The following is a 72089-nucleotide window of genomic DNA, read 5'->3' on the forward strand; positions in this document are numbered from 1 at the left end:
AAGAATAGTAATACATTTCCTCCATGATGTCCTACCTGGAGTCACATCTTGACACTAGAACACACACACACACACACACACACACACACACACACACACACAAGAAAGAGAAAACCTTATCAATTAACATAGAGCAATTAATAACACGCAAGTAAACTTCATTTTACAAAAAAAAAAAAAATATCGTCTGATGATAATCATATCATAAATAGAATCATAATTTTCCTGAGAGTAAGTGAAGGATAACCCCTGGCGAGCTACTGTGTGACCTGGGCCAGCCCCAGGGTGTGGCTGTATCAGTGTTGGGTGACCACGGTAATACACATCCACCTGGGCTGACACTGGACCTGGGTTTACCTCCTCCTACTCCCACTGTGGTAAGGAGATGGAAGACGGGCGATATGCAGATATATGATACTATAGTGTATATATATATATATATATATATATATATATATATATATATATAAATATATATGTATATATATTTATTTTTTCTTTTTTTTTGCCGCTGTCTCCCGCGTTTGCGAGGTAGCGCAAGGAAACAGACGAAAGAAATGGCCCAACCCACCCCCATACACATGTATATACATACGTCCACACACCCAAATATACATACCTACACAGCTTTCCATGGTTTACCCCAGACGCTTCACATGCCCTGATTCAATCCACTGACAGCACGTCAACCCCGGTATACCACATCGATCCAATTCACTCTATTCCTTGCCCTCCTTTCACCCTCCTGCATGTTCAGGCCCCGATCACACAAAATCTTTTTCACTCCATCTTTCCACCTCCAGTTTGGTCTCCCACTCCTCGTTCCCTCCACCTCCGACACATATATCCTCTTGGTCAATCTTTCCTCACTCATTCTCTCCATGTCCCCAAACCATTTCAAAACACCCTCTTCTGCTCTCTCAACCACGCTCTTTTTATTTCCACACATCTCTCTTACCCTTACGTTACTTACGCGATCAAACCACCTCACACCACACATTGTCCTCAAACATCTCATTTCCAGCGCATCCACCCTCCTGCGCACAACTCTATCCATAGCCCACGCCTCGTAACCATACAACATTGTTGGAACCACTATTCCTTCAAACATACCCATTTTTGCTTTCCGAGATAATGTTCTCGACTTCCACACATTCTTCAAGGCTCCCAGAATATTCGCCCCCTCCCCACCCTATGATCCACTTCCGCTTCCATGGTTCCATCCGCTGCCAGATCCACTCCCAGATATCTAAAACACTTTACTTCCTCCAGTTTTTCTCCATTCAAACTTACCTCCCAATTGACTTGACCCTCAACCCTACTGTACCTAATAACCTTGCTCTTATTCACATTTACTCTTAACTTTCTTCTTTCACACACTTTACCAAACTCAGTCACCAGCTTCTGCAGTTTCTCACATGAATCAGCCACCAGCGCTGTATCATCAGCGAACAACAACTGACTCACTTCCCAAGCTCTCTCATCCCCAACAGACTTCATACTTGCCCCTCTTTCCAAAACTCTTGCATTCACCTCCCTAACAACCCCATCCATAAACAAATTAAACAACCATGGAGACATCACACACCCCTGCCGCAAACCTACATTCACTGAGAACCAATCACTTTCCTCTCTTCCTACACGTACACATGCCTTACATCCTCGATAAAAACTTTTCACTGCTTCTAACAACTTGCCTCCCACACCATATATTCTTAATACCTTCCACAGAGCATCTCTATCAACTCTATCATATGCCTTCTCCAGATCCATAAATGCTACATACAAATCCATTTGCTTTTCTAAGTATTTCTCACATACATTCTTCAAAGCAAACACCTGATCCACACATCCTCTACCACTTCTGAAACCACACTGCTCTTCCCCAATCTGATGCTCTGTTCATGCCTTCACCCTCTCAATCAATACCCTCCCATATAATTTACCAGGAATACTCAACAAACTTATACCTCTGTAATTTGAGCACTCACTCTTATCTCCTTTGCCTTTGTACAATGGCACTATGCACGCATTCCGCCAATCCTCAGGCACCTCACCATGAGTCATACATACATTAAATAACCTTACCAACCAGTCAACCATACAGTCACCCCCTTTTTTAATATATATATATATATATATATATATATATATATATATATATATATATATATATATATGGGAGCGGGGGGCTGGAAATCCTCCCCTCTCGTTTTTTTTTTTAATTTTCCAAAAGAAGGAACAGAGGGGGCCAGGTGAGGATATTCCAAAAAAGGCCCAGTCCTCTGTTCTTAACGCTACCTCGCTAACGCGGGAAATGGCGAATAGTTTGAAAAAAAAAAAAAAAAAATATATATATATATATATATATATATATATATATTTTTTTTTTTTTTTTTTTTTTTATACTTTGTCGCTGTCTCCCGCGTTTGCGAGGTAGCGCAAGGAAACAGACGAAAGAAATGGCCCAACCCCCCCCCCCCCCATACACATGTACATACACACGTCCACACACGCAAATATACATACCTACACAGCTTTCCATGGTTTACCCCAGACGCTTCACATGCCTTGATTCAATCCACTGACAGCACGTCAACCCCTGTATACCACATCGCTCCAATTCACTCTATTCCTTGCCCTCCTTTCACCCTCCTGCATGTTCAGGCCCCGATCACACAAAATCTTTTTCACTCCATCTTTCCACCTCCAATTTGGTCTCCCTCTTCTCCTCGTTCCCTCCACCTCCGACACATATATCCTCTTGGTCAATCTTTCCTCACTCATTCTCTCCATGTGCCCAAACCATTTCAAAACACCCTCTTCTGCTCTCTCAACCACGCTCTTTTTATTTCCACACATCTCTCTTACCCTTACGTTACTTACTCGATCAAACCACCTCACACCACACATTGTCCTCAAACATCTCATTTCCAGCACATCCATCCTCCTGCGCACATCTCTATCCATAGCCCACGCCTCGCAACCATACAACATTGTTGGAACCACTATTCCTTCAAACATACCCATTTTTGCTTTCCGAGATAATGTTCTCGACTTCCACACATTTTTCAAGGCTCCCAAAATTTTCGCCCCCTCCCCCACCCTATGATCCACTTCCGCTTCCATGGTTCCATCCGCTGACAGATCCACTCCCAGATATCTAAAACACTTCACTTCCTCCAGTTTTTCTCCATTCAAACTCACCTCCCAATTGACTTGACCCTCACCCCTACTGTACCTAATAACCTTGCTCTTATTCCCATTTACTCTTAACTTTCTTCTTCCACACACTTTACCAAACTCAGTCACCAGCTTCTGCAGTTTCTCACATGAATCAGCCACCAGTGCTGTATCATCAGCGAACAACAACTGACTCACTTCCCAAGCTCTCTCATCCCCAACAGACTTCATACTTGCCCCTCTTTCCAGGACTCTTGCATTTACCTCCCTAACAACCCCATCCATAAACAAATTAAACAACCATGGAGACATCACACACCCCTGCCGCAAACCTACATTCACTGAGAACCAATCACTTTCCTCTCTTCCTACACGTACACATGCCTTACATCCTCGATAAAAACTTTTCACTGCTTCTAACAACTTGCCTCCCACACCATATATTCTTAATACCTTCCACAGAGCATCTCTATCAACTCTATCATATGCCTTCTCCAGATCCATAAATGCTACATACAAATCCATTTGCTTTTCTAAGTATTTCTCACATACATTCTTCAAAGCAAACACCTGATCCACACATCCTCTACCACTTCTGAAACCGCACTGCTCTTCCCCAATCTGATGCTCTGTACATGCCTTCACCCTCTCAATCAATACCCTCCCATATAATTTACCAGGAATACTCAACAAACTTATACCTCTGTAATTTGAGCACTCACTCTTATCCCCTTTGCCTTTGTACAATGGCACTATGCACGCATTCCGCCAATCCTCAGGCACCTCACCATGAGTCATACATACATTAAATAACCTTACCAACCACTCAACAATACAGTCACCCCCTTTTTTAATAAATTCCACTGCAATACCATCCAAACCTGCTGCCTTGCCGGCTTTCATCTTCCGCAAAGCTTTTACTACCTCTTCTCTGTTTACCAAATCATTTTCCCTAACCCTCTCACTTTGCACACCACCTCGACCAAAACACCCTATATCTGCCACTCTGTCATCAGACACATTCAACAAACCTTCAAAATACTCATTCCATCTCCTTCTCACATCACCGCTACTTGTTATCACCTCCCCATTTACGCCCTTCACTGAAGTTCCCATTTGCTCCCTTGTCTTACGCACCCTATTTACCTCCTTCCAGAACATCTTTTTATTCTCCCTAAAATTTACTGATAGTCTCTCACCCCAACTCTCATATATATATATATATATATATATATATTCTGTCCGTTCGTTGTCATAACTCCAGTGGTGGCTGGTGTGTCTTCCAGGTGGTGTTTACCCACATATTCTATCTACAATCTTCTCTCTATTTTCAAATTATATCAACAGTTTCCACTGTAATTACTCCACACCTTGAGTTATATGATTACTCCACACCTTGAGTTATAGGTGAGCAGGTTGTAATGTAGGGGTCAGATAACAGTCAGATACCCATGTGTTGCTGCCCTAACTACTTTCCTTAAGGGTCTATGGCCATTAAACCTAACGAGCAAACGAGCATACTCGTCAGGCATTGTTAAGATAAGGATTAACGCTTTCTGTATACGTCTGTCTTTCTGTCTGTCTTCCCCTGCGCCTGTCTGTCTGTCTGTCTGTCCATCCCTTCAACTATTCACCAGGTCTGTCTTCACCATCAAACCCAGGGAAAAATTGTATTTGGTAGAAAGTTGGTCGAATCGTTAAAGATAGAAGGTTGACCTACAATCTCCCGAGGACATTACAAATGGTAGAGTGACCTATACCAATATCTGTCACGCTCCGCATGAGAATCACCGTGAACTAAATCTGTCTCATACTTCAGTCTCCTTCTGTCATGAAGATGAGACATGATAATTTCAGTCGTCCTTAAATCATAGTTGAAAATGATGGTTTTTATCATTTTGTCTCATATGGATTTCTTTTGGGAGTGTTTCAGTGATTAGGAATTGGAGTATGAAGTGGTTAGCGTTGTTGATTATGAATTCATGCACACGGCCGCTCGCATTCGAATCCTGGGATGTGGCAGTTAGCCCACAGTCAATCTAGCTGTTCACTCGGTGTATGTGTTCGTGTGTGTGTGTGTGTGTGTGTGTGTGTGTGTGTGTGTGTAATAGTCATGATTATTTATTTCAGTTACCTTTTGCCGTCTCAATTATCATGAATAATAATGAGAATAAAGAATAAATTCGAGTAATAGTCGAGTATTAATGACTTGTTTTGACAAAAAAGTAATTTACTTGCGTTACTCCTGAAGGACGTGTAGAAAACGAGAACTTTTCAGGGCCGACTCAACCATTAATCATTCAATCTTGAAACATGGATCTGTCTTCTCCCCGCCTCTCCCATCGAAGGAGGAGTCTGGGTGAGTCACTAGTTATCATCATCTTCTCCCCTCTCCCTATCCTCCCCTTCTCCCTATCCTCCCCGCCAGCAGTCTCCCCACGGCCGGGTGGGCCACCATCAACTACCGCAGATGGACTGCCTAGTAAATCTCTCCCCGGTGCTTACTCTTCTCCCTCGTTTTCTTTCTCCCCGGGGAGGTTAGTGCTCAAGGACGGGGGAGCTGAGAGAGAGAGAGAGAGAGAGAGAGAGAGAGAGAGAGAGAGAGAGAGAGAGAGAGAGAGAGAGAGCACAGGGAAGGCTTGTAAGGATGAAAGAAATAAGAAATACATAATACAGGAGGAGAGGAGGTCGGGCGCTACAGTGACGTCACAGCTACATGCATCATTAACCTGTGAACAATGACGTCACGTTTACATACGTCATTGACGTGCAAATAGTGACGTCACAGGCCAGCTTTTCGTTGCATAGGTGTGTCGGCTGGTGGTACGCGCATGGCAACACTGCTCCTGTGCAACTAGTAGAGTTCTGGCAACACTGGATCACTACAGAAAGATGAATACTGGCAACACTGTATCACTTCAGCAAGTAGAGTACTGGCAACACTGGATCACTACAGTAAGTGTAGTACTGACTACATGGCTCCACTACAGCAGGTAGACTACTGGTAACACTGGATCGCTACAGTAAGAAGAACGTATTGTATCCCTACAGCAAGTGGGACTTGGCAACACCTCATCATTAAAACAAGTATAGTACTACAGCAAGTGGGGTACTGGCAACGCTGCATGGCTACAGCAAGTGGGGTACTGGCAACGCTGCATGGCTACAGCAAGTGGGGTACTGGCAACGCTGCATGGCTACAGCAAGTGGGGTACTGGCAACGCTGCATGGCTACAGCAAGTGGAGGTCTGGCGATGTTACGTTACCACAACTTGTAGGTTACTGGCAACAGTGAATCATTATAACATGTAGGACACTGGCAACACTGCATCACTACAGCAACAGATGGGACACTTGGCAACACTACAACAACAAATAGGACACTGGCAACACTGCATCACTACAGCAACAGATAGGACACTTGGCAACACTACAACAACAGATAGGACACTGGCAACACTGCATCACTACAGCAACAGATAGGACACTTGGCAACACTACAACAACAGATAGGACACTGGCAACACTGCATCACTACAGCAACAGATAGGACACTTGGCAACACTACAACAACAGATAGGACACTGGCAACACTGCATCACTACAGCAACAGATAGGACACTTGGCAACACTACAACAACAGATAGGACACTGGCAACACTGCATCACTACAGCAACAGATAGGACACTTGGCAACACTACAACAACAGATAGGACACTGGCAACACTGCATCACTACAGCAACAGATAGGACACTTGGCAACACTACAACAACAGATAGGACACTGGCAACACTGCATCACTACAGCAACAGATAGGACACTTGGCAACACTACAACAACAGATAGGACACTGGCAACACTGCATCACTACAGCAACAGATAGGACACTTGGCAACACTACAACAACAGATAGGACACTGGCAACACTGCATCACTACAGCAACAGATAGGACACTTGGCAACACTACAACAACAGATAGGACACTGGCAACACTGCATCACTACAACAATAGATGGGACACTGGCAACACTACAACAACAGATAGGACACTGGCAACACTGCATCACTACAACAATAGATGGGACACTGGCAACACTACAACAACAGATAGGACACTGGCAACACTGCATCACTACAACAATAGATGGGACACTGGCAACACTACAACAACAGATAGGACACTGGCAACACTGCATCACTACAACAATAGATGGGACACTGGCAACACTACAACAACAGATAGGACACTGGCAACACTGCATCACTACAGCAACAGATGGGACACTTGGCAACACTACAACAACAGATAGGACACTGGCAACACTGCATCACTACAACAATAGATGGGACACTGGCAACACTACAACAACACTGGGCAACACATACATCAATACATCAGGCCAATACACCGGGGAAACTGGCTCACACATACACGACACTGGCTCGTAGATCTACGTATGAAAGAGTAGGATAATACAGGAGGGGAAATCACCTAATACATATGTATATATGAAGATACACACTCGTGTGTGTGTGTGTGTGTGTGTGTGTGTGTGTGCGTGTGTGTGTGTGTGTGCGTGTGTGTGTGTGTGTGTGTGTGCGTGTGTGTGCGTGTGTGTGTGTGTGTGTGTGTGCCGGCATCGTACCCTCCCATGGCTGTGGTAAGGTCACGATGCGCCACCTTCCCTGCTTGCCTGGGAGAGAGAGAGAGAGAGAGAGAGAGAGAGAGAGAGAGAGAGAGAGAGAGAGAGAGAGAGAGAGAGAGAGAGAGAGAGAGAGTCTCTCTCTCTCTTTTTCATCACCCTGTGTGAGTGTTGTTGTATCATCCATCTCCCTGGGTGGGGGGGGGGGGGGGGCTTGTCATCCATCATCCGGACGTGTATGGATGATGGGTCCCGCAGGGCGACCCCCCCCCCCCCCCCCGTGTGTGATCACATCTCCTTCATTTCCTCCGCTGTCAAGGTGTTACTCCGGCGCTCTTTTACCTGTATCTGTCGCTCATAATGAAGCATCTCTCTCTCTCTCTCTCTCTCTCTCTCTCTCTCTCTCTCTCTCTCTCTCTCACCTTCATTATTACCCAACGTTTATATATATATATATATATATATATATATATATATATATATATATATATATGTATATATATATATATATATATATATATATATATATATATATATATTTTATTTATTATACTTTGTCGCTGTCTCCCGCGTTTGCGAGGTAGCGCAAGGAAACAGACGAAAGAAATGGCCCAACCCCCCCCCCATACACATGTATATACATACGTCCACACACGCAAATATACATACCTACACAGCTTTCCATGGTTTACCCCAGACGCTTCACATGCCTTGATTCAATCCACTGACAGCACGTCAACCCCGGTATACCACATCGCTCCAATTCACTCTATTCCTTGCCCTCCTTTCACCCTCCTGCATGTTCAGGCCCCGATCACACAAAATCTTTTTCACTCCATCTTTCCACCTCCAATTTGGTCTCCCTCTTCTCCTCGTTCCCTCCACCTCCGACACATATGTGTCGGAGTCAGTTGTTGTTCGCTGATGATACAGCGCTGGTGGCTGATTCATGTGAGAAACTGCAGAAGCTGGTGACTGAGTTTGGTAAAGTGTGTGAAAGAAGAAAGTTAAAAGTAAATGTGAATAAGAGCAAGGTTATTAGGTACAGTAGGGTTGAGGGTCAATTCATTTGGGAGGTGAGTTTGAATAGAGAAAAACTGGAGGAAGTGAAGTGTTTTAGATATCTGGGAGTGGATCTGGCAGCGGATGGAACCATGGAAGCGGAAGTGGATCATAGGGTGGGGGAGGGGGCGAAAATTCTGGGAGCCTTGAAAATGTGTGGAAGTCGAGAACATTATCTCGGAAAGCAAAAATGGGTATGTTTGAAGGAATAGTGGTTCCAACAATGTTGTATGGTTGCGAGGCGTGGGACTATGGATAGAGTTGTGCGCAGGAGGATGGATGTGCTGGAAATGAGATGTTTGAGGACAATGTGTGGTGTGAGGTGGTTTGATCGAGTAAGTAACGTAAGGGTAAGAGAGATGTGTGGAAATAAAAAGAGCGTGGTTGAGAGAGCAGAAGAGGGTGTTTTGAAATGGTTTGGGCACATGGAGAGAATGAGTGAGGAAAGATTGACCAAGAGGATATATGTGTCGGAGGTGGAGGGAACGAGGAGAAGAGGGAGACCAAATTGGAGGTGGAAAGATGGAGTGAAAAAGATTTTGTGTGATCGGGGCCTGAACATGCAGGAGGGTGAAAGGAGGGCAAGGAATAGAGTGAATTGGAGCGATGTGGTATACAGGGGCTGACGTGCTGTCAGTGGAGTGAATCAAGGCATGTGAAGCGTCTGGGGTAAACCATGGAAAGCTGTGTAGGTATGTATTTTTGCGTGTGTGGACGTGTGTATGTACATGTGTATGGGGGGGGGGGGTTGGGCCATTTCTTTCGTCTGTTTCCTTGCGCTACCTCGCAAACGCGGGAGACAGCGACAAAGTATAAAAAATATATATATATATATATATATATATATATATATATATATATATATATATATATATATATATTTTGAAACATTCTTTATTTGCCATATGGAGACACATTCTTTTTCGACATTACGGAACATTTATACAAATCAAGGAATGATACGGTGATGTGTTTGAGTTACTTTGTTACTTTGAGAATGTAAAGTCTTCTGTGTCTGTGTTTTGGTGTGTGATTCTGTTACTCTGTCTCGTTCTGTGGCTCGTCCGTCTATCTATTTCTCATTCTGTTTTTAATTGGGTTATATTCCAAGTGGCTTCCACCAGAGCATGTGGCTTTGTCTACTGCAGCAGGATGTAAACAGTTTGTCTGCTGCAGCAGGATGTAGACAGTTTGTCTACTGCAGCAGAATGTAAACAGTTTGTCTACTGCAGCAGGAGGTAAACAGTTTGTCTACTGCAGCAGGAGGTAGACAGTTTGTCTACTGCAGCAGGAGGTAGACAATTTGTCTACTGCAGCAGGAGGTAGACAGTTTGTCTACTGCAGCAGAATGTAAACAGTTTGTCTGCTGCAGCAGGATGTAAACAGTTTGTCTGCTGCAGCAGAATGTAAACAGTTTGTCTACTGCAGCAGGAGGTAGACAGTTTGTCTACTGCAGCAGAATGTAAACAGTTTGTCTACTGCAGCAGGATGTAAACAGTTTGTCTACTGCAGCAGAATGTAAACAGTTTGTCTACTGCAGCAGGATGTAAACAGTTTGTCTACTGCAGCAGAATGTAAACAGTTTGTTATGCCAGTTAACAGTTGTCTCTGCAGCAGAATGTAACATTGTTATGCAGCAGAGTAGACTTTGTCTACTGCAGCAGGATGTAAACAGTTTTAGTACGTTACTGCAGCAGAATGTAAAACTATCTCTTTAGTGTATTGTCTATCCTTCTACTGCAGCAGATGTAGTGTAATAGCAGGTTTTGTTTGGATGTAACTTGCTGCAGCAGGGAAATTTTACTAGATTACAGTTTGTGTACGTAGACAGTTTGTTTTATCATTTCATTTAAGCTTCATTTATGAAACACTTCATAAAGTATGTATTTATTTATCATCGTCATTCAATACTTCGTTTAGATTTCCTTGCTTCGTGAATGATCAAATTCATCTTTTTCTCTCATTACGTGATCTCTCTCTCTCTCTCTCTCTCTCTCTCTCTCTCTCTCTCTCTCTCTCTCTCTCTCTCTCTCTCTCTCTCTCTCTCATCCCCGACCCTGGGGTGACTGAGTGACAGGTTGGACTGTGGTTGACCCCCGACAGCCCCCATGGGGCCAACCCAGGTGTTCCTGGGTCACCCATTACTGCTTTGTTTACTGTACCTGACCTTGGCTTAGGTCAGGTCAGGTTAGGTCAGGCTAAGTTAGGTCAGGTCAGGTAAGGTTACGCAAAGTAAGGTTAGGTAAGGTTGTGATAAGTAAGGTAAGGTAAGGTTAGGTTAGGTTAGGTTAGGTTAGGTTAGGTTAGTTAGGTCAGGTTAGATTAGGTTAGGCTAGTTTAGGTTAGGTTAGGTTAGGTTAGGTTATCAGCCATCTGGACCTTCTATAAATCGTCAACTATCATGCAATGACCAGACGAGGGCAAGAAACATGTACTATACAAGTTCAGGTCAGGAATTCTACAACATTGAAGCTGGCATGTCTCGCCCCTTCCCCTCCCTCTGCCTTGTATCGAGGACGCCAAGTATTTCCTCCCTACACAAATTTCGACAGAGTTATATAAGTGTCCGGGGAAATCGATTAACCCCCCCTTTTCCCTCGCGTTACCCCTCACCACACCGATTTCTAGCACATCACCGTAGGGCCGCTTGTGACAATAGGGGAATACAGATGGCGTCACCCCCCAGTGACATATCAGGGGTGGGTGTGTATCAGGGGCGAATGACTGCGGTTTGGGGTGAGGGCTAGGCTTCGGGTACGGGAGGAGGAGGAGGAGGAGAGTCCCCCCTCCCTCGTCAACACAGGTTCTCACTTTATAGAAAACGGTTCTTTTCAACTCTTCCATTGAGTCCTGCCAATTCTTTTTCAGCAAATTTTCGCTGGGTATCTGGTTGGTGAACGCTGGGGGGGCCATTGTCATGTTTCACATATCTTCGCTCATAACAAGGAATTCGTCTCTAAGGAGAAAATTGCAATCATTCGTCTGTAATGATGAACAATTCAACGTATTGTGATCAATAACTTTATCGAACGTTAAGCGATGGTTTTCTTCTTGTTATTCATCTGGTGATTATTATACATAATTATATGATCAATGATTCAATACATTTCATATATGTTGCTACCGGACTCTGCCTGCTTGAGGCTTGCAATGGGAGTACAGTCTTGTCATAGAACTCGCTTGGAAATAGTCCACCTATTCCTGCTGCTGAGTGTAGCGCAGCCCTGAGACTGAAGGAGCCCCTTAGAAAATTGGTCCTCTAGTAATTTCAATAATTTCAAGAGTTTGCGTGGTGTGTGTGTGTGTGTGTGTGTGTGTGTATGTGTGTGTGTGTATGTGTGTGTGTGTATGTGTGTGTGTATGTGTGTGTGTATGTGTGTGTGTGTGTGTGTGTGTGTGTGTATGTGTGTGTGTGTGTGTGTGTGTCTTTTCCCAAGCCAAACAATAACATCTCGAAGCTACGTAGACTTTACGTGTGTGTACTTCATAACCTGGGCCAGGGTTTACGCTACGGTATATTGGCCTTTGAAGGCCATTTTGTGTCGGATAAAGGCCAATACAAAGGCCACCCCAGCCTTATAGACTACACTTAGTTCACTACATCATTCATGGGTGACCCAGGAGTCTTAGGTTATGGCTAAGGTGCCTCATGATCAAAGGCCAGGGGTCAAGGGCACCAGCACCTGGCCTTGAAGGCCCTCAAAGGCCACCAGGAGGTAAGGGCCATATTAACATGTCAACAACCACGTATACCAGGCCATGTACGAGGCAGGGATACACCATCATTCACCGTACACTACACAAACTATCATTACCTGTAGTTAAGAGTTATCGAAGACTGCAATTAAGGTCAAGTTGGTTGCGTTATCACGTCCCACACGACCGCTCAACACTGCATACTGTGTGTGTGTGTGTGTGTGTGTGTGTGTGTGTGTGACTGCGCGCATGCGCAATCACCACAACAGCACTACAGGCTTAGAGCAACAGGTGAAGTAGGTTGTGAGGACAAAGAGTAAAACAACTAAGCCATTCTAAACATTACAGTATTAAGGAATGAAAAGAGCATAATCAGATACGATGTTAAAGGTGAAAGTCCCAGGTAATAAAGCGGATTATGAGGCTTAAGGGATGAACGAGTACAGATCATAAAGTCTAACTTACACTTATGAAAGGTTTCAATGCTAATTTGCATATCAAACTGAATACCTTACCGTTAAAAAACGAGAACTCATTTGTATTCTTTCCCCCGATGGATAAAACGATGACTTTTGAAAATATGAATGATCACTAGTTACACTGGTGTGTGTGTGTGTGTGTGTGTGTGTGAGAGAGAGAGAGAGAGAGAGAGAGAGAGAGAGAGAGAGAGAGAGAACTTTTACACCACCAATATATATATATATATATATATATATATATATATATATATATATATATATATATATATATATATATATATATAGATGTAGAAGTATAGATAGATAGATATAGATAGATAGATAGATAGATATTTAAAATCCCCCGAGGATCAATTCTATTAACGACTCCTGTTGTTGCCAGGGAACTTTCTAAAGTCTCCCAGAGCCCAGGCTGCGTACCTTCCAGTAGCAGGGAAGTGTGAGCTCCTTTGGAGTGATGGATTCTTTGACGAGACTGTACAGCCTGATAGAAGGTGTCTTCTCATTTACGGTGCAATCTTGAGGAGGCGGAGTCTGGTAGCACCTATCTTTCTATCTATGATGTCACCATGGCTTTTTAATCTATTTATGACTGGGACTGTGAGGAGAGTAGGCTAATGAGGGAAGTACATGCGATGGTCTTGGAGACAGGGGCGGGTGTACTGGAGGCTGGGGATGTGAGGTAATTTCTGTTTGCTGATGACACGGTATCGGTGGCACATTCGAGTGAGAAACTGTAGAAGCTGGTGTCCAAGTTTAGGAGAAGGTGTAGAAGATGATGACCGCTGATATAAATAAAGGTAAGGTTATGAGGTTTAACATGAGTAGAACAGGTTGACTTGTGAGTTTGAATGAGGAGATGATGACCATTGATCTGAATGAAGGTAAGGTTATGAGGTTTAACATGAGTAGAACAGGCTGACTTGTGAGTTTGAATGAGGAGATGATGACCATTGATCTGAATGAAAGTAAGGTTATGAGGTTTAACATGAGTAGAACAGGTTGACTTGTGAGTTTGAATGAGGAGATGATGACCATTGATCTGAATGAAGGTAAGGTTATGAGGTTTAACATGAGTAGAACAGGTTGACTTGTGTGTGAGTTTGAATGAGGAGATGATGACCATTGATCTGAATGAAGGTAAGGTTATGAGGTTTAACATGAATAGAACAGGTTGACGTAAGTTTGAATGAGGAGGACCTGGAGGAAGTGAAGTGCTTAACATACCCGGAAGTGGACATGGCGGCGGATGAGATCATGGGAGGCTGAAGTGAACGATAGTGTGAGTGAGGGGAGGGGGGGATGAAATGTCCTGGGTGCACTGAGGAGTGTCTGGAAGGTGAGGAAACTGTCTCCAAGGGCAAATATGTTTTTTTGGTGTTGTGATCCAGACGGTATTGCATGGGCGCGAGTCATGGGCTTGAAGTTCATGAGAATGGAAGAAGGTGGAGGTGTTGGAAATGAAATACCTCAGGATAATATGTGGTATGAGGCTAGGTTGATCGTGTGAGGAATGGAAGTGTGAGAGAGACGTGTGGTAATAAGCAGGGCATAATGGAGACAGCTGAAGAGGGTGTGCTGAAGTGGTTTAGATATATGGAGAGGATGAGTGAAGAGAGGTTGATCAAGAGGATGTAGGTGTCAGAAGTGGAGGGAGCAAGGTAGATGGGGAGATTGACGTGGAGATTGAAAGGTGCAATAAAGAGGCTAACAGTTATCGGGACCTGGACACTAAGGGGAGTGAGAGGCGTGCATGGGATAAAGAGAATTGGAGCGATGTGGTATGTAGGGGACGACGCGCTGTCAGTGGGCTGAACCAGGGTGTATGAATCGGTCGGGGGAAAACCCCAGAAAGGTTTGTGGGGCTAGGCTGTGGATAATGGGACCTAGTGTCCGTTCATTATACATAACAGCTATGGAATGGACGTCTGCAAATGAGGTCAATCTTCGTCTGTTCCTTACGCTACCTCGCTAACGAGGGAAACAAAGAACTGTTGCTCAAGGGTCGCATGTTCGTGCTCAAGTGTCGTACTGTCGTGCTCAAGGTCGCCTCAACGTGTTTAAAGGGTCGTTCCGTCGTAATCAAGGGTCGTACTGTCGTGCTCAAGGATCGTTTCGCCTCGTATACAGCTCCCTGACTGTACTGTTTTCCAGTATCTCACAATATCAGTCTTACAAAGAAGTAGACATGAGATTAAACTTCGTACTGAATGAAGTTTAATGACTGACTTTTACATTATCAATGAAATGATAAAAAGTAACTACATGCAACTAGATATGTCTTTTCTCTTTTATATCTTTTTTTTGATAAATTTGATTACAAAACTTTAGCCAAGCTGCAAACGACACACGGATCTTATATGTCAATTATTTCAGTTGGCCGAACACAACCAAAAATATATATAGAATTATCATTTTCAGAGAGAGAGAGAGAGAGAGAGAGAGAGAGAGAGAGAGAGAGAGAGAGAGAGTATCAGTGGCCGGACGGAATGGAACAAATAACATAAAACTTTATAAATAGATATATTGTAAACCACTGAACCTGAAAACGGCAGATCGCGTTACAACTTCAAACGCAAAAATTGTGTTCCTGCTGAAAAAAAAGGTATCGGATTTAAATGTAATATCTAACAGAATTATGACAAGTACCCTTTTTTCTTTCTTTATATTTCTCTCAATCATATGATGACCGTCTAAGGCAGGAGGTCAAGAGGAAGGTGCAGGTGTTGAAAAAGAGGGCAAATGAGAGTTGGAGTAAGAGAGCATCGTTAAACTTTAGGGAGAATAAGTAGTTGTTTTGGATGGAGGTAAATAACGTGCGTAAGACAAGAGAACAAATGGGAGCCTCGGTGAAGTGGGCAGAATGGGAAGTGGTAATAGGAAGCGATGAAGTGAGGAGGAGATGGAGTGATTATTTTGAAGGTTTGTTGAATGTGTTTGATGATAGAGTGGCAGATGTAGGATGTTTTGGTCGGGGTAGTGTGCGTAGTGAGAGGGTCAGGGAGAATGGTTTGGTGAACAGAGAAGAGGTAGTGAAAGCTTTGCGGAAGATGAAATCCGGCAAGGCGGTGGGTTTGGATGGTATTACAGTCGAATTTATCAAGAAAGGGAGTGACTGTGTTGTTGATTGGTTATTTAGGATTTTCAGGGTGTGCAATGGTTATGGTGAAGTACCTGAGGATTGGGGGAATGCATGCATATTGCCATTGTACAAAGGTAAAGGGGATAAAGATGTGTGTTCAAACTACAGGGGCATAAGTTTGTTGAGTATACCTGGTAAGTTGTATGGGAGGGTATTGATTGAGAGGGAAAGGGCATGTACAGAGCATGAGATTGGGGAGGAGCAGTGTGGTTTGAGAAGTGGTAGAGTGGATCAGATGTTTGCTTTGAAGAATGTATGTGGGAAATACTTAGAATTTCGAGAATGAAAAGAATAGAAACAATAAATGAATAAGGGAACAAAACCTGCAAAAATCTGGAAAGGATTGCGTTATTTTGATGTATAATTAGCCATGTTGAACCCTTCATTACGAGCTGATGAGGATTGGAGTGTGATTAAGTTGTACAATCATCAGAGATACAACCTTTGTAATCAGCTGCAGTCCTATGTGGGTCAATCTGATCACGGCATTCTGCGATAGAGCAAAGATAGATAGATAGATTAGTGGATATATTGATATCATGATAGATAGGAAGGATCTTCATGGGAAGAAGGCACCTATGACTGTGTCACGTGTGTCCTGGTGGAGTTTTGTTGGAGGATTTGGTCCCTCGTAGGATTAATATCCGTCCATTAATCCTGCTGGTGGGATTACATCCTCCTGGGATTATTATTCCATCTATTGTATCCAGAGTTGGTCTATCGATTGTTAGAGTGATGGCTGTCCTGCTAGTTGAATTTTTTTGATGCTGTAAATACACGTACTTCTACTGTGGAGCTAAGTCAGTCTCTCTCTCTCTCTCTCTCTCTCTCTCTCTCTCTCTCTCTCTCTCTCTCTCTCTCTCTCTCTCTCTCTCTCTCTCTCTCTCTCTCCGTATTCTACTATTCCTATTCGCCTCTGTCTACACCCTGGCTCCATATCTGGGAAAGTAGACTGAAAAGGAACAAAAAGAGGAAGTAGGGAAGAGAGAAGAGTTTAGAGAGTGGCAAGTGTGGGTTTTAAGGAGAGGGAAGAGATGAGGGAGGGGGGGGGGGAGGTGCTGGGTAGGGGTGGAGGGAGGACGAGAAATAAAGAGGAAACATTTTGACACGAAACTAAAGAATACGTGGAAGGAGAGCTAAAGCTGGGCAAGTGAATGGGATAGACTGATCAAGACCAGAATTCATCGGTCATGGTACGCTGATATGGACCTTCAATACAATGGAAATCTGCTTCAAATTCATTAAGTGTAGAATAATGATATAATGATGATAATAATAATATCGGTTCGATTAGCTAATTATGATAATTTTTTTTACTAATATAGTGCTGATGCCTGATCGTCTCTTTTAATCCGATTAATCTGTTGCCGATTACTCGTGATTGATCTGATATCGGGATTCGATTTATTGTTGTTGTTGTTGCATGCAAGAATGTCTCACAGAACACAGCAAGACCCAGAGCTGTGCTGTGAGCAAAGGACAGCAGCAACGCCTGCAGATGACCCTCTCCTTATGTAAGATAATTTTGGATAATCTGTTGTGTGTAATAATCTTGGTATTTCGCGAAGAAAGACGTTGATTATATCGACCTGGGTTAGGTTCAGTGGCCCACTGGGAGGGGAAGGGGGGTGTCTTTTGAGAGAGAGAGAGAGAGAGAGAGAGAGAGAGAGAGAGAGAGAGAGAGAGAGAGAGAGAGAGAGAGAGAGAGGGCAGGTCTGTAGTTCGTCAGGAGTTGACGGGGTCTTGGGAGGTGAGTCAGTTATTGTATGCTGATGACACGGCTCTGGTGGCGAATTCGATGGTGAAGTTTCAGAGGCGGGTATTAAGAATGTGTGGAAGGAGAAACATGAGGGTTGGTATGAAGAAAAAGGAAGGTAATATCCTTTAACCCTGAGTGAGATAGGTTGGTTAATGTGTGACACTGAACGAGTAGAAGCTGAGGGAAGTGGAGTGCTTTGAATACCTGCATGATGACGGATGGAACCATGGAAGCCGGAGTGAACCGTAGGCTGGAAGAAGAGGCAAAGGTTTTGAGTGTAATGAGGTGTGTTTGTGTGTGTGTGTGTGTGTGTGTGTGTGTGTGTGTGTGTGTGTGTGTGTGTGTGTGTGGATGGAGGTCACTCTCTGTGGGGATAAAAATGAGTTTCCTTAATGGTATAGCGGTCCCGAGGGTTTTCATTCATTTTCTGTCACTGCTTTTCTCACGTCTTCATTCCACCGTGCTGTAGTTTTCTTTTTAGTTCCACGTTCCATCTTATGAGCGTTTCATTAGGTATGTTGTATATATCATCTTTAAAACAGTTCCTTTTTTCATCAGTGTCTTGCTCATCTGTATCCGTTACTTGAGCCAAGTCACCAACACTTGATATAGTCTGAATCCCTTGTATACGTTATCCATTTTCATATTTTCTCGTTTAACTCTACACTGTTTCAGCTGAATTCATTTTTGCTTTCTCTAAATTCAGTTCCTCCAGCACCATTCTCTGATCTGTAAACATCTTTTTGTAAATGGATCTATCATTGGCTCGTTAGTTTATCTGTGTCTCTCGTGGTTCCACCTTTACTAAGTTTACTTGTAACTTTACGTTGATAGAAAACATTTTCATTATGGATATGGAATTGAAAACATGGTAATCGACAACTGTGTCCACTCCAGCATCAATGTGTTCAACTGTGAACACGTCTTGATGTTCACTTCCTGTTGACATAATTTTTTGTTGCAAAATGCATTATGGGAACATAAGTGATTACTTAATGTTAAGTGTGATTAAGTTAATGAATACACGTGTATGATAATTACCCGGATTCTGTCTAGCACGAATTATTAAGCTAACTAATAATCATTTTCTTTCCTTAGAAATGTAATGGATAGATGTACATAGACTAGATGGATATGTACATAGGATATTGCATATATATTTTATGATAACTGCCTTAATATCTTTATATATTTTCTTTTTAGATAAGAAAAATAATTTTGAAACAATACATATATGTTAAGAAAACATTACTTCATTATAGTCTAGTTCATCGTGTGGGGCACTTGTACTGTTATCAGTAATTTTCATAATTCATAATTAATAGGTTATTTCATACAAAAACACAAGCTCAAGGATATCATGATTATCATTATAATTTGTAATTAAGAAACGCTTCATCTTAGCTAAAATGAACACCTTTTTTGTGAACGTATTCAAGATGAACTTAAGACACTGCACTGCCTCACTGTGTGTGTATGTGAAGAAGGAAGGTTTTGAGAAACAGGAGAGAGAGAGAGAGAGAGAGAGAGAGAGAGAGAGAGAGAGAGAGAGAGAGAGAGAGAGAGAGAGAGAGAGATTACTCCTTGAAATACGTAATTGATAGATTCTTTTTCTTCTCAATGTTGAAGGTTCCAGTCAGGGACAAAAGTCCACGTGAAGGCCAGGTCTTGATTGAAATGTAGAGAGAATTATGAAAGAGAAAACCAAGAGACAAGGGAAAGTATTTACGAATTTTGGTAGGAAGTGAAAAACAGATATATTGATTTATATCTTTATATTATTTTGTTTATCGAAGATTTTTTTGCGAACTTGTCCACTGTGTTCAATGTTTTTTTTTTTCTTCCGAAAGACTTTACGAATATATTAATTTTTGATGACCTTTAGAGTCCAAAGCCCAAATTACCCACCATAGAATAACCAGCTTAATGACATTATATACAACTTTGGTGTGAAAATGAGAAAAGGGAAAGTGAGTCATATTTTCCCCCTCTCTCACGTTTTCCTCTGTTTCCTGCAGGATTGTGGACACCCCACACACACACACACACACACCAGACATATGGAGGTTGGCTGTCCTGTTCTAATCCCTTACGAAATTCCGGTGTATTTCCAAAATCCCGTTAACATCCAACGCCCTCTCTCTCTCTCTCTCTCTCTCTCTCTCTCTCTCTCTCTCTCTCTCTTCCTACAAACAACTCAATATTTTGTCCCCGTTTTCTCTTACGCCTCTCCTATTTCCCATTTTCTTATATCTTACGTCTATTGTACAAGATTTCTTGTTTATTTATTCATGCTTGTTTCTTTACCATTTCCTTTAGTCATCCTTTTATTTGTCCAGTTTTCTACTTCTGTTTATTTCCATTTTCTTTCATTGTCATTCCATTCTCGATCACCTCGCATGCTTCCCGTTCTTCGTTGATTCTCTCTCTCTCTCTCTCTCTCTCTCTCTCTCTCTCTCTCTCTCTCACCTCTCCCCGCTCTCCCTCCCTCTCACCTCTCCCCGCTCTCCCTCCCTCTCACCTCTCCCCGCTCTCCCTCCCTCTCACCTCTCCCCCGGGCAGGTAGCTTCTCTCTGCGACCTTTGATGACACAAGGATTACAGGCCTCGGCCGCTGAGCTCACGAATCACATCACAGATTCAATCAACAGTCCGGTCCATTGTCGGATAGCCTGATTACTCCCGAATATTGGCGAATATTTGGCGAATATTTGGGCTGTGGGTTCGCTCCGTCGCAGGGAAGAGCTGGCCAAAGGCGAAGTTCCCGTGTAATTCAATTTTTCCTCCAAATATAGCGGCATTATTCATTAGATTCGAATCAGGTGAAGCGTTTCGAATTATATAGTCCGAAGCTTCATTTGAGGCAAATACTCGAAAAACGTGAACTTTATAAGAAAATGATACAGAGATGAATATAGAGGTAGAGAAATGTTCACATAAAGAGACATTAAGACGGGATGATATAGAGAAAAGTAAAGATAATAAGGGATCAAGAGATATCATATTTGTCTGGGTTCAAAGTTTCAGTTTGATTTTTGTATTTCTCTTGATTTCGGACATCTGTTTGGGACCCCTGGTGGCTCATACTGTTTGTCATTCTCTTGTTATTTCCTCTTGCTGCATTTCGCGCTACATATCTGTTTGGACCCTCTTCTGTGGCTCTCCATTACCTGGACCTGTTTGAATCGTAACCTCAGTTGTCGAGTGTCATCAATCTCTCTCTCTCTCTCTCTCTCTCTCTCTCTCTCTCTCTCTCTCTCTCTCTCTCTCTCTCTCTCTCTATTCCTGCTTATTTGACTGTTTCTCATTCTCTCTTTTTTTCCCTCTTGCTTCTGTTCTCGCTCATATCTGTTCCTCTCTTTTTCTCTCTCTTTACTGGTCTGTTTATCAATACTATATTTTCTGCCTGTCTCTTTATATATCTCTATTTCTCTTTCTCTCTCTCTGTTTCTATTCATTTGAAATCTTTTTCTCCATTTGATGCTATTTCTATCATCCTCTGGTCTCTCTCTCTCTCTCTCTCTCTCTCTCTTCTCTCTCTCTCTCTCTCTCTCTTTCCTTCATTACCTGGTCTATTTACCATCTCTGTCTTCAGATTAGCTGTGCACCAAAGACACACGAAAACTATTCCATTCCTCTCGTACATCAAACTTAACAAATACACTAACAAAGAAAACTGAACTAGACCAAATAAAAAAAATAAAGAGTGGATTTATTTTCTCCGCTGGAAAAAACTAGGAAGAAAAGAAACTGTTCGCCTCCCTCGTTTTTGAATTTACCCTCTCCCTGTATTCATATTTACCAGAGGAAAATGTCTGGAAATATAGTGAGCATCGGAAGGTTTATGGAATAAGAGGATCAAAACCCCCGGGGTCAGCCGAGCGAAGGATCCGGTAGCCTATGATGGGATCTGGGCCTCCCTACACCGCTATAGGCAGACCCCGGCCTCTACGCTGTCGATCCTCTTATGTTATTGTTTATATAGATTGAAGAGAGAGAGAGAGAGAGAGAGAGAGAGAGAGAGAGAGAGAGAGAGAGAGAGAGAGAGAGAACACCTACGGAACATATAATTTCTTCTTGTCTCAGGAAAATATCAATGAAATGAAAAAGAATTCAGAATAATGTAAAGACTCATGATTCTTAAAGGTTTTATTTACCCCTTAGCGTCTCCCCTTAACCCTCTTTACCTCTTAGCGTCTCCGCTTAACCCTTAGCGTCTCCCTTAACCCCCTCCTAACGCCGCCACTTCACTCGCCTTACTTCACATTTCGTGGATAATAATATTGGCGCACCTTGCTATACACCTGCAAGTTTGAGGGAGTATTATTTTAGCGACCACCTCCCCGTCCTGTCTCTCTTGGCCTTAGATTTTGGATGAGTTTTTTGTTGGCGAATATCTTTGAACTGTCTGGGTCGAGTTAACAGTTTATCCAATAAATCATTTTTCTTTATTTGACTTCCTCAACTAAGTTTATTTTTTCTTATCAATTTATTTCAGTCATGTATCCTTTAAGGAATTATCAGATTCCATAATCCAGGAAAAATTATATATAAAGTTATAGAGAGATATAGTCTATAACATAGCCATAATTATAATTATACTTTATTATGAAAAATGTACAATTATTTGCTAGGTATTATCTCTAGATTATCAGGTAGTATAATCCGGTATATTATTCCCAGCAGCTGATGATTCGTCTGAAGATAAAAGAGAAAAAATATCTTACTTTACGAGAGAGAGAGAGAGAGAGAGAGAGAGAGAGAGAGAGAGAGAGAGAGAGAGAGAGAGAGATTTTGTCTGGCTGAGAGGGAGAGAGAGAGAGAGAGAGAGAGAGAGAGAGAGAGAGAGAGAGAGAGAGAGAGAGAGAGAGAGAGAGAGAGAGAGAGAGAGAGAGAGAGAGATTTTGTCTGGCTGAGAGGAGAGAGAGAGAGAGAGAGAGAGAGAGAGAGAGAGAGAGAGAGAGAGAGAGAGAGGCTAGGATGATTCTACTCACAAGAAACCAACAAAATCACAAGAAAAATGTTTATCAATTTCCTTATAAAATATTGCATACCATTCCTAGTGGTCCAAAAACTTGGTTCATTTCTAGTGGTCCTTGGTACTGGTCCGTTCCTGGTGGTTCATCCTCTTGGTTCATTCCACAGCGGTCCTTGGTACTGGTCCGTTCCTAGTGGTTCATCCTCTTGGCTCATTCCACAGCGGTCCTTGGTACTGGTCCGTTCCTGGTGGTTCATCCTCTTGGCTCATTCCACAGCGGTCCTTGGTACTGGTCCGTTCCTGGTGGTTCATCCTCTTGGCTCATTCCACAGCGGTCCTTGGTACTGGTCCGTTCCTGGTGATTCATCCTCTTGGCTCATTCCACAGTGGTCCTTGGTACTGGTCCGTTCCTGGTGGTTCATCCTCTTGGCTCATTCCACAGCGGTCCTTGGTACTGGTCCGTTCCTGGTGGTTCATCCTCTTGGTTCATTCCACAGCGGTCCTTGGTACTGGTCCGTTCCTGGTGGTTCATCCTCTTGGTTCATTCCACAGCGGTCCTTGGTACTGGTCCGTTCCTGGTGGTTCATCCTCTTGGTTCATTCCACAGCGGTCCTTGGTACTAGTCCGTTCCTGGTGGTTCATCCTCTTGGTTCATTCCACAGCGGTCCTTGGTACTGGTCCGTTCCTGGTGGTTCATCCTCTTGGTTCATTCCACAGCGGTCCTTCGTACTGGTCCGTTCCTGGTGGTTCATCCTCTTGGTTCATTCCACAGCGGTCCTTAGGGTTGCACGATCCTGGTCACTTGATTCGTTCCGTAGCGTTCCTCACAGCTGGTCACCATCCTTGCTCACAACCCGAGGTTAAGATTATGATGAGAGTGATCAATGGACGAAGATGATCATACAACTTAACTGTTGTGAACTACAATTTTCATACATACTCTCTCTCTCTCTCTCTCTCTCTCTCTCTCTCTCTCTCTCTCTCTCTCTCTCTCTCTCTCTCTCTCACAACCCCGGTTTGTGTATGTACATATTCGAAATTACTTATATGTACTACACAATGGGGGGGGGGGGTGGAGTTGTACACACGTGGGCCCTGTCCCATCTGTTGATGATTCGTAATATCATACGTCCTCACGGTCCTTCTCATCACTTCCTCCATCATTATTATGCTATAAGAGTACTTCTTTACGTCTTGGTCATCAATTTTTTGCTTAATATCATGTTATGTTCTCTGTGTCTCTCCTCTGTGAACATCATTGATCTACTTCACCCCTACTCTTCTCTCCTTCAAGATGGGCAAATTTAAAGCCTTTAGCTTTTTTTTTTCATGTAACTCAGCATACTCCCTGAGAATGTAACTCAGCATACCCCGTGAGAAGGTAACTCAGCATACCCCGTGAGAAGGTAACTCAGCATACCCCAGAGAAGTATATTCTACTATTCGTCTTATGAAGGATATGAACAGGTCGCTAAGTACTGCCTCATGTACATACTTGAAGGCCATGATGATACGCGTCACCAGACCAGTTTGTCTTCTTAGATATTGTCCTCATGTGGCACGGTGTGGACTTCCTCGTCCCTCCCACCCATAGAACACCCCAGCGTATATCCTGCTGGATGATAATCATACAGAAGCCCTCGTGCACCTCATCCCATCCTCATGACGTTAGCCAGGGTTGAATCACGTCAACCACGTATCAACCCAGCTGTGGAGGTCGTCAGGGTGCCCCCTGTGTGGTGATGCCATCCTTCACTTCCCTCATGACCTTGCTTTATGTGAAGACATGTTCAGGTCGGAGGCCTCACCTTCAGTGGAGTGAGATACACATAGATCAAGAACTGTGATGGACCCAGGGCACAACCTTGTGGTACGCCGCTGGTCACCTCAACCCATCTGGAGAAGGTTCCTCTGACCTGCGTCCTTTGTCCACCTTCCACTGAGGTATCTTCTGTCCATCTGAGTTTCCTTATCGTTCCAGCCTGGTGATCCAGCTTCTTAATCACCCTCACATCTGGTAGTTTTGTAGAAATATCATTAGGTTGTTACAAATGACCTCCCCACCCTAGTACCATGTTGTGTCACTCGTGTTGTCTCTCCTCTACACAAACTCATACGTTTTCCTCATCTTCACCAGTACCTCACAGACCACCGTGGTCCGTGGTGACCGGCCTGTAGTGCAGCGCCTCCTTCTGGTCTCCTTTTCTAATAGACAGGTATGACGTTTGGCCTTTTCCATCTCCTTGGCACTTGTAGCTCCCTCCTGTGATATCTTCACACACTATCTCAAGAGGTGTGTGTGTGTGTGTGTGTGTGTGTGTGTGTGTGTGTGTGTGTGTGTGTGTGTGTCGGACCCCGACCACACATGAGGCCGGGGCGACCTCGTCTCCGACCAGACCTTAATCCCGACCGACCACGTCCCCGACCAGTGATAATGAGGTCAAATATCCCGAGGCCGAGGTTCTGGCTGCCTCCACCATGACCTCCATGCCTCTTGTGCGGTGTGCACTGCCTCTCTCTCTCTCTCTCTCTCTCTCTCTCTCTCTCTCTCTCTCTCTCTCTCTCTCTCTCTCTCTCTCTCTCTCTCTCTCTCTCTCTCTCAGTGCCCCGCCCAGCCCCCCTCCTCCCTCTTTGTGAGCCACACAAATGCATCCAATTTTCCATCGAACTACAAAAGCCTCCTGAGCTTTCTGTACCACTCCCAGGAGACGCTCACTCTTCCTCCAAAAATTCAGTGCACCCTCCCGGCCCCTCCTCCTCCTCCTCCTCCTCCTCCCCCTCCTCCTCCTCCTCCTCCATGAACCCTCCAATATGTCACTTGCATTTCTGTCTCGTTCCTCAGTCTATACAAGATCTTCCACTTTTCATCTATTTTTCGTTACCTAAATATATTCACCTCCATGACTTCATCCAGACCACTCCACAACCAACTACCATCACCCAAGCAGAAATATGAGTTGCTCACCATCGCCTCACACTTCGTCTACCTCTGCTCACAGAACCCTCCATCCCCACTCCCGCCCGCCCAAAAAAGAAAAACCTGATTTCAAATTCCACTCTACCATTCATACACTCCTCAGAAACTACACTCCCCAGACATGTAAGAGTCACACTTTCTAATCTGCGTCCTGGAGAGGGCTGGAGAGTGTCAGATAATATCGGAAGTTTGGATGTAATGTTCAGGTCAGGCAGGCTCTCCATGTCTCGTTATTTCTCTCTTCCTAGTGAAAAAAAAGATATTTTAATGCTAGATTTAGCTGTGGGTGTTTGTTAGCTGGACAGGAGAGGTGTGAGGTCTAGCTGTGGATGAATGTTAGTGATAGAGGTGTGAGTTTTAGCTGTGGGTGAATGTTAACGATAGAGGTTTGAGCTTTAGCTGTAGAGGTACGTTAGCTGTGGAGGCTTGAGCTTTAGCTGTAGAGGTACGTTAGCTGTGTTGGTTTAATGAGGGAGGGTCAAGTGGTCTATAGTCTGACCTTATCATGCATCAATTGTTGATAGTGATGGGTTGAATAACAAACAATGGAAAGAATGAAGAAAGAATGAAAAAATATGTGAAAACATGATAGCATTATGACGACACATGTGCACCCAGGAGTACACACACACACACACACACACACACACACACACACACACACACACACACACACACACGTACACTAAAGAAGCAGACTTACATATACGTGCACACGTAATCAAACACTGATGGTAACACTGTAGAAGCTGGTTATATACGTAAGGGTTTTCCAAAGCACAACCTGGCAACACTAGCGAACTTGTGATGATGCTTAAGTTGTGATAACTCTCTCTCTCTCTCTCTCTCTCTCTCTCTCTCTCTCTCTCTCTCTCTCTCTCTCTCTCTCTCTCTCTCTCTCTCTCTCATGATAATGATAAAAGAATATTCATATAAGAAATGTACCCATTAAGCATCCTCCAGTTGACTTCTCTTCCAAATTTGTAAGATTTAAGATAGAGAGAAATATAAGACATAAGGAAGACAAGTTAAGGTGATTGGGATACGAAACGAGGGATCAGGGAGACGCCGTCCCCTCCCCGGGACTCGACACTGAGTAGAGGATCCACGAAGCTGTGATGGGATCCGGGAGTCTTCAAGCTCAGTGTTCCAGCCAGTTTATACTCGGTGCAGATCCTCTTTTGTTTTCTGTTCAGTTGTTTACATCCAGCGTGGGAATGGCCCAGGGACGGATTCTTTTCTTTGGCCCCAGTGTGCCAAATGGGTCTCAGTGCTGAATTTCCTGACAGCTGTTTTTTTTTTTGGTTTGTTTCCTTGAGACAACGATATACTGAAGTATATTCACAGGCGTTGGTGGTGAGACATATCTGTGTCTAATGAGAAATAGACTCCCGAATTCAAGGAGCATTTGATCAAAGAGGATTTGGCCCAACTTAGCCTAGGAAGGAGGCGTCGAGTTTTTCTCTCTCTATACATGACATGTCTATGGCCTTAGAGGGCGGCACAGCAACACCTGAGGTATTGAAGACAGATGTTGAGGTATCGTGCACAGCAGCTGTGTCACAGGAGGATCAGATCCTGCACTGATAACAGCAGTGATGTTCACCGTCTGTCACTGGTCACTGAATCTCACGGTTCTTTCGTGGTGATATTGTTCAGCCATGCTATGTTATAGTGCAGTATGGTATCCCCTGCTGTGTTATAGTGTGTTGTTTTATCTCCTGCTGTGTTATAGTGTGTTGTGGTATCTCCTGCTGTGTTATGGTGTGTGCTGTGGTATCTCCTGCTGTGTTATGGTGTGTGCTGTGGTATCTCCTGCTGTGTTATGGTGTGTGCTGTGGTATCTCCTGCTGTGTTGTGATATACTGTGGCGTCCCCTGCTGTGTTGTGCTATGATGACCCCTGCTGTGTTGTGTTGTGCTGTGGTGTCCCCTGCTGTGATGTAGTGTGCTGTGGTGTCCCCTGCTGTGTTGTGTTCTGCTGTGATGTCCCCTACTGTGTTGTGTTGTGTTGTGTTGTGCTGTGATGACCCCTAGTGTGTTGTGTTGTGCTGTGTTGTCCCCTGCCTTGCGGTGTTGTGCTGTGGCGTCCCCTGCTGTGTTGTGTTGTGCTGTGGCGTCCCCTGCTGTGTTGTGTTGTGCTGTGGCGTCCCCTGCTGTGCTGTGTTGTGCTGTGGCGTCCCCTATTGTGTTATGTCGTGCTGTGATGTCCCCTGCTGTGTTGTGCTGTGGCGTCCCTTGTGTTGTGTCGTGTTGTGATGTCGCCTGCTGTGTTGTGTTGTGCTGTGGTGTCCCCTGCTGTGTTGTGTTGTGCTGTGGCCTCCTGTATTACTCCCCTATTTACCTAAATAACTCAACAACCTGTTGACATGCTCGTTTGACCTCCTTCCCCAGACCGCTGACCGCTTAAGATCTCTCTCGACCTTCTGACGACGCCCTTCGACATGACATGACCTCTACTGACCTTTGACCTCTCTCGACCTCTGACCGCACGGCGCGCACCTCTCTCTCTCTCTCTCTCTCTCTCTCTCTCTCTCTCTCTCTCTCTCTCTCTCTCTCTCTCTCTCTCTTGACCCATGACTTCTTAACAGAGCACCTCTAAGGGCCTGACCTCATGCCATATTGCACGCCTGACCCCCCCCCCCCCCCCGTCCACTGCTCAACCCTCACTCCCGCGTCAGCACCTGCGGCAGGAGGAGCTCCTCCTCCAACACTCCGCTGTTCGACTCTCCTTTGAATTCCCCCCGGTCGAGCGCCTCAATTATTCCGGCGGGGAATGGATGGCCCCGAGGGGGCGGGGCGGGGCGGGGCGGGGCGAGGGGAAGGGCAAGGGGGTGGTGGGGGGGAGGGGAGGAGACTCTCCCCCAGCAGCGAGGGTGAGGGGTTGTGGACGGGAGAGTGGTGAGGGGTGAGAGGGGAGGGGGTGGATCTCAGCCCTCTCAGTAAATGAGTCGTTAAGTAATGTGAGTGTGGTTATGAGGACTGTGGCGTAGTAGACAGACTGATGGATAGATAGGTCGATAGATAGATAGATAGACAGATAGCTATATATATATATATATATATATATATATATATATATATATATATATATATATATATATATAGATTGATAGATATAGATAGATAGATAGATAGATAGATAGAAAGAGAGAGAGAGAGAGAGAGAGAGAGAGAGAGAGAGAGAGAGAGAGAGAGAGAGAGAGAGAGAGAGAGAGAGTTTATCTTTATTTCATTCTCCCTTTCTTTCTATCTTTCTATCTATCTATCTACCCGTAAGTAAGTAAGTATACTGTCTCCCTCTGGTTCATTTCTTATATTATAACATACCCCCCTCATCTCCCGTCATATTATAACATACCCCCTCATCTCCCGTCATATTATAACATACCCCCTCATCTCCCGTCATATTATAACATACCCCCTCATCTCCCGTCATATTATAACATACCCCCTCATCTCCCGTCATATTATAACATACCCCCCTCATCTCCCGTCATATTATAACATACCCCCCTCATCTCCCGTCATATTATAACATACCCCCCTCATCTCCCGTCATATTATAACATACCCCCTCATCTCCCGTCATATCATCATTAATGATGTTATAACATCAGTTTATACTCCTGTATGATGTTACATAATAATCAGGTCATACTTCTCCATACATTCTAGTAAGACGTATGAATGATGGATGATGTTTGAACATGAGTTCATACTTGTACATACACACTTGTGTGATCTGTGATGATTGTGAGTATAAATATTATGTATTTTGTTTCTCTAAACATTAACTGAAAATGAAGGCAGACATGTATGTACACACACACACACACACACACACACACACACACACACACACACACACATAAATCTGTATTATGGTACAACTTACAATCAAGTATTTTTTTATCATTGTCTTTACACCAAGGTTCATCTTTCATCTTGCAACTTTTCGCTCTTTCTTTTTCGACCTTCTTACGTTTAAAGTTTGAGATATTTAAAGTTTCAGTTGTATTTAAAGGTTAACAAGTGTTTAAAGTCTAACTCATGTTTCAAAGTTTCACTTTTTATGTTCAATCATTCATTTTTGAGCGAAAGTTTCGGGTATATTTGATTTCAGGAATGTTCAAAGTTTTTCGTATTAAATTGTCACTTACTTATATATGAAGTTTCGAGTTGTAGTTTCTTAGAGTTTCACTTATGTAGAAAGTTTCACATAATCATGTTCAAACGTTTCACATATGTTCCACGTTTCAGCATGCGAGTGTGTATATCTCTCCCTTGAGACATGCTCTCCCTGGCCTGTCGATCGGTGTAAGGGAGCTATAGCATCATGGCTCCCTTCTACTCTCCCTTATTATGACCCACACCCTCACCTATCCTCCCTCTCCCACAACCGCTCTCACTATTCCCCCTCACTGCTACTCTTCCTCAACCATCTCTCCCTCCCTTGGCTCTACTCTCCCTGCCTATCGTCTTCCTCTCTCCCTCACGAACTGCTCCATCACTCTCCCTTACTCTACTCTTACCCAACTCCACCCTTCTGACCCCGTTGCAAGTCATGTCACTACACCCTGATCTACACCCTGACCTACACCCTGATCTTCACCCTGACCTACACCTTGATCTACACCCTAACCTACACCCTGACCTACACCCTGATCTACACCCTGACCTACACCCTGATCTACACCCTGACCTACACCCTGATATTCACCCTGACCTACACCCAACATACACCCTAGACGTGACAAACTCACTCACATGCCGGACGACACTGCAGATGTCCTCTCCCAGGGGATGTCCTCTCCCAGGGGATGTCCTCTCCCAGGGGATGTCCTCTCCCAGGGGATGTCCTCTCCCAGGGAGTGTCCTCTCCCAGGGGATGTCCTCTCCCAGGGAGTGTCCTCTCCCAGGGGATGTCCTCTCCCAGGGGATGTCCTCTCCCAGGGGATGTCCTCTCCCAGGGGATGTCCTCTCCCAGGGAGTGTCCTCTCCCAGGGGATGTCCTCTCCCAGGGAGTGTCCTCTCCCAGGGGATGTCCTCTCCCAGGGGATGTCCTCTCCCAGGGAGTGTCCTCTCCCGGGCCAAGCCGGATCACAAGACGTGTTCCTCCGCGTCTTGTCGATGTATTGATGTCAGGCTAAGGTTGGGTTGACGTCACGCTAAGGCCCTGCGTTGATGTCACACTCAGGGTCGGTATTGATGTCACACTCAGGGTCAATATTGATGTCACACTCAGGATCGGTATTGATGTCACACTCAGGGTCAATATTGATGTCACACTCAGGGTCGGTATTGATGTCACATTCTGGGTCAGTATTGATGTCACACTCAGGGTCAGTATTGATGTCACACTCAGGGTCAATATTGATGTCACACTCAGGGTCGGTATTGATGTCACACTCTGGGTCAGTATTGATGTCACACTCAGGGTCAGTATTGATGTCACACTCAGGGTCAATATTGATGTCACACTCAGGGTCGGTATTGATGTCACACTCTGGGTCAGTATTGATGTCACACTCAGGGTCAGTATTGATGTCACACTCTGGGTCAGTATTGATGTCACACTCTGGGTCAGTATTGATGTCACACTCAGGGTCAGTATTGATGTCACACTCAGGATCGGTATTGATGTCACACTCAAGGTCGGTATTGATGTCACACTCAAGGTCGGTATTGATGTCACACTCAAGGTCAGTATTGATGTCACACTCAAGGTCAGTATTGATGTCACACTCAGGGTCAGTATTGATGTCACACTCAAGGTCGGTATTGATGTCACACTCAAGGTCAGTATTGATGTCACACTCAAGGTCAGTATTGATGTCACACTCAGGGTCAGTATTGATGTCACCCTCCGCACGGTCGGCCTCCGTCACCCGTCTCCAGTTTACCTGTCATTACCTTAATGTACGACTGTCTATGGGTGGTTGACAGTCACCCCCGCCCCCCCCTGACTGTAAGGTTAGGCATGATACAGTCATAATACAGCTGTATCCATACATCTGTTGACGAATACAGTCCTGCTGATCTCGGCTGGAGCTGTGTGACTGTATTGTGATGCGTATATGTAATTCTTGCCTGTAATATGTATTTTTGTAGTGTGGGAATTTCATGTCTGAAATTTTTCGCATTTTTGTGCCATTTTAACACACACACACACACACACACACACACACACACACACACACATACACACACACACACACACACACAACGCACTTCCGTGCAAGATCATAAATGTTGTACTTTCTTCAGTTTTACGTCAAGTTTTAGAGGCTGTAAATGTACTTTTAACGGTCACACTCCGCTGTAAAACAAGACTGGCCCTTCACGCCACTGTAAACGAGTGTTTACAGTTTACAAGGCATCGTGGGGCTGCACCAGGGGCCGTGCGTACGATAACTACTGGTCCAGCCAGACGTGTGTGTGGGGGGGGGAGTGTCTGCCTTCAGATATGGTCTGGCCTCTGAGCACAACGGTACGACCCTTGAGCACGATGGTACGACCCTTGAGCACGACGGTACGACCCTTGAGCACGATGGTACGACCCTGTAGCATGACGGTACGACCCTTGAGCACGACGGTACGACCCTTGAGCACGATGGTACGACCCTGTAGCATGACGGTACGACCCTTGAGCACGACGGTACGACCCTTGAGCACGACGGTACGACCCTGTAGCATGACGGTACGACCCTTGAGCACGACGGTACGACCCTTGAGCACGACGGTACGACCCTTTAGCATGACGGTACGACAGCTGAGCACTACGGTACGACCCTTGAGCACGACGGTACGACCCTTGAGCACGGTACGACCCTTGAGCATGATGGTACGACCCTTGAGCACGATGGTAGGACCCTTGAGCATGACGGTACGACCCTTGAGCGCGACGGTACGACCCTTGAGCACGACTTTACGACCCTTGAGCACGACGGTACGACCCTTGAGCACGACGGTACGACCCTTGAGCACGACGGTACGACCCTTGAGCACGACGGTACGACCATTGAGCACGTTGGTGCGACCCTTGAGTACGATGGTAAGACCCTTGAGCACGATGGTACGACCCTTGAGCACGAAGGTACGACCATTGAGCACGATGGTACGACCCTTGAGCGCGACGGTACGACCCTTGAGTGCGACGGTACGACCCATGAGTGCGACGGTACGATCCTTGAGCACGACGGTACGACATTTGAGCACGACGGTACGATCCTTGGGCACGACGGTACGACACTTGAGCACGACGGTACGACACTTGAGCACGACGGTACGACACTTGAGCACGACGGTACGATCCTTAAGCACGACGGTACGACACTTGAGCACGACGGTACGACAGTTGAGCACTACGGTACGACCCTTGAGCACGATGGTATGACCCTTGAGCACGATGGTACGACCATTGAGCACTATGGTACAATCCTTGGGCGAGACGGTACGACCTTTGAGTGCCACGGTACGACCCTTGAGTGCAGCGGTACGACCCTTGAGTGCGACGGTACATTCCTTGAACATGACGGTACGTACCTTGAACACGTACCCAAGTAGCGAGTGTACAACGCGCAGGTAAAACACCAAGTAAACGAAAAATGCGAAGTGTCGAGCGCTTTCGTGTATTTACATATTCAGGACTGAGTACAGATAGAGAGAACCAGAATATAATGCACCAGCCACCCCTGGGCGGGGCCCGGCAGGTGAATGAATTAAGAAACAAGTGAAGGGATTAGGGCACAGGTCACCCTCCACGACCTCACCTCTCTCAAGTTATAACTCAGGTTTACCTATGTTCTGGGAAACATATTTACAATTTTTGTTTCATTTGTACAGTTTACTCACTTATAAAAGCCAACATATTGATTCAGATCATCTCTGCCATGTTTGATAAAAGACGATTCAGTAATAAATATGCCCATTACTGAGCTACTGTATGTGGTAACACTGCTCCAGTCAATTTAATGACCAAAACCTCCAAGGTCAACAAACATTGCATTAGATTCTTGACCTAACCTAACCTAACCTAACACTAGTTTCACGTTGATCAACCCTAAGAACTTTAGCAGTTTGACCAATGTAAATCTAATTACACTTTTTACAGGGGATATTGTACACACATCCCATTTGAGCATGTACAGAATTTCTGTTTAAACTTTCCCCAACCACATTGTTGAAGGCTACACTAATATTAGAAGTTTCTAACAAAATAGGAACATTAAAACAAGTTCTCATGATTGGGTGATACCCAAAATTTCTTGTTCGCAATTGGTTCTTTAAAGTGAGCATTGTAAAAAAAGACTTTCAAGCAAGAATACAAGGAAATACAGGGAAATTCAAGGAAATGATTGGGATACTGTAATATATAACCAATGTCATGTAGATATTACAGAATTCATTATCAATGAATCCTGGACTGTATGTGAGAAACGTTCTTAAGAAACATTGATGAAAACACTGAGCGATTCACTTTATTGTGATGAGTAGAGTTGTGGTGAACATAGGAGAAGACATTTGTGGATTGACGATATATGGTAATTTTATATCATTTCCATTACAATGAATATCACAATCTAATAATGCCAGTGTAGTGAGTCTACCAAACAATTCAAATTGATGAGAAACACATTTTTTTTCTTCGTCAATAGACCATAAGCAAAGAATATCAGCTACGTATCTGTATCATCTGATATTACGAGGTAAGATGTCATACAGTATCTTGCTCTCGAAAACATTCATATATAAATTACTTAACAGGGCTGAGAGAAGGTTATCTACACTCATACCAAATCGTTATGTGTAGAAACTTAAGTTGATTGGAAACCTACAAACTTTAACACACAGTTGAGTTAGTTCTGTTATGGTAGATGTGAGTAGTGTCAAGTGGCGGCTGGTGTACTGTGTCCTGCTTCTATGTGGACACAGTTTTGAGTTTGTAATTATACGAAAGCGGTTGACGCTGCACATTTTCTGTTTCCTTGTGGTTTTATCTGCATCCTATGAACACTCGCTTCCTGTGTACTTTTTCAATATATATATATATATATATATATATATATATATATATATATATATATATATATATATATATATATATATATATGTATATATATCCCTGGGGATAGGGGAAAAAGAATACTTCCCACGTATTCCCTGCGTGTCATAGAAGGCGACTAAAAGGGAAGGGAGCGGGGGGCTGGAAATCCTCCCCTCTCGTTTTTTTTTTTTTCTTTTTTTTTAATTTTCCAAAAGAAGGAACAGAGAAGAGGGCCAGGTGAGGATATTTCCTCAAAGGCCCAGTCCTCTGTTCTTAACGCTACCTCGCTGTCGCGGGAAATGGCGGATAGTATGAAAAAAAAAAAAAAAAAATATATGTATATATATATATTACATATATTCATTTATTTATTTATCTATTTCCCTAGTTTTATTTCTCCTGCTGTTACTCTCCCTTTCCCCTCTCTCTTCTCACAAGCCACATTCCCTAACATTAACCACCCTCCCCCCCTATCCATTCCTCCCAATCTTACCTCTCACTCCCCCACTTCCCCTCCACTGCCCACTTCCCTCCCTACTCCCCCACCTTTCCCTACTCCCACCGCCACTCCTTTCCCAACTCTCCTCTCCCCACTCCTCTACCCACTCCTCTTCCCACTTTCCTCCCCACTCCTCCACCTTTCCACACTGCCCCTCCTTTCCCAGCTCTCCTCTCCCCACTCCTTTCCCCACTCCCCTCTCCCCACTCCTCTCTCCACTCCCCGGTCATTGCCAGGGTGGACATAGTTTTAGGTTTGACTCATCCACAGATATCAACTATTTCCATTATATATATATATATATATATATATATATATATATATATATATATATATATATATATACATATATATATATATATATATATATATATATATATATATATATATATATATATATATATATATATATATATATATTTGCGTTGCTGATTCGCTGAACACGCTGCCATGTTCCTATCTTTTCAGCCACTGGCTCTAAAACAGCGCTGGTTTATAACTGTTCTCCATTGTTCTCTTGTTCTTTGTGGCTGCAGTCGGAACTATTTGTTCTGGGTCTCCTGTTCACTGTTGCATTATTTAAACGAACGTTATTCACGAACGTGTTCCATGATGTTATACACTGTATAACTATCATTCTATTGTGTCAGGTGTTTTATACAGGATTAAACACCATTGTAGAGAATATATGAATATTTTGTATTCCGCGTTATCATATCTGTATATATATATATATATATATATATATATATATATATATATATATATATATATATATATATATATATATATATATATATATTGGAAAGGATCACAATTTTGCGCGTGATCAAGATATTCCTATGAGTCCACGAGGAAAATGAAGCACGAAAAGTTCCCAAGTGCACTTTCGTGTAATAATCACATCATCAGGGGAGACACAAGAGACGAAGCTAGGACGCCATCTGGTAAACATGTTTACCAAATGGCGTCCTACTGGACGTATAGGAATATATATATCATTGCAGTCATATAAATGAAAAATTTGATATTTTTCAATTTATTGCTTTTTAATTTGTCGTATATATGTAAATAAGGATTTTTTTTTTCATTTTGCTGGCTGTTGAGTATATATATATATATATATATATATATATATATATATATATATATATATATATATATATATATGTTTTTTTTTTTGCTTTGTCGCTGTCTCCCGCGTTTGCGAGGTAGCGCAAGGAAACAGACGAAAGAAATGGCCCAACCCACCCCCATACACATGTATATACATACGTCCACACACGCAAATATACATACCTACACAGCTTTCCATGGTTTACCCCAGACGCTTCACATGCCCTGATTCAATCCACTGATAGCACGTCAACCCCGGTATACCACATCGATCCAATTCACTCTATTCCTTGCCCTCCTTTCACCCTCCTGCATGTTCAGGCCCCGATCACACAAAATCTTTTTCACTCCATCTTTCCACCTCCAATTTGGTCTCCCACTTCTCCTCGTTCCCTCCACCTCCGACACATATATCCTCTTGGTCAAGCTTTCCTCACTCATTCTCTCCATGTGCCCAAACCATTTCAAAACACCCTCTTCTGCTCTTTCAACCACGCTCTTTTTATTTCCACACATCTCTCTTACCCTTACGTTACTTACTCGATCAAACCACCTCACACCACACATTGTCCTCAAACATCTCATTTCCAGCACATCCATCCTCCTGCGCACATCTCTATCCATAGCCCACGCCTCGCAACCATACAACATTGTTGGAACCACTATTCTTTTTAATTTTGTTACACTCGTCCGACTCGTGACCCGGAATTAATTCCAAATGAAACAAGATGATCAGGGTCAGTCTGGTCTGTTTGGGGAAACTGATTTAAACAAAACCAAATCCCGACATTGGCGAATGCTGGTGGTGTTTTGGTGCTCTGTACTGTGCATATATATCTTCTGCTGTGAGTGTAATGAGAAAATATGACGTATAGAGTATATATGGTACATATGATGTGTATAATTTGTATGACGTTTTTGATATGAGGTCCATAGTATACATGACGTGTATGGAAGTAGCAAACAAAAATTTATATTATAAATACGATGTTTTAGGTTTGCTGACCATTGAGTAATTACCAGCCATTAAATCAATTAAGAAATATTTATATTCATTTCATATTGAACTAAAACAATCGTTTAATTTCCATACAGATTTCAATATCACAGAATATTTGAATTTTTGACCCTTCAAAAATTTTAACTTAATTAGTTTAAGCTGTATTGTTTGAGCTGTGGTGTATGATTGGCCAGCATCTGTCCGACCAGTCAAAGAATAATTGAAATATGTGTTTTTCGTAACGGACGAGAGAATGAAAGAAATGAAAAGAAAGAATGATGGAAAAAAGTTTCTCATTGTGTGTGTGGGCGAAAGTTCTTTCCTCAGTAAATTCGATTTTGTGTTGCAAAGTTTCGATCAATTGATCATGACACGACTTGCATGTTGCATGGTAAACACTTCCCCCCACCCCCCCTTAACAACAACAACAACCCCTACCCCCCCCCTCCCCACCCCCACCCCCCCTCACCAAACTCAGTGTGATCTGTTATTCAAACTTCTGACCCATACAACACCAGCCAGGGAGGTGCTTTTGGGGCTCACAGTATAGACAAAGCCCGGGTCCCTGGTGTCTTGGGGTCTGTCTGTCTGTCTGTCTGTCATAAGCAAGACTCATCAGACTCATCCCACACACACACACACACACACACACACACACACACACACACACACACACACACCTGCCCAGGAATCATCAGTGGACACATAATGAGTCACTCTAATATCAAATTCGGCCTCTGGTGTGCATCTGGAATGTGATAGTCTGCCGTGACTTAGGTGAGGAGAAACTAGCAGATACAATATGTGCTTAACTTTCCTTACTATCCTACAATATCCTTAAACATCAGGATTCGAACCGATACCATTTGCTTAGGAGCTAGGGAACTCTAACGACTTGGCTAAGGTGGCTACGGTAACCAAACGACCATTCGATTACTTGTGATAATAACCTTCGTGAACATATGTGAGCAGCGGGGGTTGTAGACCCGTTGTTAGCCTCACAGTATAACCAGCAGCTGACGTGGAGGGTAGGTAGGTGAGCAGCGGTTATGGTGCAGTAAACATAACGATATCCACCAACTGCAAGTATCGAACCCCGGCCATTTGTGTACAAGTTAGGGAGGTGAACCACTACGCTATGCTAGGCTGTGGAACAGGGCGTAGACTTATAATAGACTGTGTAACAGGGCGTAGACTTTGATACGCTGTGGAACAGGGCGTAGATTTTGATAGGCTATGGAACAGGGCGTAGATTTTGATAGGCTTTGGAACAGGGCGTAGATAGGCTATGGAACAGGGCGTAGATTTTGATACGCTGTGGAAGAGGGCGTAGATAGGCTATGGAACAGGGCGTAGACTTTTAACAGAAGGTGATATTCATGTTTGCTTGTAGTCTTCCCTCGGTGTAAACAAGCAAGGACCAAAACCTTATTTCAACCCAAAATACCTAAAACATTTCCCTGGAAATCCAAAAGAATTCAGTCGCCATTTATTTTATTAATTAAACCAGGTATCACTGCGATGGAGGTTTGGTTCAAAATTAATCTATCCAAGTTAATCAAACACTGAGATTATTCACGTCATGTAGATTTATGTAGAGCCCTGTTGTGTTGTTATTATTATTATTATTGTTGTACACAGACAACAATATGGAATCCTGACATCTGTTGTGACTGTTGTGTTGTGATTCATATAGACACTGTATAACTCGATCACAACCTGATGTTATCACATAATCTACTACTACTCAGATGATAGGTACTCAAACTGTAACTCAAAGCTACACAGTTCGCCACCAAAGCTATACCCAGCTATACCCCAAAGCTAAAAGAGCACTGAAACTATAACCTACAGCTAACAACGTCCATTGATAAAGTTATAACCCAGACTTACAGGCCTTATTTCTTAAAACTATAATCTACAGCTCCAGAGCTTACCTGTTAAGGTTATAACTAGCAGCTATGGACCGCCACATTAAAGCTATAACCCACAACTATAGACTTCATCACTCTAGTTATAATACCCAACCACAGAGAACATCACTAAAGCTATAACCCACACCTGGGTTGATGATTCAATATATATATATATATATATATATATATATATATATATATATATATATATATATATATATATATATATATATATATTATCCCTGGGGATAGGGGAGAAAGAATACTTCCCACGTATTCCCTGCGTGTCGTAGAAGGCGACTAAAAGGGGAGGGAGCGGGGGGCTGGAAATCCTCCCCTCTCGTTTTTTCTTAATTTTCCAAAAGAAGGAACAGAGAATTGGGCCAGGTGAGGGTATTCCCTCAAAGGCCCCAGTCCTCTGTTCTTAACGCTACCTCGCTAATGCGGGAAATGGCGAATAGTTTGAAAGATATATATATATATATATATATATATATATATATATATATATATATATATATATATACTCGGGAAACGAAAAGAAATTGGTCTAAAATTGGTCGTGACATTTGCTTGAAATTACAAGTAGGATTGATTTTCTCTCCCCATCTCTTTTCTCTCTCTCTCTCTCTCTCTCTCTCTCTCTCTCTCTCTCTCTCTCTCTCTCTCTCTCTCTCTCTCTCTCTCTCTCTCTCCCCCTCTCTCCCTCCCTCTCTCTCCCTCCCTCCCAAACACCAGCTCTACCCTGAAGCTACACGCAGCAAAGGTCTCGTGTTTCACATATTCATTACATATTGCAAGGCTTTTCCATCGCGACCCCTCTGTGTATTGCTAGTATTCCTTTCACCCCATCAGAGTATTCAATAAACGAATGAATATTGATATTCGCTGAATATTCACCGTCGTGCCTCTTCAAAGTAACTGATGGCAGAGAAACATGTTTTGATATATTTGTATACAAGAGTTGAGCATTATTAATGTTCTTTCATTTACAGTCTTTTAAATAGTCAGATGTGTGAGGTGTAGGCTGTAGCGAGGATGAAATGTATGAATAATGTACATATGTAAGGATGAGAGTACTGTTAACGTGTGTGTGTGTGTGTGTGTGTGTGTGTGTGTGTGTGTATGTGTGTGTGTGATCACCTTTTTGTACTGTACGGGGAGGGAGTTGTACACTCGTGGGGCCCCATCTTTTGTACTGTACGGGGAGGGAGTTGTACACTTGTGGGGCCCCATCTCTTGTACTGTACGGGGAGGGAGTTGTACACTCGTGGGGCCCCATCTCTTGTACTGTACGGGGAGGGAGTTGTACACTTGTGGGGCCCCATCTCTTGTACTGTACGGGGAGGGAGTTCTACACTCGTGGGGCCCCATCTCTTGTACTGTACGGGGAGGGAGTTGTACACTCGTGGGGCCCCATCTTTTGTACTGTACGGGGAGGGAGTTGTACACTCGTGGGGCCCCATCTCTTGTACTGTACGGGGAGGGAGTTGTACACTCGTGGGGCCCCATCTCTTGTACTGTACGGGGAGGGAGTTGTACACTTGTGGGGCCCCATCTCTTGTACTGTACGGGGAGGGAGTTGTACACTCGTCGGGCCACATATCCTTCTCTATCATACAAACAAAGTTAAAAAGTAAACTTTTCAAATTTGTATAAATTGTTCACATTTACCATTCCATCACTTAGTTTATTCCTTTCAATCACTGGACTTGCAATATAGAAATGTATATGTACGTGTTTTATAACAGGATTCATATTTGAAATTCATTTCATGTCTTGTGGCTGTTCCAGTGTGCCATCTTTCGTAGAACTGTTCACTGTTAACGTCATCATGGTAGTTTAATAACTTTATGGTTGTGATCAAGTTACCCTTCATTCTTCTCTCTTCCATAGGAAACAATTTCATGAACTCTGATCTCTCACTGTAACTCAGTCTGCTTCATTCTGGTCCCCACTTCGTTGCCCTCCTCTGGACCTTCTCTATGAGTTCTCTGTGCATTTTGGACTGAAGTGACAAGAAACTGAGAAGCATATACTAATTTTAGACCAAAATAGAATGTGAGCAGTTTGCTTAGTACTGCAATACGCGCGTAACTGAATGGAATTATAACACTTACCAGTAAACAATTTGTCTCCAGTACACTTGTAAAGTGTGTACATACGTATGTGTGTGTGTGTAATGGTGGATCTGTCTTTACCCTTCTACGACACCTTCGTGGGCAACGTTATGTGTCGTAATGTCTTTGTTTGTGATGATAATGGACTGAGAGAGGGACAAGGAAACTCAAGTATCACACATTGATTTCAGTGGGTAAGCCACGAGATGGTGGCTTTCAGAGCCGGGTCGCTGCAGGTAGTCCGTGGTGGAGTGTTGGATGTGAGAGGCAGTTGTCCCGAGGGGATGATGTACGAGCATGGAAGTGAGACTCCTGGAGGAGAGGAGAGTCGCAGCCTGGGTCTCGTGGAGCTTCTGCTGAAGGGAATAGAAGAACCAAGGAATAAGTAGGAATAAGTGGCCGTTACCGAGTTCCCATACCAGTGCTGCCGGTGTGGCAGGAGGAGGGAGGAAGCGTTATTCAGCTTCCACAGTCCAGAAGAAGGTAGGTGGCTGCTGTGGTCAGCCTGTAGTGGAAGAGGGAGATGGGGTAGCACACAAACTTTAAACTCTGCAGGGTCATCATCGGCAGGGGAAGGAGTCACACTTACCGATGGTGAAGCCCCATAAGCTTCTACTGACGATGGTGAAGCCCCATAGGCTCCTCCCGGAGATGGTGAAGCCCCAAAGACAGGCTCCTGTCGGGGGAGGTGAAGTCGAATCACTTAATCAGACTTCTTCAGGCGTCAGGGCGACGCTCTTGTGTCTTGAGGGTAAGCAGACTCCGTGATCAACAGACGGGTATGGCTGCTGCACGGGTTGTCTGTGAGCCAGTCGGAACAGCCACACAGACAGTGTTGGCTGTTGAGGAAGCGGCTGCATATCTATTGACGGTGGACCCACCCCACCTCTCCTCCCGCCTTCCCTGAGAATGAGTGAGAAATGTACACTGGAGGAGGTCCACATGTAGGGAACATGTCCGTTGTGAAGGTCAACACTGTCTAAAACCTTCGTTTACTTGACCTGTGACCTGTGTGGTTACCCTAGCTAGGTCACACGTGAGGTCTTCGTGAGATTAAAGTCATGTTGCTGTCAGAAAAATTATTTTAGGACATATTTGGAAAATGATGGAACGTCATGTTACATTATCTAAAATAATTCTCACGTTTGAGCACTTAACATCATGGAAAAGAAAGAGAAAATGAAAGATGAAAAGAAGATTAGACAGAAAAATTGAAATACGTAAAATCATTTCAAATGTTTTCATACCTGAAATAAATCAGGATTAATTAATGAAAACAAAAGATTTAATCAGTAAGAAAAAAAAATCGAAGCTATATTTCATGGATGACTTCCTCGCTGTCACTCAAACCAGAAAACATTAAAAAGTTACAGAGAAACAAATGGTAAACGATTGGTTGGTTGGTTGGTTGGTTGGTTGGTTGTTTGTTTGTTTGGTTGGTTGGTTGGTTGGTTGGTTGGTTGGTTGGCTGTTTGACCTGTCAACTGCCAGGGAGGGTCATTGAGGCCGTCAACGTAGGTTACATCCACCAACCGAAAAATCTGTAACACCTTATTCAGGTGTTCAAGATAATTCTAAGACCACGTACACTCACTATGCCTGTGGCCCATGATGGGGATATATGACCCAAGTATAAACAGTTGTTCTAAACGTAAAGACATTTGTAATCAAAATGGTTGGAAGTGTGATTGAAATGAAAAGCATCGCAATCAAAACAGAAAGAAATGTAATTAAAATTGGTAAGATAAATAATGTAATAGAAAACGCAATTAAAATTGGAAAGCAGTACTATCAAGAGAGGAAAAAATGTGATCAAAGTGGATAGCATTATAATCAAAAGAGAAGTGTATCAATATGGAAGCCATTATATTGAAAATAGAAAGAATTGTAATCAAAATCGAAAAGATAATGAATAAATGGAGAGCATTATCATCAAAATTAAAAGAAATATAATCAAAATGAAAACAAAATAATCAGAATAGAAAGAAATATAATCAAAATGGAAACAAAATAATCAGAAATGTAATCAGAATGAAAAAATGATATAATCAGAACTGAAAAAAAAACTCAGACAAATTGGAAAGTATCACAATCCATATAGAAAGAAGCGTAGAAAAAAAAGGAAAGGAAAATAATCCAGAGTGAGTGAAGTGTAATCAAAATGGAAAACGTCATAATCACAACAGAAAGTATTTATTCTTTTTATTTTTATCTTTTTTTTTAGAACTGCTTTTTAGCTGGTGACGTTAATGAGGTGTTGTGCCCCATCATATTGTGTTTGTTCGTACAAAAATAACGAAACGGTTGTTGTAAATTAATGTTTTGGTATTTTCAGCGTTGCATCGCTGCTAAAAGCTTTCGCTCTGTGTGAAATGAGTTTTGTTCATTGTTCAGTTTTTTGTTCTTCATGTTCAGTGCGCTAAGAGTGCTCGTTGTGGCTCGTGTGTTTAATGTGTTTAGTAAGTGTTCAGGGTGTTTTGTGTGTTCAGTGCGTTCGGTATGTTCATTGTGTTGTGAACGTTCTGTGTTCACTGTGTATGTAATGTTCAAAGTGTTCAGCGTGTTGTGAAAGTTTGATATGTTCAGTGTGTTGTGAACGCTCGGCGTGTTCATTGTATATGGAATGTTCAAAATGTTCAGTGTGTTGTGAACGCTCGGTATGTTCATTGTGTATGTAATGTTCAAAATGTTCTGTGTGCTGTGAACGTTCGGTATGTTCAGTATGTATGGAATGTTCAAAATGTTCTGTGTGTTGTGAACGTTCTGTGTGTTCTATTTCTGGTGAGGAAGAATTTACGACTAGGTTGACAATATTTAGCTCTTGTCATACATAACTGGGTATATATACTTGGTAGACGTCACCTTCGCTGGGGACGGGGGATCTGTCAGTATAGACAGCAAGAATGTGAAACAAGGCTAAGGTGTTTGTTCCTCCCTGGGGTTCAGTGGTTAGTGATGATGTATATTGAAGTTAAGTTGTACTGGAGGTGGTGTTGTTGTCTGGCTGTGTGGATGGTGTGTGTGTGTGTGTCTCTGTGTGGTCGGCAGGCAACCGGTGATTATTCTGAGGGTCTGGTTTGTGTGGTTGCACACTTTGGTTGTGTTTGTCTCGACCAGCGTGGATAACCTGGCTTACAAACGATGTTAGTGGAATTACTCCATTACTTTTCGTCCCGTCCACCTTCTATGAACATGATGATGATATGAACGAAGCTTAAAGAAACTCGCGTTGAAGCCTTGCTATGCTTTCCAGACTGAGTGAAGCGGTCTGGAAGACGATTATAAAAACTCTGTTTTTCTTTACCCATTCTGACACGATGTGAGACCAGAGATCAATATGTTAAGGTATACACATATGATAAGGCAACGTGGGTATGAAGATAAGAGTATAAGTTTATTGGTATAGGGTTGGTTTTCGTGTGGAGATAACGAATTCATTGCATGGCTATACAGCGAATTCATCACAAACATTCGGTATGAGGTTCCTCATTGTCATTGATCATCGTTAGTTAAGTAGTCATGGCAGTTAATGCGGTCATTACGGTACATCAGGGAGTCATCAAAGTTTCAGGTCCTGGGAGAGGGGGTTTCGACCAGGGCTGCTCCTGCTGGGTCGACGCTCAGTCATGTCATGGGACTTAGGTCTGGTCTGTTTATATATGATGCTGGAGAACAGCCATTGTCTGATGTGACGACCACCAGGTATGTGGTCTTCCATCCTGCTCCCCTCTCTCGTTATGGCCTCTTATCTACTCTCTCTCTGGTCGTCTCATTTCGCGTCTTACTCCATTTTCTAACAGTTTGAAAACGTTGGTGTTGTTGATACATCGAGGTTGTGTGTGTGTGTGTGTGTGTGTGTGTGTGTGTGTGTGTGTGTGTGTGTGTGTGTGTGTGTGTGTGTGTGTGTGTGTGTGTGTGTGTCTGGTGGTGTGTGTGTGTGTGTGTGTCTCTAAGTGCCTGTGTGTGTGTGTGTGTGTCTCTAAGTGCCTGTGTGTGTGTGTGTGTGTGTGTGTGTGTGTGATTACTGTTCGTGTGTTACGGGGAGAGAGTTTTAAACCTGTGTTGCCCCGTCTCTTTAATTTTTGTATATGTATCATGCCTTTATTCCTATGTATGTAGGGGAACACACACACACACACACACACACACACACACACATATATATATATATATATATATATATATATATATATATATATATATATATATATATATATATATAGGTAGTATGTTTGAGGAAAGGAACCTGGATGTTTTGGCTCTGAGTGAAACGAAGCTCAAGGGTAAAGGGGAAGAGTGGTTTGGAAATGTCTGGGGAGTGAAGTCAGGGGTTAGTGAGAGGACAAGAGCAAGGGAAGGAGTAGCAATACTCCTGAAACAGGAGTTGTGGGAGTATGTCATAGAATGTAAGAAAGTAAATTCTCGATTAATATGGGTAAAACTGAAAGTTGATGGAGAGAGGTGGGTGATTATTGGTGCATATGCACCTGGGCATGAGAAGAAAGATCATGAGAGGCAAGTGTTTTGGGAACAGCTAAATGAGTGTGTTAGCGGTTTTGATGCACGAGACCGGGTTATAGTGATGGGTGATTTGAATGCAAAGGTGAGTAATGTGGCAGTTGAGGGAATAATTGGTATGCATGGGGTGTTCAGTGTTGTAAATGGAAATGGTGAAGAGCTTGTAGATTTATGTGCTGAAAAAGGACTGATGATCGGGAATACCTGGTTTAAAAAGCGAGATATACATAAGTATACTTATGTAAGTAGGAGAGATGGCCAGAGAGCGTTATTGGATTACGTGTTAATGGACAGGCGTGCGAAAGAGAGACTTTTGGATGTCAATGTGCTGAGAGGTGCAACTGGAGGGATGTCTGATCATTATCTTGTGGAGGCTAAGGTGAAGATTAGTATGGGTTTTCAGAAAAGAAGAGTGAATGTTGGGGTGAAGAAGGTGGTGAGAGTAAGTGAGCTTGGGAAGGAGACCTGTGTGAAGAAGTATCAGGAGAGACTGTGTACAGAATGGAAAAAGGTGAGAACAATGGAAGTAAGGGGAGTGGGGGAGGAATGGGATGTATTTAGGGAATCAGTGATGGATTGCGCAAAAGATGCTTGTGGCATGAGAAGAGTGGGAGGTGGGCTGTTTAGAAAGGGTAGTGAGTGGTGGGATGAAGAAGTAAGAGTATTAGTGAAAGAGAAGAGAGAGGCATTTGGACGATTTTTGCAGGGAAAAAATGCAATTGAGTGGGAGAAGTATAAAAGAAAGAGACAGGAGGTCAAGAGAAAGGTGCAAGAGGTGAAAAAAAGGGCAAATGAGAGTTGGGGTGAGAGACTATCAGTAAATTTTAGGGAGAATAAAAAGATGTTCTGGAAGGAGGTAAATAGGGTGCGTAAGACAAGGGAGCAAATGGGAACTTCAGTGAAGGGCGTAAATGGGGAGGTGATAACAAGTAGTGGTGATGTGAGAAGGAGATGGAATGAGTATTTTGAAGGTTTGTTGAATGTGTCTGATGACAGAGTGGCAGATATAGGGTGTTTGGGTCGAGGTGGTGTGCAAAGTGAGAGGGTTAGGGAAAATGATTTGGTAAACAGAGAAGAGGTAGTAAAAGCTTTGCGGAAGATGAAAGCCGGCAAGGCAGCAGGTTTGGATGGTATTGCAGTGGAATTTATTAAAAAAGGGGGTGACTGTATTGTTGACTGGTTGGTAAGGTTATTTAATGTATGTATGACTCATGGTGAGGTGCCTGAGGATTGGCGGAATGCTTGCATAGTGCCATTGTACAAAGGCAAAGGGGATAAGAGTGAGTGCTCAAATTACAGAGGTATAAGTTTGTTGAGTATTCCTGGTAAATTATATGGGAGGGTATTGATTGAGAGGGTGAAGGCATGTACAGAGCATCAGATTGGGGAAGAGCAGTGTGGTTTCAGAAGTGGTAGAGGATGTGTGGATCAGGTGTTTGCTTTGAAGAATGTATGTGAGAAATACTTAGAAAAGCAAATGGATTTGTATGTAGCATTTATGGATCTGGAGAAGGCATATGATAGAGTTGATAGAGATGCTCTGTGGAAGGTATTAAGAATATATGGTGTGGGAGGAAAGTTGTTAGAAGCAGTGAAAAGTTTTTATCGAGGATGTAAGGCATGTGTACGTGTAGGAAGAGAGGAAAGTGATTGGTTCTCAGTGAATGTAGGTTTGCGGCAGGGGTGTGTGATGTCTCCATGGTTGTTTAATTTGTTTATGGATGGGGTTGTTAGGGAGGTAAATGCAAGAGTTTTGGAAAGAGGGGCAAGTATGAAGTCTGTTGGGGATGAGAGAGCTTGGGAAGTGAGTCAGTTGTTGTTCGCTGATGATACAGCGCTGGTGGCGGATTCATGTGAGAAACTGCAGAAGCTGGTGACGGAGTTTGGTAAAGTGTGTGGAAGAAGAAAGTTAAGAGTAAATGTCAATAAGAGCAAGGTTATTAGGTACAGTAGGGTTGAGGGTCAAGTCAATTGGGAGGTGAGTTTGAATGGTGAGAGGCTGGAGGAAGTGAAGTGTTTTAGATATCTGGGAGTGGATCTGTCAGCGGATGGAACCATGGAAGCGGAAGTGGATCATAGGGTGGGGGAGGGGGCGAAAATTTTGGGAGCCTTGAAAAATGTGTGGAAGTCGAGAACATTATCCCGGAAAGCAAAAATGGGTATGTTTGAAGGAATAGTAGTTCCAACAATGTTGTATGGTTGCGAGGCGTGGGCTATGGATAGAGTTGTGCGTAGGAGGATGGATGTGCTGGAAATGAGATGTTTGAGGACAATGTGTGGTGTGAGGTGGTTTGATCGAGTAAGTAACGTAAGGGTAAGAGAGATGTGTGGAAATAAAAAGAGCGTGGTTGAGAGAGCAGAAGAGGGTGTTTTGAAATGGTTTGGGCACATGGAGAGAATGAGTGAGGAAAGATTGACCAAGAGGATATATGTGTCGGAGGTGGAGGGAACGAGGAGAAGAGGGAGACCAAATTGGAGGTGGAAAGATGGAGTGAAAAGGATTTTGTGTGATCGGGGCCTGAACATGCAGGAGGGTGAAAGGAGGGCAAGGAATAGAGTGAATTGGAGCGATGTGGTATACAGGGGTTGACGTGCTGTCAGTGGATTGAATCAAGGCATGTGAAGCGTCTGGGGTAAACCATGGAAAGCTGTGTAGGTATGTATATTTGCGTGTGTGGACGTGTGTATGTACATGTGTATGGGGGGGGGGGGGTTGGGCCATTTCTTTCGTCTGTTTCCTTGCGCTACCTCGCAAACGCGGGAGACAGCGACAAAGTATAAAAAAAAAAAAAAAAAAAAAAAAATATATATATATATATATATATATATATATATATTTTCTTTTTTTTTTTTTCATACTATTCGCCATTTCCCGCGATAGCGAGGTAGCGTTAAGAACAGAGGACTGGGCCTTTGAGGGAATTTCCTCACCTGGCCCTCTTCTCTGTTCCTTCTTTTGAAAAATTAAAAAAAAAATATATATATATTATATATATATATATATATATATTTTTTTTTTTTTTTTTTTTTTTTTTTTTTTTTATACTTTGTCGCTGTCTCCCGCGTTTGCGAGGTAGCGCAAGGAAACAGACGAAAGAAATGGCCCAACCCCCCCCCCCCATACACATGTACATACACACGTCCACACACGCAAATATACATACCTACACAGCTTTCCATGGTTTACCCCAGACGCTTCACATGCCTTGATTCAATCCACTGACAGCACGTCAACCCCTGTATACCACATCGCTCCAATTCACTCTATTCCTTGCCCTCCTTTCACCCTCCTGCATGTTCAGGCCCCGATCACACAAAATCTTTTTCACTCCATCTTTCCACCTCCAATTTGGTCTCCCTCTTCTCCTCGTTCCCTCCACCTCCGACACATATATCCTCTTGGTCAATCTTTCCTCACTCATTCTCTCCATGTGCCCAAACCATTTCAAAACACCCTCTTCTGCTCTCTCAACCACGCTCTTTTTATTTCCACACATCTCTCTTACCCTTACGTTACTTACTCGATCAAACCACCTCACACCACACATTGTCCTCAAACATCTCATTTCCAGCACATCCATCCTCCTGCGCACAACTCTATCCATAGCCCACGCCTCGCAACCATACAACATTGTTGGAACCACCATTCCCTGAAACATACCCATTTTTGCTTTCCGAGATAATGTTCTCGACTTCCACACATTTTTCAAGGCTCCCAAAATTTTCGCCCCCTCCCCCACCCTATGATCCACTTCCGCTTCCATGGTTCCATCCGCTGCCAGATCCACTCCCAGATATCTAAAACACTTCACTTCCTCCAGTTTTTCTCCATTCAAACTCACCTCCCAATTGACTTGACCCTCAACCCTACTGTACCTAATAACCTTGCTCTTATTCACATTTACTCTTAACTTTCTTCTTCCACACACTTTACCAGACTCAGTCACCAGCTTCTGCAGTTTCTCACATGAATCAGCCACCAGCGCTGTATCATCAGCGAACAACAACTGACTCACTTCCCAAGCTCTCTCATCCCCAACAGACTTCATACTTGCCCCTCTTTCCAGGACTCTTGCATTTACCTCCCTAACAACCCCATCCATAAACAAATTAAACAACCATGGAGACATCACACACCCCTGCCGCAAACCTACATTCACTGAGAACCAATCACTTTCCTCTCTTCCTACACGTACACATGCCTTACATCCTCGATAAAAACTTTTCACTGCTTCTAACAACTTGCCTCCCACACCATATATTCTTAATACCTTCCACAGAGCATCTCTATCAACTCTATCATATGCCTTCTCCAGATCCATAAATGCTACATACAAATCCATTTGCTTTTCTAAGTATTTCTCACATACATTCTTCAAAGCAAACACCTGATCCACACATCCTCTACCACTTCTGAAACCGCACTGCTCTTCCCCAATCTGATGCTCTGTACATGCCTTCACCCTCTCAATCAATACCCTCCCATATAATTTACCAGGAATACTCAACAAACTTATACCTCTGTAATTTGAGCACTCACTCTTATCCCCTTTGCCTTTGTACAATGGCACTATGCACGCATTCCGCCAATCCTCAGGCACCTCACCATGAGTCATACATACATTAAATAACCTTACCAACCAGTCAACAATACAGTCACCCCCTTTTTTAATAAATTCCACTGCGATACCATCCAAACCTGCTGCCTTGCCGGCTTTCATCTTTCGCAAAGCTTTTACTACCTCTTCTCTGTTTACCAAATCATTTTCCCTAACCCTCTCACTTTGCACACCACCTCGACCAAAACACCCTATATCTGCCACTCTGTCATCAGACACATTCAACAAACCTTCAAAATACTCATTCCATCTCCTTCTCACATCACCACTACTTGTTATCACCTCCCCATTTACGCCCTTCACTGAAGTTCCCATTTGCTCCCTTGTCTTACGCACCCTATTTACCTCCTTCCAGAACATCTTTTTATTCTCCCTAAAATTTACTGATAGTCTCTCACCCCAACTCTCATTTGCCCTTTTTTTCACCTCTTGCACCTTTCTCTTGACCTCCTGTCTCTTTCTTTTATACTTCTCCCACTCAATTGCATTTTTTCCCTGCAAAAATCGTCCAAATGCCTCTCTCTTCTCTTTCACTAATACTCTTACTTCTTCATCCCACCACTCACTACCCTTTCTAAACAGCCCACCTCCCACTCTTCTCATGCCACAAGCATCTTTTGCGCAATCCATCACTGATTCCCTAAATACATCCCATTCCTCCCCCACTCCCCTTACTTCCATTGTTCTCACCTTTTTCCATTCTGTACACAGTCTCTCCTGGTACTTCCCCACACAGGTCTCCTTCCCAAGCTCACTTACTCTCACCACCTTCTTCACCCCAACATTCACTCCTCTTTTCTGAAAACCCATACTAATCTTCACCTTAGCCTCCACAAGATAATGATCAGACATCCCTCCAGTTGCACCTCTCAGCACATTAACATCCAAAAGTCTCTCTTTCGCACGCCTGTCAATTAACACGTAATCCAATAACGCTCTCTGGCCATCTCTCCTACTTACATAAGTATACTTATGTATATCTCGCTTTTTAAACCAGGTATTCCCAATCATCAATCCTTTTTCAGCACATAAATCTACAAGCTCTTCACCATTTCCATTTACAACACTGAACACCCCATGCATACCAATTATTCCCTCAACTGCCACATTACTCACCTTTGCATTCAAATCACCCATCACTATAACCCGGTCTCGTGCATCAAAACCGCTAACACACTCATTCAGCTGCTCCCAAAACACTTGCCTCTCATGATCTTTCTTCTCATGCCCAGGTGCATATGCACCAATAATCACCCACCTCTCTCCATCAACTTTCAATTTTACCCATATTAATCGAGAATTTACTTTCTTACATTCTATCACATACTCCCACAACTCCTGTTTCAGGAGTATTGCTACTCCTTCCCTTGCTCTTGTCCTCTCACTAACCCCTGACTTCACTCCCCAGACATTTCCAAACCACTCTTCCCCTTTACCCTTGAGCTTCGTTTCACTCAGAGCCAAAACATCCAGGTTCCTTTCCTCAAACATACTACCTATCTCTCCTTTTTTCACATCTTGGTTACATCCACACACATTTAGGCACCCCACTCTGAGCCTTCGAGGAGGATGATCACTCCCCGCGTGACTCCTTCTTCTGTTTCCCATTTTAGAAAGTTAATACAAGGAGGGGAGGATTTCCGGCCCCCCGCTCCCGTCCCCTCTAGTCGCTTTCTACGACACGCGAGGAATACGTGGGAAGTATTCTTTCACCCCTATCCCCAGGGATAATATACATATATATATACATATACACACACGCACACATACACACACACACGCACACACACACACACATACATATATATACATATGAAAAATGTAAGAAACAATTTAGAAAACAAACTTTTAGCTTGAAATGAATGAAAAAATGAATGTCACATAATGGTTCAACCTCTGGCTATGGAAAAGGAAATGTACAATTTATTCACACAAACGACAATAGCAGTTCTCATCAATTTCACCACTGTATCAATAAGCTTCAATGTCTAAGCTACATTTTTCTCCAACTTCACTATTTTCTTGTCCAAACACCATGCATGAAAACTATCACTCCATTAACACAACTATAACATTTATTTCCCTTTTAAAAGTTCTGGGGAAGTCTGTCTCGATACACTGCGGCGAGGCGACGCGACGCTGACACAATCACTGTCACAATATCACTTCTGCCTCCTCAAGTCAATCTCTCAGCCACAGTGAGAATGGACTTGTTGATACTTTCCCTTGGTGTTGCACAGGTCCTTGATGACCCGGATGGTGCCAGCGTACAGCTTGTTGAAGTACTCGCGATGCTTCGGTGTGAGGCAGCGACGGGTGTAGTTGTCGATACACTGGAGGCCGTTCAGTATATATATATATATATATATATATATATATATATATATATATATATATATATATATATATATATATATATATGTATATATATATATGTAAGGTAGGAGCAGGTTTTCTTTAATGCACATAGAATTGAGAACGACAGCAAATTTAGAGTTATCAGTCTTCTGAATGTCCTCTAATTTTCTCAGTATTATTCTGCCATTACGTGGCTGCTCAAACACCAAGTGTCCAAAATCATCCATTTCATTTCAGTCAAGCTTTCGCCTCCTCAGAGGCATAATCAGGAATCTACAATACAGAAAGAAAAAACAGAAAACAAAACACAACCACGTCACAAAACGCAGATAATATGTATACGAGAAACAAACTTGGAAAACCCCACAGTACATAGAACATGAGAAGGAAGGGAAAACGATGCAAGCGATACGAGTTAACAGTATCATGAAGGTAAATGCAAAATATGGATACAGAAATATAGAAAAACATGCAGTAGAGGATAGACAACAGAGCAATCTTATATGAGAGAGGAATATAGACGTCTATTCTATCACTAAATAGGTCAAGCGAGGCCAATTATTGTCGGGATGGGGCGTTGAGGTCAGGTTGGGCTCGTCTGATTCTGTCTGACCTTCGTATCCCAGGACCGGGTGGATCAGTGACATATTCTCCCTAACCTGAAATGGCGGACTCGGTAGCTTGTGGCTGGTCAGTGTCGCGTTTCCCCTTTTCTAGAATAACGTTAGGTCTGCGTCCTATTGCCGGTGGTGATGTTTGTGTGTATGTTGATGACAGGTGCTTTCTCTCTAATGTGAATGGCTTCTAATATCTGTAGTCTCCTCTGATCACTGCAACCTGTAATGATTCTGGTGTTGTTCACTAAAATCTCCCTCGTTAGTTTCGTTCCATGCTTTTGTTCATGATATTGTTTGACTCCACCTTCTTGTAAGTGGAGCGAGAGGCGGTGGCTCAAGGTGCAGGTTGTATGTCTAATGTAGTTTATGTTGTGAGGCTGACAGTCCCTAATATTGCATCGGTACTCATATACCACATCGGTACTTATATACCACATCAGTACTCATATACCACATCAGTACTCATACACCACATCAGTACTCATATACCACATCAGTACTCATATACCACATCAGTACTCATATACCACATCGGTACTTATATACCACATCAGTACTCATATACCACATCAGTACTCATATACCACATCAGTACTCATATACCACATCAGTACTCATATACCACATCAGTACTCATATACCACATCGGTACTTATATACCACATCAGTACTCATATACCACATCAGTACTCATATACCACATCGGTACTCATATACCACATCAGTACTCATATACCACATCAGTACTCATATACCACATCAGTACTCATATACCACATCAGTACTCATATACCACATCAGTACTCATATACCACATCAGTACTCATATATACCACATCAGTACTCATATATACCACATCAGTACTCATATACCACATCAGTACTCATACACCACATCAGTACTCATATACCACATCAGTACTCATATATACCACATCGGTACTCATATACCACATCAGTACTCATATACCACATCGGTACTCATATACCACATCAGTACTCATATATACCACATCAGTACTCATATACCACATCATTACTCATATACCACATCAGTACTCATATACCACATCAGTACTCATATATACCACATCGGTACTCATATACCACATCAGTACTCATATACCACATCGGTACTCATATACCACATCAGTACTCATATACCACATCAGTACTCATATACCACATCAGTACTCATATACCACATCAGTACTCATATACCACATCAGTACTCATATATACCACATCAGTACTCATATACCACATCAGTACTCATATACCACATCAGTACTCATATACCACATCAGTACTCATATATACCACATCAGTACTCATATACCACATCAGTACTCATATACCACATCAGTACTCATATATACCACATCAGTACTCATATACCACATCAGTACTCATATACCACATCAGTACTCATATACCACATCAGTACTCATATATACCACATCAGTACTCATATACCACATCAGTACTCATATACCACATCAGTACTCATATACCACATCAGTACTCACATACCACATCAGTACTCATATACCACATCAGTACTCACATACCACATCAGTACTCATATACCACATCAGTACTCACATACCACATCAGTACTCATATACCACATCAGTACTCATATACCACATCAGTACTCATATACCACATCAGTACTCACATACCACATCGGTACTCATATACCACATCAGTACTCATATACCACATCAGTACTCACATACCACATCAGTACAACTCAAACTTCCAGAGCGACTTACCATGTTGTTGAGGTAAGACATGGTGTTGGTCAACATACTCCAGGATGATGTCTAGTGTTCTCTCCACTTGTAAATCCTGTGTATATTTATTCATAGGTAAAGTGAAGATAAAAAAAAGTAGTAATAGAAGTTGTAACTGGTAAAGCAACGCGATCGTTTCATCCATTGATATGTGAATGCACTTTAAAAGCAGAGATGAAGCCATCTATATATCCGTCAGCAGAGGAAGCAAACTGTGTTGGTCATGTTCGTGAAGGCACCATGGGATAATTTGATCGTGAGAAATATTCAGTGTTTGGATAATATTAGGACTCGCATACTGCAATTATCCGTAGTTGTCAGCAGAGTAAATAATCTACAGTGATAATATTAGCGAGGGTGCCATGCGATCCTCTGAATCCCGCTTGCAAATTAAACAAACTGTGTTCATAGTGTTAGCGGATGAGCAGCGCAACTCTCTGTATCTGTCGTGAAAATAAACAATCTGTGTCGGCCGTGTGTATGGTCTGGTGGTGCTAGGCAATGACCATGACTATTGTGTATAGTGGCTACGTTTTTTATTCCCCGTCATTGTGTTGTGTGTGTTCCACTCTGCCTGCAGTCTGCCTGGCGGGCCGCCCCACCGTTATATCTTGGTCTGTTCGAGTTGGTTTTAGTTTCTGGTTAAATATAGCAATGATTTGTCTTCCGTCAAGCATGACGGTTAGGAAACCGGAATTTCTGTAGCACCGGAATTCTTTTGTTTCCCGACGCGCGACGGTACGACCCTTGAGCACGACGGTACGACCATTAAGTATGAAGACGGTATGACCTTTGATCAGGACGGTACGACCCTTGACGGTGCTCAAGGGTCGTGCGGTTATGTTCACAGCGTCTGGGGTAAACCATGGAAAGTTCTGTGGGGCCTGGATGTGGAAAGGGAGCTGTGGTTTCGGTGCATTATTATATGACAGCTAGAGGCTGAGTGTGAACGAATGGGGCCTTTGGTGTCTTTTCCTAGCTCTACCTCGCACACATGAGGGGGGAGGGGGGTTTGTTATTTCATGTGTGGCGGGGTGCCGACGAAATGGATGAGGGCAGCAAGTATGAATATGCAAATATGTATATGTCTGTGTATGTATATGTATGTATACGTTGAAATGTATAGGTATGTATATGTGCGTATGTAGGCGTGTATGTATATACATGTGTATGTGGGTGGGTTGGGCCATTCTTTCGTCCGTTTCCTTGCGCGGGAGACAGCGACAAATATATATATATATATATATATATATATATATATATATATATATATATATATATATATATATATATATATATATCAAGATATAGCTATATGTCTCTCTCAGAACATGGAATACATTTTAAAGAAATTATTCATTATGGGTACAAAGGAATTGAAAGCGAAGGCTACTGTACATTTCAAAGAGGCTTTGACGGTGAACTTACATCTTGGCGAAGTATTTTGAAGATGTGTAACATGGGCATGACAATGTTGCCTTGGATCTCTGTCTGTCTGTCTGTCTGTCTGTCTGTCTCTCTCTCTCTCTCTCTCTCTCTCTCTCTCTCTCTCTCTCTCTCTCTCTCTCTCTCTCTCTCTCTCTCTCTATCTCCACTTGGAGAGTATGTTCTCTTTCTCACTCGTTTTTAGAGCCCATATCATATCTACCGTGCCACCAGATCAACGAGTTCCCAGCTCTGTACTTCTCACGGTTGCTTTGATCTCTTGTGGGAGACTCAAAATCATGTCTCGTAAGGTCAGTTCATCGTAGAACTTCATAATAACGAACGTGTTGAATTATATTGAAATACTTCTGGAACTTTATCCCATCGTCAGGCGCAAAGAATGATGTCAGGCTCCGATGGTTAACGATGTGTGGGATAGTCTTCATCACAGTGGTTAGGTGGTTAGTGAAGGACGAGGTTGGGTCTTCTGTCAAGTGGGGGCGGACGAAAAAGTAGCGATCTTGTGCAATGGAATCCATGTACTAGCTACGTATTTTCCTCCTGTTCTGTCTCTCCTTGAGAGAGAGAGAAATGTTCTCTGGCTGTTAATGCAGAGTAATGCACGTATTCACCTACATATTTAGAGCTGGTGAAAAGCCATGCATTATGCGAACTTAAATGACCATTAGGTTTCTTGTGTCATGATAGGATTTTCTGATCCTGATGATGTTTGTTAAGTCGTCTCTGATTACATACATTTAGTGTTGTTGGAACATATGATGCATGGGCGCACCCTCTCCAGGTGCAGTGTTAGTCAGTCTACTACATGCACTACCATTGCCTCACTCGAGATGGCTTCACCATTATCTCGCTCCCCTCATCATTCAACCATTAGAATAAACACATCTCCAAGCATCGTAGGGTTATTGAAACTGACACATTTTCTCGCTTCAAGATGGGATAAGGTTCCGGACAATAACTATTTCCGTCTTATTTTAGCTCTTCGTGGTTGTGGACATTTAATGAGAAACGAACTAATGTGAGTTGATTTTCATTCTCCCTCATGATATAGAAAACGTGAGAGGTACTGAGCACACTGCTAATGCTCAGGTCTTTGAGTACACGTGTGAAATAAGGACCTCAAGGCCTTTGCTCGGGTTCTGGCATGAGGACCCCTGAACTTAGGGCTATGGTATTAGGGTCCGGTGGCCTCCTCAGGGTCCCAGGCTTAGATCCTCCTAGCTCTCAGGGGTCCCAGCCCTCAGGACTCAGGCTCAAGTTAAGCAGGCTGACAAGTTTAGCGGAAACAGGAGCCAGAGAGCCACTATGTTCAGCGGCCAGACACCACTTGTGGCTCTCACACACGACCAAGGAAGATCACCCCAACACTTCTGTGAGGCAGGTGTCAACACCACCACCTCTGGAAGATCCAGACCTGACTCTGGTGGAACCCTGTGTAAACTGAGTCACGTCTGGAAGATCCAGACCTGACTCTGGTGGAACCCTGTGTAAACTGAGTCACGTCTGGAAGATCCAGACCTGACTCTGGTGGAACCCTGTGTAAACAGAGTCACGTCTGGAAGATCCAGACCTGACTCTGGTGGAACCCTGTCTAAGCAGAGTCAGGTCTGGAAGATCCACTGGAACCCTGAGTAAGCAGAGTCAGGTCTGGAAGATCCAGACCTGACTCTGGAAAAGTTGCAGGAGGCGAGTTCATGTTTATTCTCTTTTTCCTGGAGAATCACAATGGCTGGAAGTTCCAGAAGTTGGCTCAGGTTTTCCAGGCGTCCGTCATGAAGCCGAGCGAAACGAAGCAATCTGGGAAGCGCTGATACAAGCCTTGAGGAAGGAGAAGAGATCGTTCACTGTGAAACTTTACTTCTTGAGGACGAAACATTTTGGAAACATGGCGAAGCTAAGGTGGGAATAACACCCTCTGGGATGTCCGGGATGATGTATCCCTGACGTCACCCTCTGGGATGTCCGGGATGATGTATCCCTGACGTCACCCTCTGGGATGTCCGGTATGATGTATCCCTGACGTCACCCTCTGGGATGTCCGGGATGATGTATCCCTGACGTCATCCTCTGGGATGTCCGGGATGATGTATCCCTGACGTCACCCTCTGGGATGTCCGGGATGATGTATCCCTGACGTCACCCTCTGGGATGTCCGGGATGATGTATCCCTGACGTCAGGTAAGCCACACTAGCACATGTCTCACTGTACATAACACACGTATTTTGAGTCACTCATAATGTGAGATGATTTATATATATATCAGTCAACGATCATATTAATCATGTGATGTATCAGTCAACGATCATATTGATCATGTGATGTATCAGTCAACGATCATATTGATCATGTGATGTATCAGTCAACGATCATATTAATCATGTGATGTATCAGTCAACGATCATATTAATCATGTGATGTATCAGTCAACGATCATATTGATCATGTGATGTATCAGTCAACGATCATATTAATCATGTGATGTATCAGTCAACGATCATATTAATCATGTGATGTATCAGTCAACGATCATATTAATCATGTGATGTATCAGTCAACGATCATATTGATCATGTGATGTATCAGTCAACGATTATATTGATCATGTGATGTATCAGTCAACGATTATATTGATCATGTGATGTATCAGTCAACGATTATATCAACCATGTGATGTATCAGTCAACGATTATATCAATCATGTGATGTATCAGTCAACGATCATATTAATCATGTGATGTATCAGTCACTGATTGTATCAACCATGTGATATATCAGTGATGTGATGTGTAAGTCAGTGATTATTGATTAATCATCTGATATATCAGTCAGTAATTATTGATTAATCATCTGATATATCAGTCAGTGATTATAGATTAATCTTGTGATGTATCAGTCAATGATTATAGATTAATCGTGATATATCTTTACCTTCCTCAGTATATAACTTGTCTCTGGCTCCTCAGCTGCCCATTTCCTCTCTCACCTCACATTCTGGCTCCTCAGCTGGTCATTCCCTCTCGCAGCTCACAGTCTGGCTCCTCAGCCGGTCATTCTCTCTCTCTCAGCTCACAGTCTGGTTCCTCAGCTGGTCATTCCCCCTCTCAGCTCACAGTTTGGCTCCTCAGCTGGTCATTCCCCCTCTCAGCTCACAGTCTGGTTCCTCAGCAGGTCATTCCCTCTCTCAGCTCAGAGTCTGGCTCCTCAGCTGGTCATTTCCTCTCTCAGCTCACAGTCTGGCTCCTCAGCTGGCCATTTCCTCTCTCAGCTCACAGTCTGGCTCCTCAGCTGGTCATTCCCTCTCGCAGCTCACAGTCTGGCTCCTCAGCCGGTCATTCTCTCTCTCTCAGCTCACAGTCTGGTTCCTCAGTTGGTCATTCCCCCTCTCAGCTCACAGTTTGGCTCCTCAGCTGGTCATTCCCCCTCTCAACTCACAGTCTGGTTCCTCAGTTGGTCATTCCCCCTCTCAGCTCACAGTCTGGTTCCTCAGTTGGTCATTCCCTCTCTCAGCTAACAGTCTGGCTCCTCAGCTGGTCATTCCCTCTCTCAGCTCACAGTTTGGATCCTCAGCAGGTCATTCTCTCTCTCAGCTCACAGTCTGGTTCCTCAATTGGTCATTCCCTATCTCAGCTCACAGTTTGGCTCCTCAGCAGGTCATTCTCTCTCTCAGCTCACAGTCTGGTTCCTCAGCTGGTCATTCCCTCTCTCAGCACACAGTTTGGCTCCTCAGCAGGTCATTCTCTCTCTCAGCTTACAGTCTGGTTCCTCAGTTGGTCATTCCCTCTCTCAGCTCACAGTCTGGCTCCTCAGCTAGTCATTCCCCCTCTCAGCTCACAGTCTGGTTGCTCAGCTGGTCATTCTCTCTCTCAGCTCACAGTCTGGCTCCTCAGCTGGTCATTCCCTCTCGCAGCTCACAGTCTGGCTCCTCAGCCGGTCATTCCCTCTCTCAGCTCACAGTCTGGCTCCTCAGCAGATCATTCTCTCTCTCAGCTCACAGTTTCGCTCCTCAGCAGATCATTCTCTCTCTCAGCTCACAGTCTGGTTCCTCAGTTGGTCATTCCCTCTCAGCTCACAGTCTGGCTCCTCAGCTAGTCATTCCCCCTCTCAGCTCACAGTCTGGTTCCTCAGCTGGTCATTCCCTCTCTCAGCTCACAGTCTGGCTCCTCAGCTGGCCATTTCCTCTCTCAGCTCACAGTCTGGCTCCTCAGCTGGTCATTCTCTCTCTCAGCTCACAGTCTGGCTCCCCAGCTGGTCATTCCCCCTCTCAGCTCACAGTCTGGTTCCTCAGTTGGTCTTTCCCCCTCTCAGCTCACAGTCTGGTTCCTCAGCTGGTCATTCCCCCTCTCAGCTCACAGTCTCGCTCCTCAGCTGGTCATTCCCTCTCTCAGCTCACAGTCTGGCGCCTCAGCTGGTTATTCCCTAAGTCAGCTCACAGTCTGGCTCCTCAGCTGGTCATTCCTTCTCTCAGCTCACAGTCTGGCTCCTCAGCTGGTCATTCCCTCTCTCCGCTCACAGTCTGGCTCCTCAGCTGGTCATTCCTTCTCTCCAGTCTGGCTCCTCAGCTGGTCATTCCCTCTCTCCGCTCACAGTCTGGCTCCTCAGCTGGTCATTCCTTCTCTCAGCTCACAGTCTGGCTCCTCAGCTGGTCATTCCCTCTCTCCGCTCACAGTCTGGCTCCTCAGCTGGTCATTCCTTCTCTCAGCTCACAGTCTGGCTCCTCAGCTGGTCATTCCCTCTCTCAGCTCACAGTCTGGCTCCCCAGCTGGTCATTCCCTCTCTCAGCTCACAGTCTGGCTCCTCAGCTGGTCATTAATGTCTTTCTTTCTCAAGAAAAGGTTAACAACTTCTCAAAAAGTCTTTCACCACAATCATTAAACACCTTTGTATTGCTTTTCTAAATTGTGTTTGTAGCAGTTGGTCAGGAGTGTGCTGGCCAGCCAGCTTGCAGCTCCTCCAGCTTGAAGCTTATCTGATTTAAATACAATTAACATCATTATATCCAAGACGAAAACTTTGTCATTGAACTTTAGCAGGTAAAGGACAGAACTGCAGTCAAGTTCAAACTTGGATTTGACGACATATTCCAAGAATCTTATGTTGACCAACGCTGACCCATCACCAGTGTCTGTCTTGTTATCTTGACCCGTTATCTGGGAAGGTTGAGTGTTATCTTGACCTGTTATCTGGGAAGGTTGAGTGTTATCTTGACCCGTTATCTGGGAAGGTTGGGTGTTATCTTGACCCGTTATCAGGGAAGGTTGGGTGTTATCTTGACCCGTTATCTGGGAAGGTTGGGTGTTATCTTGACCCGTTATCTGGGAAGGTTGGGTGTTATCTTGACCCGTTATCTGGGAAGGTTGGGTGTCATCTTGACCCGTTATCTGGGAAGGTTGAGTGTTATCTTGACCCGTTATCTGGGAAGGTTGGGTGTTATCTTGACCTGTTATCTGGGAAGGTTGAGTGTTATCTTGACCCGTTATCTGGGAAAGTTGAGTGTTATCTTGACCTGTTATCTGGGAAAGTTGAGTGTTATCTTGACCTGTTATCTGGGAAGGTTGGGTGTTATCTTGACCCGTTATCTGGGAAAGTTGAGTGTTATCTTGACATGTTATCTGGGAAGGTTGGGTGTTATCTTGACCCGTTATCTGGGAAGGTTGGGTGTTATCTTGACCCGTTATCTGGGAAGGTTGGGTGTTATCTTGACCTGTTATCTGGGAAAGTTGAGTGTTATCTTGACATGTTATCTGGGAAGGTTGGGTGTTATCTTGACCCGTTATCTGGGAAGGTTGAGTGTTATCTTGACATGTTATCTGGGAAGGTTGGGTGTTATCTTGACCTGTTATCTGGGAAGGTTGGGTGTTATCTTGACCTGTTATCTGGGAAAGTTGAGTGTTATCTTGACCTGTTATCTGGGAAGGTTGGGTGTTATCTTGACCTGTTATCTGGGAAAGTTGAGTGTTATCTTGACATGTTATCTGGGAAGGTTGGGTGTTATCTTGACCCGTTATCTGGGAAGGTTGGGTGTTATCTTGACCCGTTATCTAGGAAAGTTGAGTGTTATCTTGACATGTTATCTGGGAAGGTTGGGTGTTATCTTGACCCGTTATCTGGGAAGGTTGGGTGTTATCTTGACCCGTTATCTGGGATGGTTGGGTGTTATCTTGACCCGTTATCTGGGAAGGTTGGGTGTTATCTTGACCCGTTATCTGGGAAAGTTGAGTGTTATCTTGACTCGTTATCTGGGAAGGTTGAGTGTTATCTTGACCTGTTATCTGGGAAGGTTGAGTGTTATCTTGACCTGTTATCTGGGAAGGTTGAGTGTTATCTTGACCTGTTATCTGGTAAGGATGAGTGTTATCTGGGAAGGTTGAGTGTTATCTTGACTCGTTATCTGGGAAGGTTGAGTGTTATCTTGACTCGTTATCTGGGAAGGTTGGGTGTTATCTTGACCCGTTATCTGGGAAGGTTGGGTGTTATCTTGACCCGTTATCTGGGAAGGTTTAGTGTTATCTTGACTAATGTCTCTCACATGTATGGTTGACTGGTATGGTTGATGTATCTCCCATTCCTCACATGTATGGTTGACTGGTATGGTTGATGTATCTCCCATTCCTCACATGTATGGTTGACTGGTATGGTTGATGTATCTCCCATTCCCCACATGTATGGTTGACTGGTATGGTTGATGTATCTCCCATTCCCCACATGTATGGTTGACTGGTATGGTTGATGTGTCTCCCATTCCCCACATGTATGGTTGACTGGTATGGTTGATGTATCTCCCATTCCCCACATGTATGGTTGACTGTTATGGTTGATGTATCTCCCATTCCCCACATGTATGGTTGACTGGTATGGTTGATGTATCTCCCATTCCTCACATGTATGGTTGACTGGTATGGTTGATGTATCTCCCATTCCTCACATGTATGGTTGACTGGTATGGTTGATGTATCTCCCATTCCCCACATGTATGGTTGACTGGTATGGTTGATGTATCTCCCATTCCCCACATGTATGGTTGACTGGTATGGTTGATGTATCTCCCATTCCCCACATGTATGGTTGACTGGTATGGTTGATGTATCTCCCATTCCCCACATGTATGGTTGACTGGTATGGTTGATGTATCTCCCATTCCCCACATGTATGGTTGACTGGTATGGTTGATGTGTCTCCCATTCCCTACATGTATGGTTGACTGGTATGGTTGATGTGTCTCCCATTCCCCACATGTATGGTTGACTGGTATGGTTGATGTGCCTCCCATTGCCCACATGTATGGTTGAGTGGTATCGTTGATGTGTCTCCCATTGCCCACATGTATGGTTGACTGGTATGGTTGATGTATCTCCCATTGCCCACATGTATGGTTGACTGGTATGGTTGATGTATCTCCCATTCCCCACATGTATGGTTGACTGGTATGGTTGATGTGTCTCCCATTCCCTACATGTATGGTTGACTGGTATGGTTGATGTGCCTCCCATTCCCCTCATGTATGGCTGACTGGTATGGTTGATGTGCCTCCCATTCCCCCATCACCCCTCTGCTCTACAGAGCCTCAGCTAGTTTCCCTCATGGTTAACTCTATCACTTGTCTGTTTCTCTGATATGTTTATGTTCACCAGTAACTCTCTATCATGCTCTGTCGTTCAGTTATTGTTCACACAATGTTCGCGTGTGTTATATATGTGTGGTTGACAACTGGAGACGAGCTGACCTTCTCCGGGAATAAACCTTTGTTAAACTATCTGTCGCTCATGATTTTACACCTCATTAATATTCTCCTTAATTAACCTTTCCATGAGAGGGAAGGCAGCATTTGTTCACATCCGCTCCCTAACTATCTTGTATAATGCATCAAAACTACATACACCCAAAGAAACATTTTATATATATATATATATATATATATATATATATATATATATATATATATATATATATATATATATATATATATATATATATCGGAAAGCAAAAATGGGTATGTTTGAAGGAATAGTGGTTCCAACAATGTTGTATGGTTGCGAGACGTGGGCTATGGATAGAGTTGTGCGCATGAGGGTGGATGTGCTGGAAATGAGATGTTTGAGTACAATGTGTGGTGTGAGGTGGTTTGATCGAGTAAGTAATGTAAGGGTAAGAGAGATGTGTGGAAATAAAAAGAGCGTGGTTGAGAGAGCAGAAGAGGGTGTTTTGAAACGGTTTGGGCACATGGAGAGAATGAGTGAGGAAAGATTGACCAAGAAGATATGTGTGTCGGAGGTGGAGCGAACGAGGAGAAGTGGGAGACCAAATTGGAGGTGGAAAGATGGAGTGAAAAAGATTTTGAGTGATCGGGGCCTGAACATGCAGGAGGGTGAAAGGAGGGCAAGGAATAGAGTGAATTGGAGCGATGTGGTATACCGGGGTTGACGTGCTGTCAGTGGATTGAATCAAGGCATGTGAAGCGTCTGGGGTAAACCATGGAAAGCTGTGTAGGTATGTGTATTTGCGTGTGTGGACGTGTGTATATGCAAGTGTATGGGGGGGGTTGGGCCATTTCTTTCGTCTGTTTCCTTGCGCTACCTCGCAAACGCGGGAGACAGCGACAAAGTATAAAAAAAAAAAAAAAAAAATATATATATATATATATATATATATATATATATATATATATATATATATATATATATATATATATATATATATTAGGACACATTGGGTTCTGATTCATTACTCATAATATCTAAAAATGTAGCAGAATATTTTTTTTTTATCTTCCCACGTTGCTCCGTCCTTTTGGTTGCCATAGGAACCGTGGTTCACGATAGCTGATGAACTGGAAACTTTTCTGAGAAAAAGAACTCGTTAGAGGATTAAATCCTATTGTTCTAAATTGTGGGGAGTTCGGTTAGGGAGGGGAGGGCGGGGGGATGTTTGTAGACAGATTAGTTGATGAAGCGAAGCTGTTTCCAGTGAGGCGGGGTAACGACGAGAATGGATGAAGGCAAACAAGTATGAATGTGTAAATGTGTGTGTATATATATATATATATATATATATATATATATATATATATATATATATATATATATATATATATATATAATACATACATATACGTACGTAAACGAATTTACAAAAGGAATTCCTGTGTGTGTCTTTAAAAGTTGGGATGTGAGAGTGGAGCGTTGTGAGCGACAGTACACAAGAGGTTCACCTGTCTGGGAACTGGACAGCTGCCGGACGGACTGGAAGGCCTCGTATAAATCCAGCTGAGGCAGCACCCCTTCCTCTCCGTCAGGACCCGACGCAGGCCAGCAGTGCTCAAGTTATCAGGGGCGTGGCCCTGACGCTGTGCGTATACGCCGGGATAATGTGCGTACGTACATACGCAGAGGATATTTATGGATCTCTCATGGCTGCTGAACCAGGCGTCACATCTCTCTTGGCTACAGAACCAGGCGTCACATCTCTCTTGGCTACAGAACCAGGCGTCACATCTCTCTTGGCTACAGAACCAGGCGTCACATCTCTCTTGGCTACAGAACCAGGCGTCACATCTCAGAGAAGTTAAAGACTAATAAAAGTCCAGATCCTGATTGTGTCTATCATCGAGTAATTAAAAACGTCAATAACGAAACTGCTGAAGTGTTAACTTTTATTTTCGATAAATCACACCAGGATGGAATTGTCCCGCAGACTGGAGACTGACAGACGTCACTCCTGTATTCAAAGAGTGAAGGAGCGAGAAGTGCCTGGCAGTTACCGTCGTGTTAGCTCCAAGTCAATTATATGTAAAGTTCTGGAGTCGATTATCGGAGATAAAATCATGGCCCAGCAGGAGCAACACAGCTTGATCAATGATACACAACATGGTTGAAGAAGGCGCAGATCATGCCTCACAAACCTCAGTGAAGTTCATCATACATTATTCAGTGCCCACGACAATGAAAAAGCCTCAGGTATTATATTGTTGGACTTCCAGAAAACATTGGACGAAGTTCCCCGCATTGAATCGATGCATGTAGTCTGGGCTTTGGGATTACTGTCTGTTGCGTAGGGAATTGGAGAGAATGCTGGTGAGGTGGTAGGAAGGAGAGAGTGGTAATGACTGGTGAATCATCACTGTGGTCACCCGTTAGTACTGGGGTCCCCCAGGGAGCCGTACTTGGACCTATACTTTTCATCATTCATAGTAACGATATTGACGTACGGCTAAATATCTTGGTGTCCAAATTTACAGATGATACAAACATTATCAGTGCCGTATTAACTGAAGAAGATAGGCTAATATTACAAGAGGATCTGGATAGAATCGTTTAATGGTCTAAAAAATGACAAATGCCATTCAACGTCTATAAATATCAGTTGTCGTGAGTAGGGAACTTCAACAAACATTCGATTATGAAATGATGGACCTCAAGATAAAGGACACCCCTTGTGTGAGAGATCTCGGCGTCACTGTCTCGAACAACTGTCCTCGACTTGTAATGAAGCAGCCAAGAAAGCAAATAAGACGTTTGGATTTATTAACTGAAACTTTTCATAGAAAAGCAAGGATGTGATATTGCCACTACACCTAAGTCTTGTTAGAACCCACTTCGGGTATACAGTGCAATCTAGGGCCTCCGACTTAAGCAAAGATGTTCTTTAAGTGGCATCAGTGCAGCGAGGAGAAGCTAGATTGATTCGTTCCTTGCGTAACGAACCATATGATGACAGATTGCGAGAATTCAACTTGGCCTCCCTCAACACGAGGCGTCTCCGAGACAAATTATTAGAATCTTTTAACATGCTTCAAGGATTCACCAACGTCGATATTGAACATTTCTTTGCTGTAGCGCCAGTACTGCTAACGAGAGAAAATGGACTTTTTTTTAAAAGTTTGAGGTCACCGAGTTAATGTGGATTGTACTAAATATTTCTTGACCAAGAACATTATCGATGTATGAAATATATTCTCAGAAAATGTTGTGCGTAGAAGCACTTGAGATTTTCATCATTAGGCTTGTTCATCACCTGTCACCTCTGGTAGTGAATAATTTATTTAATCAGTTATCATAACGTAGTGGTATATTATGCTACATTCTCAACCTTCGGTAAGACTCTGGCCATGTTGTCGTAATATGCCGGAGTCGTCTGCTTTGAGAGAGCAAGTAAGAATTATTGTATCATTTTTCAACATCAGGAATGATACAGACATGGTAAGTCGAGATGCTGGATCTCGTGTTTATCTTTACTATTGTCTTAATAACAAAAGGTGAAGGGATGCATGTCCTTCGTGAAGGGGTTCATGGCATATTCGTGTTCATTCTGCTTGATGACTTTCATACAAAAATTCCTCCAGGCTTATTCATCCTACAAAGTACTCATTTCTACCTGCTTTTCGTGTTGCCGGAGGGGGTGGAGGGTGGGGGAGAGGGCCTTACTGCTTATATGGGGTTTATATCTTTTCTAAGTGGGTGGTGGTATGGCCAGACCACCTCGATCGGATCTTGGGGTCTGTGCGGTATGTGTTTCTGTGTAACTGTTGGCCGTAGACACAGTGGTCACATCCAGCTCCATCATGTCTGTGCCAATGGACGAGCTGTGTCACATGAGTCCATCTCTTCTTGTTTCAGGAGGCCTTCATAACATCAATGGCTTCCAGTCTTTGATCTCTGGAGTCCGTGTTTGCCTGGAGTACCATTTCCAGCATCATTCATACTGCAATTATTTTCCAGGAACAGGTTTCAAGTCTTCGTATCTTTGCGTCTCCTGATTTTTTTTTTGTTTCCATTTTCCATCTGATTCCAGTTTCCAGCACTCATGTTTCAAGGGCAGATTTTCATCCTCCAGCTTCCAGCTTAATGTTCCCAACAGTGAAGGGTCAGTTTTCAGCTTCCAGCGTCCAGTTGTGAGCATGGACTTTCCAGTCTGAGCTTCTAATCTCCACTGCCTCTCTTCAAGTCTTACACGTGTAGTTACATTGCCTCTGTGTTCTCCATCTTCAGGATTGACAAGTCTCCTTGCTTCCAGTTCCCAGAATTTAATATCCAGACCAGATTTCTTGCCTCCATGACCACCAGCGACTCCGTCATCTACTTCCCTCCCCCTTCTGGAACTCAGAGACCCGTGTCACTCGCGCAACCTTTTAACCAATTCCATTATCCAGAATTTTATGAATCTTTCATCAGAGTGATGGACGCCAGCTGGAGAACTGGAAAATATCTGGCGCCATGGCAAGTGTGTTCTGGGATGTGGATGGCGACCATGTTTTGTTGGCCAAGTCTTGTTTTAATCATAGTAATGACAGAGGCATAAACACTCAGGCAAACTCACAGTGCCAGCGGAACACTTATCTGTGTTTTTCTTTCCCAGTGCGTACTGACCTGACCTTCTGCTGGACGGTAAAGCTAAATATCATCACAAGCATTGCATCTACCTGCTTTCTCGCAGGAAGAATATATATATATATATATATATATATATATATATATATATATATATATATATATATATATATATATATATATATATATACATAAATGCGTATGTGTTGTGTGTGTGTGTGTGTGTGTGTGTGTGTGTGTGTGTGTGTGTGTGTGTATGAACTTGTAAACCACGTAGGAAATAGTCAAAGCAGGAAAACTTGCTGAAGCGCTTTCGTGTATTTCGACACATCCTCAGACGCACATTGTAACAGATCACAGGAGGAGGAAATTTGTACAGAGACACCGATGAATGTTAAGAGAGTCACATTTTGGAAGGTAGTTTACCTGTGGTTACCACGTGTTTGCTTCGTAATTACACCACAGTTATGAATATGTGTTAGTATGTCACATACTCACGTGGAGCACTGCTATGGGTATACTCTCTGGAAGAATATAAACACAGGAGCTCCAAGCTTTCGACTGTATTTCAAGCCATTTTGAAGGATACAAAATCAACATGAACGAGAGAATATATACAAAGCCAGACTTGACCACAGCTGAGGAAACCAGGAACACTTGACCTGAGAAACATGGAAAGGTTGACCAGAACGGCGAAGTGACCCGTCCCTCTACCTGGCAAACCAGGTCAGGTCATCTACTGCTACATTAACTGGCCCACAATTCAGCAGAGATTTCATTGTGATATGATCTAATTCATACATTCCTTCGTTCATGTTTATGGTGCTGTCAACTTGGGTCCAACAATGCGCCTTTCTATTAGTAACACACAAAGAATAAACAAGATTTTGACTCCCTCTAAATTGAGGGGATGTGAATATTCTTCCGTAAGTCTGAATATTCTTCCGTATGTCTGAATATTCTTCCGTATGTCTGAATATTGCGCTGGATTCCGAGGTTGACCTTACAGAATATTTATGTGTCGAATCTTCTCCTCTTTAGCCAATATTCGTCTTGCTACAGATTTCACGTGGAGCAGAGCAGACCCCTGGTGGTTCCTTCTGATTATGTGCTGTTCTTTATGAAGGAATTCCCTGTGGCGTTTTCATACTTGAAAATGATATTTATGTTGTTGCCAAATACCAGGAAGAGGCGATGGGGATAGAAACAAATGATTCGTATTGTAGGGTTTGTCTTCCTTCATTTTCCCCGTGGACTCATAGGAATATATATATATATATATATATATATATATATATATATATATATATATATATATATATATATATATATATATATATATATATATATATATTCATTTTATTTATTTTCCTTTGTCGCTGTCTCCCGCGTTTGCGAGGTAGCGCAAGGAAACAGACGAAAGAAATGGCCCAACCCACCCCCTTAAACATGTATATACATACACCTCCACACTCGCAAATATACATACCTATACATCTCAATGTACACATATATATACATACACAGACACATACATATATACACATGCACACAATTCACACTGTCTGCCTTTATTTATTCCCATCGCCACCTCGCCACACATGGAAAACCATCCCCCTCCCCCCTCATGTGTGCGAGGTAGCGCTAGGAAAAGACAACAAAGGCCCCATTCGTTCACACTCAGTCTGCAGCTGTCATGCAATATATATATATATATATATATATATATATATATATATATATATATATATATATATATATATATATATATTTTTTTTTTTTTTTTTTTTCATACTATTCGCCATTTCCCGCATTAGCGAGGTAGCGTTAAGAACAGAGGACTGGGCCTTTGAGGGAATATCCTCATATGGCCCCCTTCTCTGTTCCTTCTTTTGGAAAATTTAAAAAAAAAAATGAGAGGGGAGGATTTCCAGCCTCCCGCTGGAAATATATATATGGGAGAGGATCACAATTTTGCGCATGATCAACATATTCCTGTGAGTCCATGGGGAAAATTAAACAAGATAAGTTTCATCTTCCCCGTGTGTGTGTGTGGTAATAAAAAGAGCGTGGTTGAGAGAGCAAAAGGGTGTATTGAAATGGTTTGGTCACATGGAGAGAATAAGTGAGGAAAGATTGACAAAGAGAATATATGTGTCAGAGGTGGAGGGAACGAGAAGTGGGGGACCAAATTGGAGGTGGAAGGATGGAGTGAAAAAGACTTAGAGCAACCAGGGCTCGAACACACAAGAGGGCGAAAGGCATGCAAGGAACAGAGTGAATTGGAACGATGTGGTATACTGGGGTCGACATGCTGTGAAGCATCTGGGGCAAACCATGAAAAGTCTTGTGGGGCCTGGATGTGGAAAGGGAGTTGTGGTTCTGATGCATTACACATGACAGCTAGAGACTGAGTGTGAATTGTCATTTCATGTGTGGTGGGGTGGCGGCAGGAAAGGACGAAGGCAGCATGCATGAATATGTACATGTGTCTGTATGGATAGGTATGTACATGTGGGTGTGTATATGTGTGTGTGGGCATGTATGCATACACATGTGTATGTGGGTGGGCTGCGCCACTCCTCTGTCTGTTTCCTTGCGCTACCTCGCTAACGCAGGAGACAGCGTCAAAGTATATTAAATATAAAATATATATATATATATATATATATATATATATATATATATATATATATATATATATCTTATTATACTTAATTGCCGTCTCACGTTAGCGAGGTGGCGCAAGGAAACAGATAAATGAATGGCGCAACCCACCCACATACACATG

The sequence above is a fragment of the Panulirus ornatus genome, chromosome 2 (genome assembly GCF_036320965.1).
Source record: "Panulirus ornatus isolate Po-2019 chromosome 2, ASM3632096v1, whole genome shotgun sequence".
NCBI lineage: Eukaryota > Metazoa > Arthropoda > Malacostraca > Decapoda > Palinuridae > Panulirus > Panulirus ornatus.